This window comes from Amblyomma americanum, chromosome 2, assembly GCF_052857255.1.
Source record: "Amblyomma americanum isolate KBUSLIRL-KWMA chromosome 2, ASM5285725v1, whole genome shotgun sequence".
NCBI lineage: Eukaryota > Metazoa > Arthropoda > Arachnida > Ixodida > Ixodidae > Amblyomma > Amblyomma americanum.
The window spans coordinates 82175578-82247666 of record NC_135498.1 but is presented as its reverse complement, the minus strand read 5'-3'; the positions used below and the strand labels follow the sequence as shown (position 1 = coordinate 82247666).

The following is a 72089-nucleotide window of genomic DNA, read 5'->3' as shown; positions in this document are numbered from 1 at the left end:
TACTCTCGGATGCCATGGTTTATATCTCGCCGCTGTTATCTTCCGAGATGTGGCGCTTTAATTGATTGTCGTCATGAGTAGCTAAAACTAGCACATCACGAAATCGTCCGTGCTAGCGCTTTGCACTTTCGTACAATTAATTGCTTTGTACGAATAGTAGTAGTAGTAGTGGTTTATTCAATCGATGTGTTATCTCCGCTGTCAAAACGATTGGGTTAGCGGGCCAGTGAAGTTGCCTTTGGGCAGCTTTTTTCCGGAGCCCTTTCGTGTATTTATACATGAAATATATATTTGATTTGATTTGATGCAAAGAGAAAGGAAAAGATGTCGCCGGCCGCGGCGGCTGTTGTCTAGTATCTTAAGCACCCAAGCTGCGGCGGTTTGAAACGACTTGCACGGCGATCAGTCGGCGATTGGGGGAAGGGCAGGTCTCAGGGACAAATACTCTCAGCGCGATGAGGCACACGTGATGTCATGCAGACACGCTTCATTCCTTGATTCCGTCGCTTCATATGAAGTCTGGAGCTTCAGAGATTTACAAAGTCGTGCTCGCGAGCAAAGGCAACCTGACACGCCCTAACTCGCCGTGGGAAAAGGAAGTTTCGAACAGGGGGACCCTATCTGCTAAGGGGGGTTGGGGAATAGCTTGGAGCCAGTGCTCATGCGGAGGACAAGAACTCCAGGGGTGTTATTGTTCTGAGCATGCGCACTGTCGCTTCGCTATTCCCCTGTCCCCCTAATAAAAAGGGTCCCCCTATTCCAAAGCTCCCCAAAGACGCGCTGCGGAGAATTTGATTGGGCGCTGCGCCTGCTCCTGCGGTCAGGGCGTCATGGTCATCCAGGTCGCATACCCTTCCACTTAAATGTCTCTTCTGCCCCGCTCCCGCCAAGGAGGCAACGCTGAATCAGTTTTCGGGCACTTGCCCCGGACTTCGAGCTGCGAGCGTACATCTGTGTAGCCAATGCTACCATCCAAGACGCCCGCCAGCCAGACACACGCATGTGGACACGCTGGACTCAGCATCACGCACTGCTGACATTCATCAACGATTCCAGCCTTTTCCTTTTCCTTTACCTTTGTCAAAGAGCAAATTTGCACAATAAGAAGAAAAAAAATAGCGGCGAGCAATTGGAATGATGCAGTGGAAATGCGCTTCTCTTCCAGTTCTGATTCCTTTTCTTTCAATCACCAAACTATTCCAGTTCTAGTTCTATTCTATTTGTGATTCTATTCTGCTTCTGCTTCTATTCTTATTACATTTCTATTCCTAGTCACTCTTTTTCGTTTTTGCTTTGCACTCTTTGTCATTTTCATTCTTGGTGAGTCATTTTTAGTCCGGTTTCTGAAGTGGCGTGGAGGGGGACTCTCTTCTTTCCACCTGCCACTGTTTTCACGTGCAGGCTACACACAGACAGCGGTTCCGGGAAGATTTCGCCTTTATGGCTTTCCTTACGCTGTAGTATAAAAAACCGTACTCAGTGTTGCCACGCAGAGCCACTCCGAAAGTGGACTGAAATTTTTAGAGCGAAAGTTCTACTGGATGCAAAACTCGGATCTCCGATTCCGTGTCTCCAGATGACCTTGAAATAACTTTGCGATGCCTACTACAGCAGCAGCGTTGCTTTAAGCTACATAAGGTGTGCTATATCTGTAAAGTTCACCAAGACCAGCCTGGTCCACCATGGTGGCATGACCTTTGACCTCGCGCCCCACCCCTACCCCAAAAAAATGATCTTGTAAGATTTCGACCTACCAAGATGGGAGACTATTAGAACGCCATTTCCATTCCTAAAAAAAATTCGATGTGGCTTAGCTCGGCTATGCCAGGATATACGTAGCGAGAGGTACGTTTCCCTGGCTGAGCTTGTTTTTCGGAAATTCGAATGGTGTGATCAGTCAGACGACGGTCCATCACATCCTCTTCTGTTGGTTCCCGTCGACTGACGCCTTCTACAGGCTCCATCTCGGCAGCTATGCGGAGTCTATAACGCTCGGCAGTATGGCATCTCCGTTTGGCAAGGCGTTCCTCTCTCTGTTCGGGCCTCTCCGCTGCTGCTCTCATCGCCTTGTGACGCTCATTCTCTCTTTGCTGAGTAGCCAAGAGCCAGGCGACAACCTGAGGATTGGAAGAGTTTCCCTCTTGTCTATACCGCCGTTTAGCAGCGGCTGGACTCTCCTCTGCATGCATGTAAAACGTTGTGATACAGAAGCCCATTACATCTCTGCCTTTTATACGCAATGGTGCGCTTGCGTCGCGCGGTTCGGGTGATAGAGCGGCGTGCGGCAAGGCAGCGACTAAGAACGCGGCGCCGCTGTGCGGTTGCTCTAGTTGCCATGGTATTGGCGCATGCGCACAACTGCTCTTCCGCGTGAAGTCCGGATCGGCTCCGACGGTGGAGCGGGCGCTCGGCCGCGACGATGGCAAAGCGCTCGCCTCACCTTACTCCTCTCCGGTTGCCATGGTAACGGCGCATGCGCAAGACTGGCCTCTCCCATGTACCGCGAAATGCTCGACTGGTAGGCCAGTGTGGCTATCGCTACAAAAAACAATTTCTCATTTCGAAAAAAATTGATATCTAGCCATAATAGACCGCGCCCAACACGATGGTAATCTCAGCACCGTATTTCCCGCCGGACAACCCGCCCTCATATTTTGCTTGGACGCAGGGGCCACATCACCGCTTCCTCCTTGCCTTCATTATATCAGCCACATTTTCTCCTTCATTTAACTCCCACCCACTCTTTTCGTTCTCTTTCTGCCTTCCCAACTCCCCTTATGCCATGAGGAATAAACAACGTTATAAAAAAATCTCGACCTTTGGGCCAGGATAGCCCCAGAATATTACCTACCCACCTCTGCAAATTGAGCTAGGTAGATTTGTACCAAACCATATTTGAGCATGTCTGACACGATGGCGAACTCTAGCGGACAACGCGAATCATTTGCTGAGACGTAATGCAGCTCATCGGGTGACACTTGACCTGAGCACTGGAAGCGTTGTCAAGCGTCGGTTACACAATCGTGCTACAGAACAGTTCCGACCAAGGCGGCGCAGAAGTTGCCATCTCGACATCAAGATTTGGCGCCAAAAAATGGTTGGGAAGATTCGAGGGCAAATGTCGCAGCACTGCGGAGCGAAGGGAAGCTTAGCTGAAGCCTGGAGGGAGTTAAGTCAGATGACGAGAGGAACTCTGCTCGCATTGCGTAGGCACAGCTGACGCGGCTTAATTGCCGAGAATTTGAAGAGGAGGTCTTCGTTCTGTAATGCAGGAACGATGATGATTTTCATGAATACTGCTGTGACCTGCAACCATTGTTTCCTACGCGAACACGCAACACCTCGAAATTGGCATGCAAAAAGAGAGCTAATTCTGTTCTCGCCGAGCACTACCGTGACATTGGCTATAAAAAATGGCTGTAGTTTAGCTCTAGTTAACCCTAGTTGAATTGCGAAAGCTTCGTTTCCTCGGCACGCCGTCTACGCTGCGTCTCATTCTGGTGCTCTTGAGAACTCAAACCGGTCTCTTCCGCAGCTGAAGAGTCACTCCGAGACGTGCCACGACTTCTTCTAGCCGCATCTTCGTTACGACGCTTGTCGAGTCGTGCGGCGCGTTCTTCTGGCGTCTCTTGAGCGCGTTGTCTCTTCCTCGCTTCGTTCTGTCTTTGTTGCGTCTCTTTCGCGCTCTCCATAACTAGTACAATACACTGACTGACTGACGTTGCTGCGAGGAAGTAGGAAAAGTTATGAGCACGGGCCTGCCTACTGACTCAAGCCGAGCCACGCTCGCTGCCACGTGCTGAAAGTAGGAGGCTTAAAGAATAGGAGGGACAGATAGATAGAAAAAGCACCGCGCGCTAACAGGCGCACATGCCCCGGGCCGATCCCAGAGGCAGTGGAATACCGGGACGACCCGTGCCAGAGTGCATCTAACACTCCTCCATATTCCAAAAATAAGTTTAATATATTCGGTCCAAGGACCAACAGGAGATATTAAATCAGGGATCAGCTCAGGGATCACCTCTACAATACACTGAGGCGTAGGGCATATGCATATATATATATATATATATATATATATATATATATATATATATATATATATATATATATATTCACCGCAAGGCGACAACTCCTCTCCCTCTACCCCAGCGGAGCACATCTAGTGGAGCGAGCGGCGATGGCAACGGCGTCAACGGCGGCGCCATCTGTTAGAGCGTGGCTGCGGTGTTGCTGCTAGGGAACGGCGGCTCAAGGTCGTTCGTGGGCCCGCGCATACGGCTGAAGTGCGCGACGAGCCGAAATGGCTCGCTGGCTAGAGTAGTAAAGCTTTCGCTTTAAAATACGGCATGCGTCGAACCATCCACCACTCATTCGCGGCCAGGGTGTTCACACTCTCACCCCCGCAGTCCATCCGCGAGCAGCCGTCAAGTGACAGGTCATGCGCTGAGAATTATGAGAGCAGGCCACTCTTAGAGGAGAGCAGGGAGGACAACAGTAGTTCCCAATTACCTCCACAGAGTTGACAGCGCCGCTGCCTCCCAGCTACAAATGTCAGCGGTGGAGTGGTAGCCCCGGATCATCTGCCCATCCGCACAGGCAGCCCTGACGGAGAGGTGGTTGAAGGGCACTACTAGCACCTTCCCGATTGCACTATTTCGGCTGGTGGAGCACCACACACACCGCACGCGAACCGGATGCATTGTGCGCAATTGGTGGGCGGAACCCACTTATTTCCCCCTCACTCCTTTCTTCCGCGGTGCGAGGAAGGAGAGCCAGAACTCTCGCCACACAACGTCCGACCTGGGTCGCAATGACGCCATGAAAGAACATCACGCGATAAAACTGCACATTTTGTTTATTTGCAGCATCATTATAAGTGCTCTGCGCTCTTTTTTCTGAAAAAGCGGCGGAGGAGGGCACAATTGGAATAAAACAGTAACTAGTAACGTGACACAGTAATCCTTGCATCACATCTTTGGCCCCCTGTTGGCGGCTGTGGGACGAATGCTTGCCGGTAGTGAAATATTGTCCTCTGCGATGCTTCCTGCTGCGTACGAACTCGATGAAGTACCAGCCAGCCCCTCGGCCCGGTAGTGTTGTCGCGAAATGTTCCTGGCACGAAAGGTTTTGTACAATACAGGGTCTTTTTCATCAATCTCGGATGGTGTCGACTTGATGGACTCCGTTTCTTCGTCTCAATTTGAATATGGAGTGGAACACTGAACCCGACAGTTGTCAGCGTCCACAGAGACGAACGTGCTATCTTGTTCGGTGAGGTTATTTCATAGTTGGCTTTCTTCAGTGCACGTAGCAGAGTGGGCATATTTCACACGATCAGTGAACTTCGATTTCATATTACCCAGGGTTACTTGGTAACTTCGGCACGTGGCAGTAATGAGCATACGTTAATAGTTTCTTTCAACCAGTGTACTTGTCACGGATCTCCCCATAGAATACTCGTACCGAAAGAATGGACTAGGCGACAGGTGTACCCATACAAACGCACATTTAATACACCCTACGCGACACACACACACTAGAACACAAAACTAACAAAACTAACACAAAACACAAAGACTATAAATACACACGACCTGCGCACACTGCTACCTGCGTCTACTACTAGCGTTCTACTATTAGCGGTCGGCGTTCGTGCTCACGGTTGGTTCAGTTCGGCTGCGGCGTTGTATGGATCCAGTAGCCGGCGTCGACGCGGCGTTCGATGTACTTGGGCTGGCGTCGCTGGCGGCGTCGCCGGCTGCGTCGTATAAGCTCCCGGTCCAAGCGCCCGTGGAGGTGATGCCGGAGTTGTTGGCGTTAGGGGCACCAGCCCGATGGGTGGCAACAGCGCTGGAGACACCCCTGGCAGTAGCAGGTGGTAGCGTCCTCCGTCGACTCCCCGGAACGGGCTCAGGCACGGCAGGTAGTCCACGATGCGAAACCGTAGAACGCAATCTCACCGGAGCAGTAGCCGGCGTCGCTCTCTTCCAGCCGATGTGTCCGTGACCCGCCGGAGCCTCCACTTCTCTATTTTTCGCACCTGTGCCTCGATCTCCCTCGCCCTTTTATAGCCTTGGCGTTACTCCACGTAAGCATTGTCGTCGTCCTCTTCTCTTCTCCACCAATCTCCACCTCACCGAATGCTTCTCCAACAGTCATCTCATCCCTTTTCAGCTCATGAAAAATTCACCGGTGTTATGCTCCCACGTGCTTTTCCTTTTTGTTAACTGCGTTCAGGTGAATAGCCACCCGATTCTTGGCCGATCCCCCAGTGTGGGTATGTGCCATCTTTTGATAGGCTAACAACAACAACAACAACAGTCATCTCTCTACACCACACCGAATGCTTCTTCTTCATCTTCTTCATTCTTCGGTTAATCCACGTCTTCTTCACACCTCTTTCCTTTAAAATTTAATTTAAGCTCCTTTGTGACAGTACTTGCGTTCCTGACAGTCTCTCTGAGATGACTTCTCTCTAAATTTCTCCACATGTGACCTTCTCCATGCAAATAGCGGTGGATCTTCAGGGATTTCATTGTAAGGAAGAATTATTACGGTTTAATCTTGCGTGGAACACTGCTCCTCGTTTTAGTTTCAACGGACTTGGTGCTAGCTGTCCTATAGCTAGGAGTCTGCTTCTACCTAGGACAGCTCCTGATTTTCCTTCATTTCTAGCGCGACGCCTTGACCTGATGCGTGCTTCCCACTGGCCGTCTTGTTATGCTCTTGATCACTAAAGTTTTTACAAGATGCTTGTTTTCGCCAGAGGACCACGGCCTGTACAATGGCCACAGACCATGCATCGTCGTTCGTAATGGTCCTCTGAAGGCTTCTGTATCTTCCGCCTTCAGTCGAATCGCGACCTGCAGAGGTGCGCGCTCGCTTGCGTCCTAAATCATCGGCCTGCCCAACACTTTCCGCTGGCCTCGCTCCCCGAGTCTTTTGTGACGGCGAAGTAACGCGGTTGAGCTCTATTGACCTCCGGCAAAAAGCTCTCTGAGAAATCTTTAGCCCACTGCGATTTTCTTGTGGGCTTCCGCCTGTGTTACCTTGCGCACGATGAAACTCAAGCGGCCTGCCTCGGCGGCTCGAAAGCCGATGCCTGAGGTCCTCGCAGGAGGCTCGTTCAACCGGAAACCCTGGTGGCATAGGCGGCGTGAGCCAGCATCCACGAACACCCGGTGATGGCGTTGGCGAACTGCGTCCCGGCCGCGGAGACCGGCCAGATGCCGTCCGAGTGCGTCCGTCACGTACAGGCGGCTGGCCGCGTTCAGAGGTCATTCTTGGAGGTGATCCCCCGGATACCTCAAAGAGCGTCTGCGGCGGTCCCCAGCTGCAGGTTGCGGGAGTGCCGCGATTGAAGCTGAGGCCCGGGTTGCCGCGGCCTCTGTCGATGCAGGTGTGGGGGTGCAGCTCACCCTGCAGACAAAAGGTGTATGCTCCAGGAAGCTGGCGACCTTCGCAGACAGATTGAACCCATATTGTGGAGTTCACTCCAGTGTTCTCCATCTTCGGCATCGTAAAGCTCGCTTCTGAACGAACGCTTTCTTCTTCTTTGCCTCAGTAAATATGGCACGCGCCCACGCGAGGGGATTGGCCGAACGAACGCTTTCTCCTGTTCTACTCGCTTTCTTTCTCTTCACCTTACTTTGGTCTTCTTCGTCTTCTAGCACCCAATTGGAAGAAGTACACGGACACGATTGTTCTGTGCATTTTTTAATGATATACGCAAGACGTTTGTAAACATGGATCGTCACGAGCAATTAGCTCTCGTGCGGTAAATAATTTATAACTGAATATCTGCTCCCACGTTTCTGCCTCGGTTTAAGCCATTGAACGGCAGGTATGCCATCGTGAGCCAGGTTGAAATCAGGTGAGGCGCGGGCAAAATAAAATATGACCAATGATTGATTGTTTTAATTACAGAGAAACGCTCTTATTGTGTGAAGATCCTGGTGAGGGTTGCGCCACGCTTCCGAGGGCCTACTGAGCACCTAACAGTCTACTGGGCTGCTATTATCTAGCTGTCTCGGTAAGATAAGCCGCCTCATATACATCTCAGCCAGCCCCAAAACAGTAATGTTTTAAGATATCTTGACAAATTATCTTGCAGACTGCTTCAAGAACATTTCGAAACATCTTGACAGATCTTGTAGCTCAGCTCAGCTACTGCGCCAATTTTTTTAAAGCTACAAAACATCTTCCAAGACACATTGTAGAAATCTCAAAAACAGAATCCGTTCCTCTACAAAAAGCCTTTTATGAACGAACGCCAACCCGTCTACTCGACGGCTGGAAGGTGTCTCGGCAAGATTAACAAGCCGTCTTGTATTCGCTACAACTGGCCAAAATTTCTCGAGGATGTACTAAATGCACTGCGTAGCAGATACCACTCAACAGCTGACTCTCATGACCGTCTTCAGTGCACTGCAGGAAATGTGGATGCTCACCACACTTACCGAGCACCACTATTCTGTTCCGTCATAAGGACCAGGTCACTTGTGAGGTAATGGAAGTTTTTTTTAGCAGGAAAAACTAGGGCCTCAGTCAGCCTTCGGAGACCGTCAGATAATGAACTCCGTTACTTAGAAAACCAGCTACCATCTGCTACTAGCTAGTATGCTTTTTTATGCAACCTTGTATGCGTTTCAAGTGGTCTTCACGCGGTCGTGATGCGCGCAGTTCCCGGTGGTTTCTATGTATATATTCCTTCGCCTTTTCATACAACCTTAATCGCGTGTGGTGCCTTCCTTCTCTTGTGCGTCCGTCTAGTTCCGTTTTTGTTGCGGGACCTACACTAGGCTACCAGTCGAGCAATTCGTGGTACACGCGAGAGGCCAGTTGTGCGTATGCGCCGTTACCATGGCAACCGGGGTGGAGGAGTGGGTGCGCCCCGCACTTCGTCGCCGCTCTTTCTTCCGGAGTCCCTCCTTTATCCCTTACCTTATGGCGCGGTTCTGGTGTGTGCCGATATGTGAGACAGATACTGCGCCATTTCCTTTCCCCAAAATTCAATTTAACCTTACGGCCGCGGGTCCGCGGTGTCGGTCTCCACGGCAGGCGCCACATGGATCACACCTACCGTTCCAATGAACACATCAAAGTGCACCGGCGTTTATGAAAATTTGGTTTTGGGGGAAGGAAATGGCGCAGTATCTTTCTCACTGTATCGGCGGACACCTGAACCGCGCCGTAAGGGAAGGGATAAAGGAGGAACTGAGAGAAGAAAGGAAGAGGTGCCGTGGGGGAGGGCTTCGGAATAATAATTTCGACCACCTGGGGAACTTGCACTGACTTCGCACAGCGCACGGGCGCCTTCCGTTTCGCCTCCATCGAAACGCAGCCGCCGCGGTCGGGTTCGAACCTGGGTACTCCGGATCCTGGACCGGAAGGATTGACCTTGTGTATCTGAGAGAAACCAGTGTAAATACTGTGTAGGCAGCACTGAGACAACTGCGTGTTACTTTACCGATCAACGGGCAGTGTTTATCTCTGTCAGAACAATTGAATAAACCATGTGTCTCACCGTATACTTCTTCAATGGTTAACATTTTAGTCAAAACAACAAACTCAACAACATGCGTAATCAGCGGAGAACTGCAGCTCTCGCTACGTATATCCTGGCAAAGCTAAGCTAACCCACTGCCAATTTTTTTCGCCATCAACCTTCACCTTCATTCCTACATTGCGAACAAGGCCCTCGCAGCGGGGTGGAAACGTTTTTTCGTTTTAACCATTGGACAGCGCTCAAAGAAGACAAGGGGAGCCAGCCCAGAACATCGGTGACAGCGCCTCGGTTACTTTCTTATTGGCGCGAAAGCGCTTGCACACTCACCAACACCGAACAAGAGCCTTGTCCGTCCGACCTTTCTTGCGCTGACGCCTAGCAACAGTGACGTCATGTTAAGTTAATAAAAAGCATGAAACACAGATACCTCCAAATTTGTTCTGGCCGCCCCCGAATTTGACCGCGCCCAAGACAATGGTGACCTCCAAATTTGCTCTGGCCCACCACAAAATTTGGCCCACCCACCCCCGACTCGCCGCGGTGGCTCAGTGGTTAGAGCGCTCGGCTACTGAGCCGAATTACCGTTTTCGAATACGACCCCGGCGGCCGCATTTCGATTGAGGCGAAACGCAAAAGGCGCCCGAGTGCTGTGCGGTGTCAGTGCACGTTAAATAACCTCAGGAGGTCGGAATTATTCTTGAGCCCTCGACTACAGCACCTCTTCCTTCCTTTCTTCTTGCACTCCCTTGTTTATCCCTTCCTTTACGGCCTGGTTCGGGTGTCCACCGTGATCTGTGAGAATATTACTGCGTCATTTCCTTTCCTCAAAAATGAATTTTCAGTTTTTCCACCCCCGAAATTTGACCTTGGCCGATTAGCACAATATCGATGTCCGGCCATAATTAACCGCGCCCATGACAAAAGCAACCCTGACATTTGGCCGGGGCCACCCCCAAAATTTGGTCCACCCTCCCCCGAAGATTGACCTCGGCTGATTTCGACCAAAATCGATGTCCTGCAGCCATAATTAAGCACGCCCAACACTATGGTGACCTCTAAATTTGGCCCGGGCTACCTCGAAAATTTGGTCCACCCAACCACGAATTTTGACCTCGGCCGCTTTGGGCCCAAATCGATATCCAACCGTAACTGACCATGTCCAACACTATGGTGACCTCCAGACTTGGCCCGAGCCATTTCCAAAACTTTACCCGGCCACTGCAAAAAAAGCCAGTGCTTTCGCGCTATAGTTTAACCAAGTTAAAACCCAAACAATTTTCGGGACCGATTTGGCTCGACTCAGTAGCTGTTTTGAAAGGATATTGAAAATCTACGACCAGAGTCGCAGGGCAGGAATGCTGTTCGCAAGGCGTCGTTTAGTATGCCGCGAGCAGTGGCTTCACAACGCGACTGCAACGTTCCTTCATATTTGACTGATAGCTCGTGGTCTGCTGCCGTGCAACCGCGCTGCAGCACATGTATCACGTAAAGTTTTGGACTTGGTACTCTTCGCACAAGGCGTCGCTCGTCACCGCTCAGCAAAGACTGCATCCAGACCAATGCGACGTTCCGCATAGACAGAAATCAATACAGCTTAGCGCTCTATTTCTATAACCAGCCAACATATGCCTTACAGTCGACAGCAACTGTCGATCACCTAATCGACCGGCCCAACGCCAAACTGTCACTGAACGACAGGCTCACAAGACAAGTACGCCCCAGGAAATCGATTGGCTTGTTGATCTCTCGATGCGTGTGCTGCTCGTATTCTTTTCTAGCCGAGTCAAAATCGTGCAGGGACGCGAAAACGGGTGCCAGAACTTCGTCGGGTCGATGTGATGACTCGCGCTTATGATATGCAAAGAGTCCGCATTGCTGTGCTGCTTTTTTATGATTGGTTGAGCTACTGCAAACTTTGGGCCATAACAAACGAATGTGGCCTGACGGTCATGTTTGTAACTGAGTTAACGGGCCCGTCAACTTTGAAACGACGTACGAAGCCGTCCAATTCTAGAGCAATAAATTTGAAGCAGTTCGGCGCAGTATTTATGATTTCCTATCAGGATGACGCAGCTAGTCTGGTTTGGCGCAGTTTTGGGGGAGGGTGAAATCCCTGTGCGTGTTTCAAGCTAAAGCCTGTATTATATAGAAAAACAAAAGCGAAGATACAGGTTAACAGGTGTGATTTCAAAGGCTTTTGCCAGTGTGAAGGAAGGCCGCACGGTGTCATCTCTGCTTCGGTGGCCTCGCCTAGTGCTTAACGTCAAGGGGGTCTGCCACCCGCGCCCTTATTGGCAACGGATCTGAGACCCCGGGCTCGTGCTAGAATGTAGGGACTGATTTCGAAGCAAGCAATAATTTTTTATCCTTGTCAGTTAAAGTGTAAGAGTCAGTTTTAAGTAAGTAAGAGGTATTAACGTGTTTTCTAAAACCCGACACGTAGAAAAATACAAAGCTGGCAGCACTACTCAATGGGTAGAATAAATGTGGAAACCCGTGCCCTCTCACCACGCTCGAGTCAGTCCCGACCTGGCCGCTCCACTCCGAGGATAGAACAACGAACACACTGGCAGAGCGTGCGGATCGTTTGTTTCAGGACCTGGGCTCAAATCACTTGAGACACCCCGTCGATGCAGCAAGACTTTAAAGGGGACCCTGAAATGAATCAGATGGCCACATTCTAGTGCAATAGATCTGTAGAGATGGGCTTTGTGGGTATTCGAGTCAAATTTGAAAGTGCGTGGAACCCATAATTTATAAATTATTTTTAAAAATCGCTGCTCGCAATAGCTCGCAACTGATTAGGGTGACACACCTCATCGCGTCCCATTCCCCGATGACGTCAGTGCGCAGACGGAGCGAGCTGGAAGGCTGGCCCTTCTGCCCACTGACGTCAACGGGGTAGGGGACACGCGCAGTTAGATGTGTAGCCCTAATAGGTTACGAGCTAGTCGGAGTTCCAGTGACTTTATTGCGAGCTGCTGCGTGCAGCGATTTTTCAAAATTATTTCTAAATTTTACGGTTCGCGCAGTGCTTTCAAATTTGACTCCAATACCCACAAAGACCACTTATATACAACTGTTGCACTAAAATATGCCCATCAAAATGATTTGAGAGTCTCTTTAAGGAGTGGCCTTGACGAATAAAGAGAATTGACACCTTTCTGGCATGTGCATTTTCTTTAGGACATCAGCCGTATTGTACGGATTATAAGCCCATGTCGTAGTCACTTCGAGTGTATTTTTTTTACGGCAATCAGCTGTAGCGAGTCGTTCGGCTAAATCTTGGAGTCGTCCTCGTCGGCGTCGCACACTGCACACCCTCCCCACCTTCACGACCTCTAACACCAAATCCCGTGGGCTCCGGGGCAGTCGGGGCTCGAGGGAAACGAGGTCGCGGACCTGTAAACTCGAGGGCACACCAACCGAGCGACAGACACCCCCGACATGGACACCGCCCCCGAAATCCCCACTGCCTACAGTGCACATCTCTAATAGCATAGACTCTTATGTTAGCGAAAAATGTTAACGTAAGCATGTCACCCGGTAAAGTTCCGAAATGGTAACGAGTACGTTACTAAGTTACCAAAAAAAACAGTGGCTTAGCTCGGCTATGCCAGGATATACTTAGCGAAAGCTTAGCCATTGTTTGGTTAGCCTTGGTTAATACTGATTTCAAGTACAGGTTAGTCTGGTTGGCTGGCTGGTTGTCACGTGGTTCTTCACGTAGTTCGTCGCGTGGCCAGTCACGTGGTCGTTCAGGTGGTGCGATGCTACCACGGTGGGAATGCAAGCACGGCGAAACTGCGAGTTCGTGGCCAATGTAGCTTTCGGTACAAAAGTAACGCCGTTACATGTCGCGCGTTACTTCCAGCACTGGCTGGTGGTAGCAGTACTCTGGTATCAGCAAGGTTTACTGCCTGCTGGACATGCCACCCGTTCTCGCCCGCTTCTCTTCTTCGAACCTGCGCAGGGACTTTCTGGCTGCTCTTACGGTTTGAGGAGCCTTTGCCATCATCCGCCTGTCTTAGTTGCCTTCTTCTGCCACTTTAAGCACCTGACGTGCCAGCGCGTTCACCCCTTCTCTTTTTCGCTTTGGGCAGGGCGCTCTGCGCCTATCTCTCATTTCGCTGTTTGATCTGCCACAGTGTTTCCCCACCATACTTCAGCCTTAGCAACGCGTTTGGCCGCCTTATCTCCTGCTTTTCCTGCCCGCAGCGGTGGCTCAATGGTTAAGGCGCTCGGCTACTCATACGGAGTTCCCGGGTGCGAACCCGACCGCGGCGGCTGCATATTTATGGAGGCAAAACGCTAAGGCGCCCATGCGCTGTGCGATGTCAGTGCACGTTAAAAAATCCCCTGGTGGTCGAAATTATTCCGGAGCCCTCCACAACGGCAAGTCTTTCTTCCTTTCTTCTTTCTCTCTTTCCTTTATCCCTCCCCTTACGGTGCTCTTTTGGTGTCCGCCGATATGTGTAACAGATAGTGCGCTATTTCCTTTCCCCAAAACCCAATTTACCAATTTACTACCTCCGGTCGCTGGACTACGTTTTATTGCGCTGAGGTCTAATTTGGGACTTTTTGCAGAGAGTCCTACGAGATAGCTCTGATCCGATATGTGGGCCGTTGTGGAGAAGTTCGCTGGTGGCTGAAAAATCACATAACAGGCTTGCGATGTGCGTGGCTCGTGGCGCGTGATCAGCGTGCTGTTACTTACTTCGTCGCCGTCATCATGGGAAAGAAGGTGACTCGTTCGACAGAAGCAGTGTTCAGAAGAACTTTGGAAACGTCGATAGCCGCGAAGGCGAGCGCTGGCGAATACTGCGCTGAATTCCGGAAGTGTTTCCCCGTGAGGCGAAGTGCTCAAATCACCCTACTTGTGTTATTCTCGCGCTCCCTTCCTGCTGTTGAATTCGGCGAATTTGGACATGGGGAGGATTCGCTGAAAACCACCGCGAAGGTGAATGAGCCCTCTGGAAGAAACATGGCTGCAGGAATGTCGGAAGCAGCGACGACAATGGCGTCCCCACGTGCTCTAACATGCCATCGGGTCTACGAACGAGGTGTTGGCCTCTTCAGTCACGCTGGGGTTGAACAATTGCCCGAGAGCTGCGCCTTCAACAGAGGTTCCGCCTTCCGGTCATCGGAGGACGAAGTACAAGATCTTTCAACCCCTGCTGGGAGACAGCTCGCATTCCTGTCACGCAGGCGCCTTCCTGTTCCACATGGGCGCAGTCCGGACCCACGTCCGCGCCCACCTGGAGGCCGTGTGAACGACAACGTGATCGGGTCCTGTTCCCTTTCTCTCGACCGAGCTGCGAGAGAACATCAGGACCGCCCTGCCGTGGGTGGTACCATCAGTGCCATCGTTTGAGTGGACATCATTCTTCGAACTGTATTCCCCAGCTAGGGATCTGGGGAATCTGGGGAATACGACGAGCATTTAACGAGCTGCTGGTTTGCTAATAGAAGAGAGCCCCCTGTTGAGAGATATCCTTTGCTGGGAGAGACTCCCGACCGCTAAGAAGCTCCCTTTACAGAGAGGCACCCTCAGTTGCCCTTACTTGTACATTATGTAAATAGTCTTTGTATAAAGTTTTCCAAGTTTTCTTCCTCCGATCGTCCTCGTCTCTTCTCCGGCCCAGTCACGCTACCCGAATCCCAACAACTGGTGGCAGCAGTGGGATGCTGCTACCTGAATGCCAACAACTGGATGGCAGCTGTGGGACGTCCACGTGAAGTTACCGGCTCCAACGGACCTCGGCAGCTACGGGACTGACGGGCGCCAGCTATAGCTTGGCAGAGTGAGTGCCCAATGTTTTCCGTTCATTTCGCCAGACCGTACTAGCACAGGCAGATGCTAGATGCGGATTCCAGTTGCCTGGGAAATTGATTTAGGGATACTGTTTTGTCCACTTCAAGCTAGGGATTTTGTTTTAGTGGGCTTGCTAACGCATGGTTGAACTCACTATGGAGAAGTTAAAAGTGCAGGAGCTGCTCGAAATTTGCCAGGAGCTGGGGATTTCACAACGTTCTGCGAAAAGAAAAAAAGAAATTCTCGAGGTTATGCGGCAGGAGGAGGTGACTACTGAGGAGGTCGACAAGGCATGGGAAACGATTGATGAACGCAAAGAAGAGCACAAAAGACGGGAGTTGTGCGAGCAGGAAGAAAAAGAAGAGCTTCGGTTGGCTCAAGAAAGACTAGAGTTGTGCGACCAGAAAGAAAAAGAAGAGCTTCGGTTGGCTCAAGAGAGACGGGAGGTCCGTGAGGCAGGGGAAAAAAGCGAGAGAACATGCTCGAAAAATGAAGGAGCTCGAAATCGTGTCGAACGGAGAGAATATGGCGCGTCTCTGCCCAGTAGCTTCGGTAGAGGAGCAAGGGAGGCAGAGATTGCAGGATATCGTCTCACCATACCGCGTGGCAGGCGATATTGCACCCTTTTTGGTAAATTTCGAACGCGCATGCGGGAAGGTGCACATCGACAAGAGCGCTTGGTCGGAGATGTTACTTCGTCTCCTTAAGTGCGAGGCGGCCGAAGTGGTGGCTCGCCTCTCACGGGAAGAGTGTGATGACTACGAGAAGGTAAAGGGCGCACTGCTTAGAAAGTACCGGCTTTCTGCTGAAGCCTTTAGGTAGCGATTCAGGCAGGCAAAGAAAGGCGGAGAGTCGCATACTGACTTCGCGTACCGGCTTAAAGTCAACTTAAACGAGTGGCTTAAGACCACTGAGGCGCACGGAAGTCATGACAAGGTACTGGAGTGCATCGCACTAGAGCAGTACTGTAGCGCGATTCCAGACGACCTGAGGATATGGCTGCAAGATAGGCTAACAGATATAGGCATAGACAAAGCGGCACAGTTCGCAGACGAGTATTACGTTCGCCGAAACCTCCAAAGCAAGGCAGGGTACGATAAAAGGTTAGGGGTTAGGAAAGAGAGAAACCTATTTAAAGAGAATCCCCGACCGAAGGGTGCCACCAGCACGCCGGGATCACCGAGCAGAGGATGCGGAATCAAAAGGAGGAGGTAGCGAAAAAAAGATTGAGTCACCCAAATCTGCCGATTCGCCGAAACAGCAGGCGCCTGGAGCTCGCGCGTTTGAAGCGCGAAAGCCCATTGTCTGCTATAATTGCAACAAGGAGGGTCACATCTCACTGAACTGCAAACAGCAAAAGATGGCGTTCGCGTGCATGCGACAGTCGGAGGAAAACCTTAAATTGCTGGCGCCATGCTTGCGGGACATGGTGATAAATGGCAAGAAATTAAGAGCACTGCGGGATTCAGCGGCTACCATGGATGTTGCTCACCCGTAATGTGTTTCCTCCACGGACTACACCGGCTAATGCGCCTGGATTAAGTAGGTCGCCGAATAGCAAGAGTGCATGCTTGCCTATAGCGAAGGTGACTCTAGAGGGGACTTTTGGCAGGCTAGAAACAGAAGCAGCAGTTACCGCAAACTTGCCGACACACTTGCCCACCTGTTTTCGAAGAAATCCGAGCAGCTGCTGAAAAAGAAAGGTCTCTCTTTCACCTCGGGCTTGGCTTGCATGGCGCTAACACGTTCTCGAGCGCGAAAGCTCGCAAAGAAATTTGACTGCGCTCCGATAAATGAGCAGGCACCGAACCACTCTCCCGACCAGCCGGGGGATCCTTGCAGGAAAACTGATCCGTTTAAACTGCATGAGCATGACCATGAAGGTGTTTCCGAACCAGCGGTAGCTCATGAAATCCAAGGAACTGCCGATTCCGTAGAAAATGGGGCAACAGGAACTAGCGCGAAAGGTTCGACATTAACACCTGCTTCGACATGTTGGGAGGAGTTGACTAAGGTTGATAGGAAAGCACTCATTGCAGAGCAGAAAAGCGACCCTTCGTTAAGAGCTCTAAGCAATAATGTGAGAGAGGGAGTCGCCAGAAAGAACATCAGCTTTCATGAAAAATCAGGCCTTAAGTACAGGAAATATTGCGACTCAAAGGGACGCGCATATGAGCAACTCCTGGTGCCTGAGAAGTACCGGCGGCAGCTTCTAGAGCTCGCACACAGAAATGCATGGGTGGGTCACCTGGGCATAAAGAAAACAAAAGCTAGATTAGACTTCGAATATTACTGGCCTCGCTGCTGGAAAGATTTGGAACAGCTTCTTAGATCTTGCGACACCTGCCAGCAGGTCGGCAAGTCGACGGATAAATGGAAAGCGCCCATGACACTAGTTCCCATCATTACAGAGCCCTTTCGGCGTCTTGTAATAGATACGGTCGGCCCGCTGCCAGCGTCCAACTCTGGTTGTCGCTGCATTCTGACCGCACTGTGCGTGGCAACCAAATATTTCCCGAGGCCATTTCCTTGAAGAAGCTAAGTTCCGCATGTGTTGTAGACGCCCTTTTGTCAATTTTCTCTCGCGTGAGGTTCCCTGCAGAGATACAAAGCGATAACGGGAGCGTGTTCACAAGCTGCTTGACAACAACGTTCTTTGAACGGTGTGGGATTAAAATAATCCGCAGTTCCATTCACCACCCTCCGTCAAATCCAGACGAGCGCATGCACTCAGTGCTGAAGTGAATACTTAGGTCTCTGTGTTTTGAGCATAAGCGTGATTGGGAAGGCTGCATTCTAGAACCACTCTTTGCAATGAGATCCGTTCCGCACGAAAGCACAGGATTTAGCCCCGCTGAGCTAGTCTACGGGAGTTACTTGAGGACCCCGTTGCGCATGCTGAGGCAGTCATGGGAGGGTTACGGAGAGGATCCCTGTGTAGTGGAATACGTTCTAAAGCTACTGGAAATACTTGCGAAAACCAGAGACCTCGTGGAAGCAAATGTCCGAGCAGCGCAGGCGCTGTCTAAAGTGTACTACGACATATCTGCACGCAAGCGCACCTTTCAACCTGGCGTCCAGGTGATGTTGCTGCGTCCGTCAAAAAGGAACAAGGTTGAGGTGCAATGGAAAGGGCCAGCTAAGGTGGTGTCCAAGCTTTCGGACACTAACTATGAGGTAAAATTTTAAGAACAAACCCAATCGGATAACACACAATAATTTGATGAAGCCTTATATACAGCGTCATGCCATGGTTAACATGGCGCTGAACATGCCAGTTGAAGAGATCTGAGACATACCTTATGTCCCACGTGAGGACGAGCAAGCAGCGAATGAGCTGCTATATTCGATCGACAGAGAGCCACGTTTGACGGAAGGTCAACGAGGAGATATTAAAAACGTCGTCCGTGACTTTGAAGCGGTGTTTTCAAACATGCCAGGAAAAACAGCCCTTATCGAACACGACATTCATCTGTCTAGCGAATGGCCGATCAGGAGCAAACTGTACCGTGTCTCTCCAAAACAAAAGGAAATCATTGAGACGGAGATCCACCGTATGTGCGAACTTGGCGTCATAGTGCCCTGCGAAAGTGACTATACGTCACTAATCATTATTGTAGAGGTTCCAGGCAAGGATCCGAGACCTTGCGTGGACTACCTGAGACTGAATTCAATCACAGTGGACCAGACCTACCCCATTCCGAACATGGAGGAGATGGTTTAAACAGTCGCTAAATCAGAATATATATCCAAACTGGATTTAGTTCTTGGTTACTGGTAGGTGCCACTCACTGAGCGCGCCAGCAGGTACGCAGCATTCGTGTCCTCCGCGGGCACGTTTCGCCCTGTAATGTTGAGCTTCAGCTTGAAAAATGCTCCGTACTGTTTTTCAAAGTTAATGGTCCAATTGCTTTGGGGACTTGAAGATTTCGCTCTCCCCTACCAGGACTTCGTGGCCGTTTTCTCACAAAACTGAGAGGAGCACATTAAACACCTGCGTTTTGTGTTGAGCCGAATGCTTGAAGCTGGTTTAACGATAAGGGCGGGAAAATGCCACCTGGGGTGTGCCGAAGTGAGCTATCTTGAGCATGTGGTTGGACGAGGCCAACGCAGACCTGCAGAACTTAAAGTGGTCCGTGGTGGAGTACTGTCGCCCAACCACAAAATCGGAACTCAGGGCTTTCGTCGGCCTAGCAGGCTATTATCAACATTATGTAAGGGACTACTCTGATTTAGCCAGCCCCTGACCGACGCGCTGAGAAAAAGTGAGCCTACCAATCTTTCTCGGTACCAAAAGAAAGAGAAGGCATTTCAGAGTCTGAATACGGCCCTAAGCGAGCGCCCAATACTGGCAGCGCCAGATTTCTCGAAACCCTTTATCATACAATGTGATGCCAGCGACCACGGGTTAGGCGCTATTCTTTGTCAGGAAAGCGATGGCAGGCACACACGGCCTGTCCTTTACTTGAGCCGCAAGCTCAGCACGCGGGAAGAGGCGTATAGCACGTCTGAAAAAGAATGCGCATGCCTCGTTTGGGCTATAGACAAACTGGCATGCTACGTCTCCGGGTCCCGTTTCACAGCAGAAACGGACCATTGCCGTTTGACTTGGCTGCACAATATGTCGCCCAAAAATGCTCGTCTACTGAGGTGGAGCCTGGAACTCCAGCCCCACAGCTTCGAGGTTCGCTACAAGAAAGGCAAGCTCCACAGAAATGCCGACGGGTTAAGCCGAGCCTTTTAGCTAGTAAATATTTTACCAAAGGGGCATGTCCCCCAAAATTTTATTTTTGGAGATTTATTTCATATTCTAGTCCTAATGAAGAGCGCATATCTCCAACTTTGTTTGCAGTAATGTTGTTCATAATCAGGTAACATACCTAGGAGTACGTTTTTCTTATTTCGGCCAAGGATAAGTAAGAGCGAGTGGTGTAACGTACCTCGACTCTGAGGTACTGGGGCGGGAAAAATTGAACGCCGCGTCGGCCAAAACCAGTCTCCTATACCCGTACCGGGTGCCCTCTAAGCACCAACTTGATTTCATTTAGCGATTTTTTTTCCCTTCCAAGTGCACCTCGAGCGGGAGCACACGCCTTTTATAGGTGCCATGTCTAAACTGCTCGTCGGGAGTCTCCATGTGGTCATTCAGGCAAAACATTTGATCTCTTCATGTTGTTAGTTGAAGGTTTTATCTAAGTGCAGTTCTGGCCCTGCGTTTTGGAACAAGTGGTCCGCGATTCAGATCTGCCGTGGCAAATGACTTGTTTCAAAAAGCGCATAAAAAAGTCATCCAGATGTGCTCCAAATATGCGATTAAAATTAACTACTTGTTCGCTATGCAGGTCCAACCTCACAGGAATAACAACAAAGTCCACACATTGCTACTTAGGGAGAAAGATTGGTTACCTGTGTTATCTAGGCCTGCTCCGATGGATTGGAATATGAATAATAGGAAAAAATTGGTTGGTTTGGTTTGGTTTGGTTTATGGGGGTCTAACGTCGTAAAGTAATCTGGCTATGAGGGCCATAACCACTGAGCCACCGCGGAGAAGACAGAAGGAGACAGCCTAGATAGAAGACATAGGGTCGTTCGGGAGCGTCTTGAAAAAGGAGAGTAAGTCAAAGGCGTGGTAATAAATCCCAAGTCGGAAGCCCAACCAATGGGAATGCATTTATGCCGCAGAACGCTCCAGCGCTAGGCGGATATATTTCGGCGATTAACTTTCAGTTTATTTCGAGCATTTATTTTTTTTGTAGCTTGTCCAGTGCAGTTTAGCAATAACGCAAACGCTGCTCATACTTTAACTGTCAGAAACTGATAACCCTGCCATTATAGGACGATCAGAAAACAAAAGGCTGTGTACTAAGGCATCAATTGAAAGGATTTCTTTTTTCAATTTTTAGTATGCTCAGGGAGCCAGCAGGCTTCTGCTTTTTTGAGCTGATAAAGTTCAGCTCGTTCATAGTATGGTTACACGTTCGCTGTTTCCCATGCACAGCAGTGCACTAAGAATTCAAATAGGTAGAAAAAACGGCCAGATCTAGATTAGCTGGCAGTCGCAACATTTGGGTTCAGTAAAACTAATCAGCGAAGGTGCTAGTCACTGCACAACAGAAATTTATTATAAGAGAAGAGCACAGGAGCGGCGGGACATAGAAAGGACACGCACTATTCCACTACAATGAATGCATAGCAACTCGTCCAAATTTCAGCTTTAAATATAGAAGTTAACCCTGTGTACGAATCTTTCCAGGCAATTGAATTTTATGGTACTATGAAATTAATTTAATGCAGTTGGGCGCTACAAATGACTGCTGCGATGTTGAATATTTTCGCAGTGTATAAATTCAGGCAGAAAAGTCTAGATGAGACGAGGCAGTGCTACTCAGAGCAATGACAATTACGGCGGAAATTTTTTTTTGTTTATTTCTCCTTTGGGCAACATACAGGTATTGCCCACGAGGCAAGACAAAAGGAGGTGCTAAACCTCCTGACTGGGTCTTGTCCTCGCTTGGGTACAGCAGCAGGAGCGGTATTGCATTACACAACAAAAAAAGGCTGTCCTTGCCATCACTTACACAACAGACGCATCATAAACAGTTCTTGTAAATATATACAGATAAAAAAATAATAATACACACTAAATCATATACAAAAATGGTACAAAAATGCAATACATTAGGTTTGTTCGAACAGACATAATATTACATCAAACAGAACCAGAAGTAAGCATTTGGTCGTCTAGGACACAACGTTAAACAAAAAGAAAGACGAACAGATGCGTTTAAAACCCCTGGGCGTGGAACTATTTTTAGCCGCATCTATTACAAACGGATGAGAATTACACAAGATCGCAAGAAATAAAAATGAATAAATAATTAATAAGTTTCTTTCTGCAACCTGCTATCTTTACATGTTTTTGAAAATCATCAGCAAGAAATAGATAGTTGTACGTACGTCTTCACAAAAATATAAACGCTAATAATAATTTATTTTCACACCAAAACCAAACATAAATATTTTGAATCAACAAATTGTTCGGAATAGCACGATTTGTTCCAGAATCAGTAGTATAAAGATAACGGCCAATTTCTAAACTCGAATTTCACTAAAAATCAAACATAGGGCGAAGAACGTTAAAACCGGTTAAGTGGCATAAATGGTAGAGCCCACGAAAAATTCAGTTTATTGCCAACATTTCAGTTTTGGAGCCCGGATTGTTTTGGAATGAACATGCCATCAAATCCAGCAGGCTTTTATGGAAGCAGTTACCAACATAAAATTGAAATCAATACATGAAGCAGCAGTATCGGCTTTGCAGATAGTGTAAATTTTCAAATTTAAATGCATAATGAACACGCGAATTTTGAAAACAGAGAGCACGAAGTACAACTGTTACCCGCACGAGTAGCAACAGTTCGCTTGCTCTTTCGTTCAGGTCAGTAGAAATAATAGACAACTTTAGCATACCATGTACTAAGTTACCGTTACCGGAGTACCACGAGCCCGCCCACCACCGGTGAACACGCGCTCGTTGGTCCCGACGCTGCAGGCGCGCGCGCAGCTGCCGGGTACCTGGCGCCATCTGGTGCCGTCAAGGCGATTCGCCCATGCGCATTGGCTACTCACAGGTTCCCGGTACTCCGTACCGGTAACACGGAACACGGTGCGCTAAAGTTGTCTAATATCAGATTTCTACACGTAAGTCGCATTCCATTTCGTGATGAGCCCGAAAACGTGATTCCAAAATAGTGGCCGTTTTTAATCGCATTCATGCCTGGAATCCCGACGTGCTGAGAATAACGAAAGGTTGAGGAGGGAAGCGTAATTAATATTTTGGAGATAAAGGTAAGACTTATGATTGTTGTTATACGCAATGTGTATTGCAGATTAGAGCAGTCAATGCAGTTGACACAGCAAAACTCTGCTTTATTTTATTTGGCAGATAGAAGCAGTGGTTTGGCAGTTATAGATGCATCATGGTGGGCACTTTTGTATATCGGCTCAATGCAAGGGCGAAAGCCTTCTAACCGATGATTCAAAATTCTTGAAGAGGGAGAAAGTCGGGTGAATTTTTTGGCTGTTTATAACCACCCTCGGCGCATCTGGCAATGCACATTTCAAAACACTCACTTTGTCTGATGACGTTATGGTGCCTACGCAGAAGGCTGGTGACGACTGGAAATGAAGTCGAATATATACGAACTGCTTCAAACTATCAAATCAAACTTAAGCGAAGTGGTGCTTAGAATTTGTTGGTAGTGTATTTGAAAGAGAGGCTTAGGGCGGAAACGCAGGACGAGTGGAGAAGGACGGCATGAGGGCTAGCTGACAGCTGAAGATTTTATTCCGGAAGCATACCTTGGAAACCAACGCGCAAGACCAGCCATACACTTAACATATACGAGGAAATTTTCGTGATTAGGATATCGGTAAAGAACAAATAACAGAAAAAAAATCAGAAAAACAAAGAACGTTGAAAAACAGCTGCTGCCGTAATGGTAAAAAATTCAGAGGGCACTTTGGGGAGCGAAAGTGCGCGAGGCGAAAGCCTTTCTGCGCCCACTTTGGCTGCGTCTTTTGATTAGCGTTTATTTATTTTTGTTTTCATTTTTTCACTTTTCATGTTTTAATTTCCGTTTGGTATTTTTACTTATTTATTTTAAAAAAAATATGTGCAGGTAATTATTTTTATAAGTTGCTGTTTTTTCAATTCTTTACATTTTTCTGAAATAACTTTTTAGTTCCTTATCTTTTAAATTTCCTAGTTATTTTTTGTTTTGTTATTTTTATTTATTTAATTAATAATTAAGGCATAACTACAAACTAATGAGAACTTACAATTACTCCTTATTAGTAATTGCTAAGAGCGTTTGGGATGTAGCAATTATGCTATTGGTGACGTCGTAGCGTGGCCGATTTCGCGGATGGAGGGACGGATGCACGGACAATGATAAGCCATTAAGGGGGATGCGAAACACCGCTTGAACGGGTGCTGGCTATACTTCAGATGGATTCTTCATGTGACACAGATGCTGACTCAAAGAATTATAGGAATAGATGAATAGGAACGGGATTATTCAATGAAAAATTTTCAGAATACAAGCGAACAAAATGCTGCCCTCAACTCGATTCTCGCCGTGCTTCTCATTCCCATTTCACTCACCCAATGACGACACCAGGACGGACCAATCAAAACAGCCTATCTGAGCACGTCTTGGAAGTTTGCACACCATGGTTGCCTAATCGCTTTAACTCTTTCTTACTAAGGCTGGTAGCGTCGTTTTCATGGTTACAACAACCACTTCAACGCCTAGTTGACCCAGCAATGCTTCATTGTCATGTCAACGGCGCAGAAGGGAGCACTGATCAGTGACGTTCCCTGACATGGATCCGAACTCGAGCGCGAGATGCTGCGATGGGGTGACGCCCTGCTCAATATATTAGATACCTTTAGGATAGCGCGTACCACTACTGCTTACCGCGTACTATGGCCGCTACTAGAAGCGCGCTCATAGGTCACGGCGAGCAAGGCACGGTAACGTGGCGCCATCTGGCGCCGCCACCCGGTAATCCTCCACAAGCCGACATTGTGCACTGCTAAATGTGAAACAAATGGCTTTTTTCTGTACATCCTTCCTTGGGACCGAAACGAACGCTTGTAGAGTGCAATGGCTCGATCGGATCGATTACGCAAAGCCGTTCTCAGATACATAGAAAGTAACCATAAGTAGCCATAGCCATAAACTGGAGTACACGCGGTTCGACTGATGCTAATAGCATTGCTATAACTCATTATGTGCAACCAACAATGTGTTTCGGTGCCCCTTTAAAGGCTTTCGCCTTCAAACCTTGAAAGCTACCCGCTTTCAAAATGAAAGAAGGCAGCCGATTTTGCCTAGAGGGAAAGCAACCGGCGTGTCGCTGACACAGGTGTCCGTTTCCAATTCTTAGACCAGTGTGGCTCAAGGATACCCCTAGCCAACTTATCCTCCCAGCTTCGTTTCTGTTCTTGTACAGCGGAAGACATTTACTGTATTTACCTCACAAAGGCAGGTACATACCATCATTAGCATTAAGAAAGGCCCAGTGTTTTCTGGGCTGACCTTTAAAGGAGTTCAACACTATTCAGAAAGTACGGTACGCCTTGGATCCTGAGGCGGCCGCTTCACGAATATCCGCTTGTAAGAATTTTGTTAATTCTTTCAGTAGCAGCCCAGCAATCTGCGGTAAAAATAGAAATTTTAGGGTCCTCCAGCTTTTTTTTTATTCTGGTCCCTTTTTGTACGCACAAACGTAGGCGCTGCTCCGCTAGCCCCACCCAACCCGCTCCACTCAACCCGCTCCACCACTGAGCTGCTGACGCGCGCGAGAATTCCCCGTGAGGCGGAGCTTCATGGCGCGCAGGCGTGACAGAACTGGCTGGCCGCGGTCACGGAATCGGCGTGACCGTCAAAGAATGTCACCAACTGTCATTCCTAAACATAGATACGCACACGCGTAAGAGAGAAGAGGGCGGCAGTTTGAAAAGTCGCCGGAAAAGGCTCGCCAATTTTCGAATATCATTTTAGGTTTGCTGGTTATTGTAGAAGCGTAATATTTGGCGAAGCTGTTCATGAAAGCACAGTCTAGGGATTGAACGAGTTTATATACTATGCTAAAAAGGTGTTGCAGTGCCCCTATTACTAAGGCCCAGAGTGTGCCCTGTATAAACACACCCACAGCTTAGAGGAATCTCGTACACCATGTCTACTACGATCTTATCTTACTTGGTGGCATGCTTCATATTACAAACCGGCTTTTTATCCATTCTTTGGCTTGAAAGTGAACAAAGACTGAACTGTTTGGAGGATGCCGTGAAGACTACATCCACGTGTAAATTTCTTTGAGCCCTATTGAAAGATTCGGAGATACCGTGGACGCAGGGGAACACATGATGTATATTTTTCTTCTTCTCTTCCTTTACATGCATGAAATTGGGGGCGATGGGCCATCTCTGCGGTGGAATTTCATAAGGAAGTGTTTCGCTACGGCAATCATCGCCGACTCGGGGAATCAATATTCTTGACTTGTTCAACTTGGACGCCAAAACTGAATTCTAACCTGTGGCTACAAGACATCCGAAGCACGTACAGCTCTAAAAAAAGGAAGGAATTCCTGATTTGATGAGTTTAGAATCCAAAGTGTTAAATTTCAAAAGTGCCTTAGTCAAGCGTAGCATATATGCTCAAAAGGTGTAAGTAGTCAGGTTGAAAAACAATCCTCAATTTTAATAACTACAATTAGTGATGTTTACGAAATTTCATCGGCAAATTATAAGCACTTAGGCATGCAAGAAAGCGCTTCGAAGACGGCGTAAGCCACGAAAACTATATTGCCTTCTGTTAGTAGTGTGATGACCCCCATAATGCGCAGGTCCACACGGGACGGAGAGGCAAAGAGACACCGTATGGCTCAGTTTAAACAAACAGGTATATTCAATAATTACACATGAATAAGGTTATACATCAGAGGCTGGGGCGTCCGAGCTTACGTGCCGACGACTTCATGGAGGCGATGGAGTGGCTCCGGAGTTGGGCTCGAGCGGTTGCTGGCAGAAGCTGCACGCCGTCGGGCTTCGGCGCTGAAGGCCCTCTTGGCGAACGATGTCGTCCTGAGCGTGCTTGCAGTAGAATTTCAATAGTCGTCCGTTTCTTCGAGGATGGTTCACAAACCCTTCCTCTAGTGTCGTTCGGCTTGGAAGATGAACAGGAGGCGAGCTTGTAGATGATGACAGCAGAGCATAATTTTACAACAGAACAAACTTTGCACTACTTTACTCATCGACCGGGCAGGTTAGTGCCTAAGTAGCATCCCATTACATGCTAAGCATGGAGCCCCAGCTCAGACTGGACTGCATCCGTTTACATGTGCTTTTAAGCACTTGATTAACAAAGGACTAAGGGCGGTCATTTCCAGTGGCCCGCCCAAAGCATCAATTCTCCAATCCAAAATAACATGCGAGATGGGGACCACCCCTTTGGGTTGGGCTTAGCCTCGAACCCAGAGTCTGTTAACAATACAAACTAAATAAACAACAAAAACGCCACCACTCTCTCTCAAGTGAGAGTATACACAGGCTCTCTCTTCGGAGCTAATTCACTAGCGCCTGTCTTTCCACATTCTTGGAGAGTACTGCCTGTCCGCCATGACAGGTGTCCGTCGCGGCCCTTCTGGGAAGCTGTGGGTGCCTTCCCGGCGATAGCCCACGACAAAGGGGGGGGGGAGGGAAAGAATGTCGACTTCGCGGTATCGCATAGCGTCGGCTGTGGTACGGCGCGCTCTGGCCCGCTGACAGCTCCCTTGTCCTGGAATGTAACCGGAAATTGGGGAGGATAAAGCCTGTTTCCCCGGGGCGGCGGCGGGTCCGGTTTTTCTGGTCGTCACTCAAAGAGCATGGCTGGGTAATTGATGATGCCGCTGTCACGGGTCTCCGTCTACGCCGCGCCGTCGAACGTGGATCCTCGTAGCACACACGGAATGTCACACTCGCTCACCCTCCAGAAGAATGTTCTCCGAACATTTGAGTCCACGCAGCTCCCCTTGTCTTTCTGAATCGCCTCGCACAGTGCGTCCGACAAAACACTTTTCGCTGCACTCAACACCACTGCACAACACCATATGCCTCCGCTGTCAATACTGGCGTCTCCAGGGGCAGCACTGATCTTCTTTTACAGATAAACATGAAACTCAGCACCCAAGCCTCTCCTTTCTAGTCCAAACTGGACGAAATAAATTTACCACAGTTACAAAGGAGCTCCCACTTCTAGCACGATCACGGCACAGACAAAAATATAGATAACGAAAGGAAGTAGGGCAGGTTCTGCATGCGCTCCGCATGCTCTCCTGTGCAGGTGTTACTTAATGACAGAAAGGTTTAACTACCAACTCCGATAACTTAACACATAAGCACATAGCAATGTTATGAGCTGCAGCATTACACAATTCTAACCAGTTCACAACTCCGCTCTGTTTACGCCATTAGTCCGACTTAGGTTTCCGATTTCGCAGCGGATATCGGCCTTCATGAGTCATACTAAGTAAGTCTGTGCCCCTTTGTCTGCTTTGGGACTCGCGAGGGCTCGTGGCAGGAGCCTCTCCTGGCGTTATCTGCGCGGCAACCTCGCGCGCTTCTTCTTCTAGCAATGCATGAAGTAAATCCGGTGGCATTCCGGCCGTCACCTCGGGCGCCTGCCGAACAAATGCAGGAGAGGCCGTTTCTTGCGAACTATCTGCGCGCTCCGCTTCACTTCTGTCCCCATCAAAATCCGCGCTTTCCCTTTCCTCATTTCGTGAATACTGAACCGGTGCCGACTTGAGGCGATTTGCGTGTATCCTTATCAAACGCCGGTTCACGTCTCGGACTCTGAAGTTTACCGGAGAAAGCTTCTCGACAACCTCGCACGGTCCTCTCCACTTCGTCTGGAACTTACGAGCTAGCCCAATCTGCCTTTGGCAGTTTTCAATGTACACGCTGTCCCCCACATTAAACGGCGCGTCTCTAGCACTGCGATCGTGCACCTCCTTCCTGCGCTTCGCCGCTTTCTTTAAGGACTCCTTTGCGATGTCCCTCGCCACTTGCAAGCGCGATTCTAGCTCAACCTTATAGTCGTCCAGTGAAGCGTATGGGACACGACGGGGGCCCTCTGGCACTTCACTAGGCTGGTCCGGGTCTCGGCCGTAGAGAAGAAAGAATGGCGATTCGCCCGTGCTCTCGTGTGCTGCGGAATTGTAGGCAAACATTGCATACGGGAGCCACAAATCCCAGTCCCGCTGGTCGCGCGAAACAAAATGCGACAGGAACCCGGCCACGGTTTGGTTCAGTCGCTCCACCGCGCCGTTGCAAGCCGGATGGTACGGTGTTGTCTGCTTCTTAGCGATCTTAAGCAGCTCGCAAACTCTCCTCATTAGCTGCGACACGAAGTTCGTTCCCCGATCTGTCAAGAGTTGCCTCGGGGGTCCATGTCGGAGCACGATCTGTTCGACAAATGCTCTTGCAACCGTGTCTGCCTTCTGATCTGGGAGTGCTACCGCTTCCGCGTATTTTGAAAGGTGATCGACAAATACTAAAATGTACTTGTTTCCGGAAGTGGTCGTGGGCAATGGGCCCATTATGTCCATACCTGTCCGCTCGAAGGGAGCCGAAACCTCAGGGAACGGCTGAATTGGAGCTGGTCTTCGTCCCTTGGGTGTTTTTCTTTCGAGACAGGAATGACACTTCGCACAGTAGTCTCTAACATCCCGTCGCATGCCACTCCAAAAGTACAAACGCTCGACACGCCTGCGTGTCTTCGCTACGCCAAAATGACCGGCGCATGGCGCATCGTGAAACGCGCGAAGAACCCTTTCTGTCCACGACCGAGGTATGACGACTCTCTCCCAAGCGGTTTTCTCTGGTCTCCCTTTCCTGGTTGGCCTCGTGCGCCGACACAGGGTGCCGTCTTTGCCAATGAAATAACCTAGCTGTTCGGGGTGAGACGGTGCGTCCTCTAAGCTTTCGATTATTCGCTTCAGGTCCGGATCTTTGCACTGCTCTGTGCGTAATTCGGCGGGGTCGACTACGGGGACAAACTCATCTATAGCTGCCACGGCAGCTGTGCGGCTGAGTGCATCAGCATTCAGATGCGTCTTTCCTGACTTGTGCTCAACTTCAAAGCAGTATTCCTGCAGGTGTAGATTCCATCTAGCGAGTCGCGAGCTAGGGTCCCTGACACTCATCACCCATTTCAGAGGATGGCAGTCTGTGACTAGCTTGAATTTGCGGCCGTAAAGGTAGCATCTGAAGTGCTTTACTGCCCAGACAACGGCGAGGCACTCCCTTTCCGTAGCTCCGTACTTTTGCTCTGTGGGGCTCAGCTGTCGGCTAGCAAAAGCAACGGGATGTTCTTTGCCCTCGATAACCTGAGAGAGCACGGCACCAACTGCGAACTTTGACGCATCTGTGGCCATAACAAAGGGCAAATTAAAATCCGGGTGGCGCAACAGCGGTGCACTCATTAGCTTCCTTTTCAGGGCCCCAAAGGCATTCTCCGCGTTTTCGTCCCAGCGAAAGGCGACATTTTTGGCTGTTAAGGCGGTGAGCGGCTTAGCGAGCTTGGCGAACTCCTCTATGTGCCTTCGGTAGTAACCGATCAGGCCGAGAAACTGCCGGACCTGGCGGACGCTAGTCGGGGATGGAAAATCCGAGACACACCTTAGTTTCTCAGGGTCCGGTCGCACACCGTCAGCTGAAACAACGTGCCCGAGGTATTTCACCTCGTTTTTGAGGAATTGGCACTTAGGGGGCTTCAGCTTGAGACCCGCTCCTCTTAGTCGCACCAAAACCTGCTCAATATCGCGCAAATGGTTCTCAAAACTGTCACTGTATATGATAATGTCATCCATATACACGAAGCACAGCCTCCCCAGAAGACCTGCCAGGATAACATCAGCGGTTCTCTGCCAGACAGCAGGGCTGTTGGCCAGACCCATCGGCATTCTTTTCCATTCAGAGTGCCCTGAGGGCGTGTTGAATGCCGTTTTCTCGGCATCTGCCGGATCCATTGCTATCTGCCAGAATCCTGCCGCCATGTCCACTACCGTGAAGTACCTGGCAGAGCCCAGCTGAGAAAGCGTCTCCTGTATATTGGGGATGGGGTATGGATCGATGCGAGTTACGGCATTTAGTTTGCGGTAGTCCACTACCAATCGATACGAGCCATCTGGCTTTTCCACCAATAGTGCTGGTGCTCCCCAGGGTGATTTTGAGTGTTCGACAATGCCGCGATCAATCAGGTCCTGCACCTGCCGCTCCATCTCCTCACGTTGGGAGTAAGGAATCCTGTACGCACGCTGGTAAACGGGCGATGAAGTGCCGGTTTCTATCCTGTGCTTTATAACGCCACAGCAGCCCAAATCCAGGTTGGACGCGGCGAATACCTCCGAGTAGTCGTTCAGAAAACCAGCCAGAGCCTCCCTCTCCCTGGATTTTACGTGAGAAAGATCGAACGACACCTTTGGAGCAGCCGAAGGACTAGCATGCTCTACAGTTGCGAGTACCGTATCGGTGGGCTCACGTTGCTCTATCGCAGAGGTGAAGAAAGCCAATGTTTTGTTCTTGGGAAGGCTCAGTGGCTGCTGGCTACAGTTAGCCACCCGTAGGGGCACTCTGTGGGCGTCATTAACTGTCACGAGGCACGCGGCTGCCTTCAGGCCATTGCTGAGAGAGTCGACCGGCTCAAGCACTCCCACGGCGCCGCTCTCTACATCTGAAGGCACAAACGCGTACAAAATGTGCTCCGACCAAGGAAGGACGACCGCCTCCTCGACCAGCCGGACGGCAACCCGCGAATATACCTTCTCCAATGATCCCACTGTTTGACGGGTGTCAATATCGGTAATGCGAATCTCAGCCCCTCTCCTGTTCAAAAACGGAACTTTTGAGCCGCCCGCATTAACCTCTTCCTCAGAGAATGAGACTACTACCTTCCCTTTTCTCAAAAAATCCTGCCCTAATATACCTGACACTCCGTTTGGCAGAGACACCGTGTCCGGGCATACGTAGCAGGGGTGCTCCAATGCAATTCCGCCGAGAGAGAAGTGTAACCGGTAGAGTCCACTTATGCCAAGAGGATCCCCCGTTATGCCTACAAATTTGGTTGCCATACCACCCGACGCTTCCAACACCTCGCGGTCCCCCTTCCTTCGAAGCGTGTTAAAACTGCTCTCCTTAAGCAATGTCACCTTTGACCCCGTATCTATCAACAATTCCATGCAGCAACCATTTAACTTGCAACGCACAACAGGGCATGCCTCGTCGGCCACACAAACTACCACCACCTCATCATCCACTGCTCCCTCCCCACGCTCCTCAGGCTGGGGAGGACTAACTAGTTTTTTGTCTCGGTATCTGGAGTCCCGCTGTCGGCTTGCTTAGGGCGTGTCTCGCCTGCTTCTCTTTGTGGCTCCCCACGGCGCACGTTTTGGCAGAACCTGGCGATGTGTCCGCGACCCTGGCAAGCGAAGCATACGATTTCTTCAAAATCTCGCATACCGCGCCTGTAGCTTTGTGGCGGTCTCCGGTTTCCAGCGAATGGGCGCTGTTGAGCGCGCGCTTCAACCTGGCGTTCTACCTGCTGAGTTAGCAGCTGTTCCAAGCGATCTAACCGCTCTGTCAAGAGAGCAACCTCAGGGTTGAGCACCGCTCTCTCTATGACGCGTACTCTCGCTGCGGCTGTCGTTAACGCCTCATTTTGTTCCTCATCCAATGCGGCCTCCACGGCTTGGTCGAAATTGCTCGGCTTGCGCGAGAGCACGAACCGGCGCACGGGGTCTTGCAGACCAGCCACGAACAAAGCGGTCATTTCCTCTTTAAGTATATCCTCCGCGTATTTCTTCCTTAGCTGGTCTCCTTCCTCCTCCCTGCTTAACGTATCGCGTGCTAGGCGCTGAAGCCGCGACGCAAATGTTCGCACGTCCTCCCCTACCATCTGTCCGGCGTCACGGAACCTCTGTACCCGCACGTGACGTGGTTCAGTGTCGAAATGCTCAAACGCGAGCTTCTTAAATTCCGCAAATGATTTTGTGGATTTTACTTTTTCGTCTCGCCAGGCAAAATCATGAGCAGCTCCTGCCATCTTACACCTCGCCATTCCCAGCATTTGAGCATCGGACCATCCCCCCATTTTCCCAATCTCTTCTAGCATGGAAAAGAAATCGCAGATTGGAACCCCTGTCTTATATCCCGTAAACGTCGGAATGACGCTTCCTAATGCCAGCATGCTTGCTCCGAGCGACGGCTGTGGAGTGGGAGCTCCCTCAGATACAGTCATTTTTTTTTTCAAGCCCTCCAGTGCCTCAAGCCTCTCAAATGGGGGTAAAAGTCCCACAATCTGTCCCGTGATTCCCTTTTGATTACAATTTTGAAGTCATGAATGTCACAGCATTCAGAGGACATTTGCTTTTGAGACCCCACTTCTGGCACCAGTGTGATGACCCCCATAATGCGCAGGTCCACACGGGACGGAGAGGCAAAGAGACACCGTATGGCTCAGTTTAAACAAACAGGTATATTCAATAATTACACATGAATAAGGTTATACATCAGAGGCTGGGGCGTCCGAGCTTACGTGCCGACGACTTCATGGAGGCGATGGAGTGGCTCCGGAGTTGGGCTCGAGCGGTTGCTGGCAGAAGCTGCACGCCGTCGGGCTTCGGCGCTGAAGGCCCTCTTGGCGAACGATGTCGTCCTGAGCGTGCTTGCAGTAGAATTTCAATAGTCGTCCGTTTCTTCGAGGATGGTTCACAAACCCTTCCTCTAGTGTCGTTCGGCTTGGAAGATGAACAGGAGGCGAGCTTGTAGATGATGACAGCAGAGCATAATTTTACAACAGAACAAACTTTGCACTACTTTACTCATCGACCGGGCAGGTTAGTGCCTAAGTAGCATCCCATTACATGCTAAGCATGGAGCCCCAGCTCAGACTGGACTGCATCCGTTTACATGTGCTTTTAAGCACTTGATTAACAAAGGACTAAGGGCGGTCATTTCCAGTGGCCCGCCCAAAGCATCAATTCTCCAATCCAAAATAACATGCGAGATGGGGACCACCCCTTTGGGTTGGGCTTAGCCTCGAACCCAGAGTCTGTTAACAATACAAACTAAATAAACAACAAAAACGCCACCACTCTCTCTCAAGTGAGAGTATACACAGGCTCTCTCTTCGGAGCTAATTCACTAGCGCCTGTCTTTCCACATTCTTGGCGAGTACTGCCTGTCCGCCATGACAGGTGTCCGTCGCGGCCCTTCTGGGAAGCTGTGGGTGCCTTCCCGGCGATAGCCCACGACAAAGGGGGGGGGGGAGGGAAAGAATGTCGTCTTCGCGGTATCGCATAGCGTCGGCTGTGGTACGGCGCGCTCTGGCCCGCTGACAGCTCCCTTGTCCTGGAATGTAACCGGAAATTGGGGAGGATAAAGCCTGTTTCCCCGGGGCGGCGGCGGGTCCGGTTTTTCTGGTCGTCACTCAAAGAGCATGGCTGGGTAATTGATGATGCCGCTGTCACGGGTCTCCGTCTACGCCGCGCCGTCGAACGTGGATCCTCGTAGCACACACGGAATGTCACAGTAGTGAAATGGCCAGGAAAACGCCAGCGCACCTAAAACTTCACGCGTTCACTCCTCATAGACGGATTCAGCGCGTGGTCAACTAAAGAGGTTTCGTACAAAACTGGCGGAGCACAAGAATGTTGGAAATGCTCAATTTGTGCACGTAAAAGATTTCATTAAAAGAAATCAGTTAAAGTAAAACGCTAATAGCTCTTGGAAAGCTTCAACAGAAAGCTCATGCTTCAAGAGATGTCAATGCCTTCAAGAACAGCAAATAAATAGTTCATTAATTATGCGGCACCAAACGAAACAGCCTTTCAATGTCCACCGAGATACCACTATTCGCACACTGCAAGACTTGCTAGTAGTAGTAGTAAGTGGTTGAAAGGGGCAGAGGAAAGGAAAGTGCACGGGCCTATGACTGTTGTTAACACAACACCACCACTGCCGGCGTGCAGATAGAGAGGAGAAGGATAGGTAGAGTTTCAGAGGAAAGAGGGAAAGGGGGAGTATAAAGATGCGGGAGACGCAGTCGTATCAGTCAGTCAGCTGCCATGGACTAGCAATAGCCGTCCAGGCCCGTCTCCTCCAGGAAGGCGAGGAGAGACCGGAGCGCCTTGGAAGCGTTGGGACCGGTGGGGAAGAGGAGGGCACTGGCCGAGTCAGATGGAAGGCTCAGGCCCCTGTAGCGTGCAGCCAGCTTTACCTGGTGGATAGCCAAGGCAGGGCAATCGAGGAGGAGGTGACCGGTGGTCTCTTCCGTATGGCCGCATCGGGAGCAGTCCGCCGTGAGGGCCAAACCCTTGCGATGGAGCCTAGACATGGTCCAAGAGCATCCGATGCGGAGCCGGAGGAGGAGGGACCTCTGCCGTCTGGTGAGCCCTTTATCTGGCAGGCGTTGAGGGGGCGTCCCTTGGGCAACCCTGGGGTCGGGGTGCTCCATTAGTAGCTGCCGCTTCGTGACGGTTCTGGCAACATCCAGGGGCACCACAGCAGTAGGGCACGGGGTACGGCTTCCTTGGGCAGCCTTGGCCAGGGCATCTGCTTCCTCATTGCCTGGGACTCCGACGTGGCTGGGGATCCAGGCCAGGGAGAGTGAGCAGCCACGGGAACAGATGCTTACCAGTCTGGCGGCCAGCTTGCGCACCACGGGCAACCGGATCCGTGGCTCTTGCAGAAACTGGAGGGCCACCCTGGAGTCGCTCAGAATGGCCGCAGCCTGCAGTGCGGGGTGAGACTCCGGGATGTCGGCAGCCAGGTGGAAGGCCGCCAGCTCTGTTGTGGTCGAGCTGGCCACGAACGGAAGTCTGGCCTGCCGGCTTTCTCACAACAAAGGTGCGGTGCTGGCAGCCGCAGCAGACGGGCAGGGGCCCATGAGGACCGACCCGTCCGTGTATAGCTGCGTGCAGCCGGCCAGGTCCTCCTCCAGGGTCGCTGCTGCTTCCTGTCGGAGGCCAGCTGCAGGGGTGAGGCGGTTCGGCTTGGCGCAGCTCTCCTTGGAATGTTCTTCGATTCGTAGCTTGCATAGATGAGGGCGCAAAAACTTCCAGATATAAAGCTGCAAAATCCTGCCACATTCGTTGGGCATATATACCTTGTTCTGTCAAGGCCATTTGCCATTTCACTGTTCACATGCTAAGCTTGTAAAAGGTGGAATTGCTTCATTGCCTTAGAGCACTGCGCAAGAAAGGAACTTTGACTTGTTCACTTACGTGCACGCTCAAAAGCTTGATTTGGGCCGCAGGAAAGTTTGGCTTGAAAGTTGTCTTCACGGTCCCCCGCAAGGCGTGAAGTTTGTTCACTTTTCAGCCAAAGGTTGAAAAAAATTTGGTTTGTAATATCAAGCATGCCAACAAATTCGTTGACATCGGAGTGGACGTGGTGTGCGAGAGTTTTCTTAGCTGTGGGTGTCTTTGTATATGAACGACACGCTCTTGGCTTTAAAGGCAACTGCACCACTTTTTGAGAATTCCGCGCTATTCGAGGATGCAAATCTATGCAGACTGTAGGCAAACCATGCCAATTCTTTTTCGCTAGCATTTAAAACAGTGACGTAATTCACGATTGAATTTTGCGCTCCCCCTCAAAGCAACAGAGCAGCGCGGGAAGGCACAGTGTGACGTCATGGAAGGTATGATTTTAAATTACCGCTGCTGTCAGCCACACCCTGCCGTGCCTCGTTGGATTCTGCCGAACAACGCTCGGCGAGGTTTGGCTTTGGTGGCATTGTTTTTCCTTGAAAGCAAGCGTTTATGGGTTGGAAATGTACCAGTGCCTTCCATGACGTCGTCATGCGTCCCCCAAATTCGCGCAGTTCGCTGGGGAAAAGCTTCAAGGCCGTCGCGCTTTTAATCGGCGATTACGTCACCATTCCCAACGCTAGCCCAAAAAGACTTCGCTGTTTTACCTGCAAGTTTTAAACATTCGACAGTTTAAGCCAGTCGATTTCTAAAACCTATGCAGTTGCCCTTTAACGATCGGCTAAGAGAATATGCTGCTTCACTTTATACTATTAATGGTAGGTACCTTTCTTTGCATTTTAAACTCTAAATATTATCCACTTAAGAGGAACACAGTAGTCGCTCAAAAGATAAGTTGCAAGAGAGTTTCTTAAGGAGCCACTGGTTTAAAAACCGGTGACTCCTGCGTCGCGAAATGGCGATTGCTCTCTTTCAAAAGCAACTTATGTTGCTTAGTTATAGGCGAAATGATCTGTCTTCTTTCATGTTGGAAGATGAGGTTTTTCAGTGTTTTTACCGTTATGGCAGCAACAATGCTTCCTATCATTTCTCCCTGTCGCTTCACTCTTTCTTTCCCCCATCAATGCTCTCTCCCTCTCCTTTTACTTATGCTAGTGCCAGCTCAGGTGCTTTAGGTTTCAATGTGGATTTTCTTTCATTCTTATTTTTATTAATAAAGAGTAGCTAATAACCATAACATTCTTCAACGTTCACTTTATGTCGTGTTTTTTTTTCTAATGTGCTTTATTTATTTTGCAATAGGAAAGCTTCCCGTGCACAGACAAAATACACAAATATACATACATATGCATGCACATACGCGCACATATTTTTTTCGTTTTGAGTTTTGCAAGCATGATGGCACTTTTATTACTGCCTTGGGAAGAAAAAGAGTCTAGGGTAAAAAAACAAACAAAACTTGTTCCTATGGTGAGTACTAAGAACCTTTCGCGGTTTGTTTTTATACAGGATCAGCTGAATATACTGAAACGGAAGAAGGTGAGTGCACTCTCAGTGCCGAGTATATTTTTCTCCTAGCCTGTCTTGCAGCTGTGCCGTTGAATCGTCAACAATCCCCTAAAAGAATACGTCGGCAGTAGTAGTGGAGTAGTAGTGGAATTGGGCTTTCAGAAGCAACTGAATGGCTTAACATTGAAGAGGATATAGAGGCACTTTGCATCTGAAAAATGCTGAACAAAATAGCTTTAAAATAACCCGCCGACCTTCCAATACGTCTGTAGAGACGGCGTAATTCAAGGTACTTCGTCGTACTAATTGACCTTTTTTCTGTTTCAGAATACGGCTATAGAGATGCAGGATGCCTTTTCCCAGTCCTTGGAAAGTACAAAAGCAGAACGCTGGTTAGTACATCATTTTATAAAAAAAAATTCAAGTACCTGGGAATGCACTCAAGATTATTACTGAGAATGATTTGTATCTACGAGCCCTTTTCCTGTGCTACTGTGTCCGTGTCCTTGTCTCATTGCGTTGGATTGGTAGCCAGGAATCTGCACACACTCGTCATTATTCCTACACTGTCGTGCTCTCATTCGGGGTCAATTAACTGCGTTTATTTGATAGACGGGATCTTCTTCTTAGGATACAACTTCTTACACTCTATAAATCTGCGTCAAATTGCTTCTTATCTAGTTCTTTTTGTCCTGATACCCGGGGACAATTGGCAAATCAAACGTATTTGCCCTATATATGTGTATCTACAACCTTTGTTCGTAATGTTCCGAGACTGAGTTCAATAAAAATGAGTTTAAAATTGAAATAATGTGTGCAGCACCCCTTCGAAACAGTCTCCCTTGCAGTCTTTACAGAGCTTCCAACGTTTCTTGACTTCTTGGAAACAGTTGGAAAACGCTTCTTTTGGCAGGGCTGTAAGCTCCTTTGTCGCAACGTCTTGAATGGCCTCCACGGTCGCCATCCAGCTCCCTTTTAAGGCTCTCTTCACACGAGGAAGCAGGAAAAAATCGCATGAGGAGAGGTTAGGCGAGTATAGCGGATGGAGAAGTACACTATTGGTGTGCTTGGCGAGAAATTTTGTCACGCCGAGAGCAGTGTGCGGCCTTGCGTTATCGTGGAGAAGGCTCCATTGTCCAGGTGCCCATAAGTAAGGGCGACGGTGTCGCAGTGCATAACGCATGTGTTTGAGCACGCGGATATAAAACTCTTGATTCACCGTGTGCCCTTGTTAGACGAACTCGTTGTGTATGACACCCCTGGAATCGAAAAAAAACTATCAGCATCGTCTTAGTTTTGGTCTTCTGTTCGCCGCACCTTTCTCGACGCCAGAGAGCTTGTGGACCACCGTTCGGTGCTCTGCCCCTTTGTTGGAGGATCGTATTGAAAACTCCAGGTTTCGTCTTCAGCAATGATGCTTTTGACGAATGCAGCATTCTTCTCTGCCTAGGAGAGCAAATCAGCGCGCACCGATGACCGCGTGTCCTTCTGGTCCTGTGTAAGAGAGTGCTGCACAAGTCTGGCATTCAGCTTTCGTTTCCCCAAGTTCTCACGCAAAATTTGGTGGCATGTTGTCTTACTAAGGTCGATGGCATCTGATAGCATGCGGAATGTAATAGCGTATACTTGCTGTATGATTTTCCTGATCCGAGCCACGTTGTTTTCATTCCGTGAGGTTGAATGGCGCCCCTGCCTTGTGTCGTCTTCCACCGACTCTCTCCCCGAAACGAACCTCTTGTACCACTCGAAAACTCACGCCTGCGATAATGTCTAGTTGCCATAAGCGTCACGAAGTAGCACATACATCTTTGTGGCTGTCTTGCCAAGCTTCACACCGAATTTGATGTTTACACGCTGTTCGAGGTGGACGTCCATCTCTCCACATTCACTCTCAGTAGAATGCGCCAACGACTAGTGACACGTAATTTTCTACATGTACTGCCATCTAGCAGCAGCCACAGCAAATAACATAAATACCGCAGGTTAGCCCGAAGAGATGGCGCTACACATACGCACAAACTTTTGTTTTATGGAATCATTTCTAGAAAAAAAAATAAATCAGTGTTGAAAATTTACGGACAAAGGTTGCTTATGTATCAGCAGCGGGAACACAAGCAGGAAAAAGATGCAGATAGGACAGAGCACTGAACTTCCAAATTTATTTGAATAAACTGAAACCCGCACTTATATACACAATAAGTGAACGCCCGCCAGGGGGGAATAATAATATTTGCCTTGCGCATCTCTCTGGGATGCATTGTTTTTTGTCGAATACGTCATGGCGAAGTAAACAGAACTTGAAAATGAATTCTACCAAATGACTTTTAAGCTTGAATTTCTGCAGAAAAAACAGACTTTTATCAGACAATACCGGTGGCTTTTTCAATTATTTGATCAAAAGTGTGCCTTATTTTGAAACTATCAAGCTTAAGGATGAACTGAAGGTACAGTGTCTATTACTGTAAAGAAAACTGAGAAGTCAGTAATGATGTTTCTTTTTTTTTTGTGCTCACCAGTGTCGATTGAACGCAGGATATTGACATTAGCGCCGTTCCATTTTGACTTCTCCTATTTTAAGATTTCATCGTCTGCGTGAATAAGAACGCACACACCGTTATGGTGGGAAAATTCAGGGGGCACCGCAAAGCTGGACAGCTGGGGGCAATATTCAACGTTTACTTGAAGCAAGGGAAGCGGCTCTGAGCTTCAGAAGCTGCAAGCTAAATTAGCTTATGCTTGGTTTGGGTTATAGTTGATGGGGGTTTAACGTCCCAAAGCGACTCAGGCTATGAGAGACGCCGTAGAGAAGGGCTCCGGAATTTCGACCACCTGGGGTTCTTTAACGTGCACTGACATCGCGCAGTACACGGGCCTCTAGAATTTCGCCTCCATCGAAATTCGACCGCCGCGGCCGTGATCGAACCCGCGTCTTTTGGGCCGGCAGACGAGCACCGTAACCACTCTGCCACCGCGGCAGCCCTAGCTTATGCCAAATCACTACCAGGGGAAGGGAATAGCATTTCATAGCATGGTATGCGCAAGCAGCGGCGAAACATGTGACAAGATTATGAGAGCAACGAAGGAAAGTGATTCCGCAGTGGCAGTAATTAGAGATTAAACTCGTGACCTTAATATTCCCGATATTTCTGCTGCTCCGTGGTAGAGAAGTTACTGATTCTAAGTTTGAATGAAGAACGGGCCTCTTGAACGGCGGTGGAGGTCCATCTGAAGACGTCCTGCGTACAGGTTTTTCGAGAGATGTGCTCTGAAAAACCAAAGATTTAAAGTCACGACGGATTGAAAGCAGCTGTCGGAAAATTGCGCCCTATGGTTGACAATATAATGGCGTCAGCAAAGATAAAAGTCACTGCCACTTGCATAGATTGTCAACGGGATCCTCGAACATATTCGTGCAGCCGGAACCTGTCGTGCCCGCACTTTCTGCAGGCAATAATTTTTAGCGGAGAATAATAATTTGGCGACCTTTTTGTGCCAACGCTTCTTAAAACGCCATAGTCGGCTATTATCATGATTTAAAGAACATTGTCTATCAAAATATTTGAATGGCACTTTACAAACAGCGTTTTATTTTTATTGTTGGCATTCGTCGCCGCATAAGTGAAGTGTTTCTTTTGTCGGCAACCATAACTGGCAGCTTTGTTGTAGGTCTTTCCCGGAAGTGTTGCTCGAAGCAAAACACCGTGCTTGCGGGCGACCACGCTCGGAACAGAAACTATCCCTCACGGTAGAACAAAAGAAGGGGATGCCAAGACAGTGTTTATGTATTCAGCGAAGGGGGATTTATATTTCAGCCTAATACTTGTCAAGCATTGAAAGCGCTAAACCGAAAACTGTGTTATTGATCAAGTATAATGTAGCACCCTTCCTTTTAGAGTAAATTAAAATTCTGCTTCTTCCTTTTAGAGTAAATAAAAATTCGGCTTTACCGGACGTTTGTACCCCGAGCAGATTCCTTGTAAATCAGGATAAACGCGATTTCTCAATGCAAATGCGCCTTCTGTACCCTATGTTCCAGTGCAGAATGCGAAAGACATCACCAGAAAATTAGCAGATGTCTTGTACCTATCCAATGGGGTGTTTCTAGATAACTGATAATTTTAAAACTCTCTTAAAGCTTCGGCTTGATGAAGCGAATTAATTTGAAGATAAATCCCAACAATGCGTTTTAGAAGTGAGCAGCCAAAACAGGAACACCTATCAGACGTTTTGCTGGCATGATTATATCAATCACTACAACGCTAACATCGCAGCCCCACAAGGCACATTCTTGTGTGTTTAAAATTATGGCTGTGATGTCTATTTAATAATTTCTCCACGTACACAGGTAGGCTGGCCTTCCATGTACATAGAACTTCTGCGCACGAGATGGCAATGCAAGCGACAGAATAATTAGAATAAATAAGAAAAATAATACCTAATTTGGCAAACAGCTTTTTTAAATCACTAATTATTTTGATAGTCTCTATGAAAATAATTAGCAAATATTTTATGTACAGCAAGAAGACGAGCACTGACAGTAAAGCGCCTTTTGATGCAAGACATGATAAAAAAATCCAAATTATAGAACTTTTTGCTGAATAACTCAATTTTTACACGAATTTGAGCTCAAAGCTTATCTACAGGTCTATTATGCTCTGCATTCCGAATAAAACATATCCCTTAAACGTATGGCCCTTTTTCCAGTGAGTTAGAGGTATCTGAGTCTAAACAAGCTTAGAGAAGCCTATGTAGCACCAGATACTCTTCACAGCACTTTTAGGCAAGTTAATTTCACTTGCAGAGGATTATCCATTAAATGCCCATAATGACGCGGAAGGAAGATGGATCGGTTTGGTTTAGTGTGGTTAATGTCTCGAAAGTTACTCAGGCTGTGAGGGACGTCGCAGTGAGGAGTTGCGCATAATTTCCACCACCTGTGGTTATTTAAGCTGCACTGACATCGCACAGCACACGGGCCTCTAGCGTTTCACCTCCATTGAAATGAGGCCGCAGAGGCCGGGTTCGAGCCTGAGTCTTTCGGGTCTGCAGTCGAGCACCGTAACCTCTAAGCCACGGCAGTGGCTGGAAGAGGTTGAGCTAAGATGGGACAAATTAAAGGAATAAAATACAAACCGTCGCTTACCCCCAAAGGCCCTGCCAGTGATCTGCGTTAACTGCTTCGTGAAATGGTTGACGCACTGATCACGTAATGCGTAACGAGTTTGATGACGAATATTGTTTTTTATGCACTTGTCAAGTGTGCGGAAATGTTCATAACGGTGCACCACAGAGTGCAAACGAGGTCCGTGAACGTGTTACAGGATGCGCTGCTTTGTGGCCAGTTTGTTTCTAACGTTAAGTTCAAGGACGCGATGTCGTCGATGGAGCAGTGATGCGCCGTGGCATCCGCATCTAAATCGTCAATTGAAACGACTGCCGCGCATTAGCTATATCTGTGTCCCACTGGGAACGCAACTGATGTCCATGTCGACTGTCACCCTTTTGCATCACTTATTCATCGAGCGGCACCGAATTACAACCACTACGGGCAGGAGCGCGCGCAGCGACGGTCCACGTGTGGCGCCACCTGATGTCAGCCACCTCCACCTTGAAGACGACGATAGCACGAGGCGGAACACGCTGTCTCGCTGCGCGGTGTGGTCACGAGATGGAGAGCGAGCGTGCACTCCGCGGGACTACGAATAGGGTAGAGCGAGGCATGTTGGACCTCTCGGCGGACGGGACGATGACTAAGCAAAAATGAGGGAATTGAGTGAAGACATGGAGAAATGCAATATATATTTTTAATCGTCATTACACAAAACATGAAATGTTTCATAAGCTCTTATAATGAAGAACTTCCACAACTAAAGCAAAAAAAGTTTTCGTATTACCGGGCAGTTGTGCTCCGGATCTGGGCAAAAGCTCGTGGATGAAAAAAAACTATGCATAGTGGCCCACATTCAAAAATACGCTAGAATCTATATTTTTTCAAAGAATGTGCTTGCTGAAGTCCTACCGACTCACCTTGGTCGAATGTGCAGATTGTGAAATAGTCTGCATTTGTTATCTACCGGCACCCTGCAACATTTTAAGCAATAAGTTTCAATGGCAAATTGCTTGAAACGTTTTCTACACTTCGCACAACTTAGTGCGCAAAGTGACAAAAATGAAATGTGGGGATTTAAGATAGCTAACGAGGCGTACGGATAGGAAGCAAATTAAGGCATTTGTGTGATACAATTCTATCCGAAGTCTATCTTTTTTTTTTCGACAGAAATATGTTGGATGCAGTATGCCATGTGGTAAAGGCCGCCAGGAATTAGACGACGCCACACCTTGCTACGTAGGTATCTTTTATTATTTGTTATTCACACGATGATTCCCATCCCATAAGCGTAAAGATAGAGACAAAAATTTTGAATAAGCCGAAAGTCTAGTTATTGTTGTGCGAACGGAGGGATATCAAAATCGACAAAAATATTGAGCGCCGACTCATTAAAAAAATAAACAACCACCATATAAGCCTAAATAGTCCATCTTATATATTGCTTTTTACATAGATGGTAGCCAACCAATTAATGTCTCCTTGCCTTCCTCCTCCAATGAGAACCTTCTCAGTGGCTGTGTCCCTTTAGACCTCCAGACCAACGCATTAGAAAATATCTGTTCAATTTCACCAGCAGACCAATAAAACATGGATATGCAACAGCCACCAAAGTCTAGGCGAAGTGCCCGCAAGAAAGCACGTTAGTACGCTTTCATCCAGTTTCATCACGAGCCCCTAAAAGCAGAACTACGTACAGCAGTCGTCGCAACCTAATAAAGCAATACACTGAATTTTCGTGTTATAAATGCACGGTTTTCTATTCCCCGCGAAAACACACTAAACGATTCTATCGTTTATTTACAAAGCGTTACGTGTACTGCTGGTGGCGTCATGAAGGGATTTTTAGCATTTTCGACAATTCAGGCGTCTTTGACATGTACCAAAATGTGAAAAGACGAGCAATTTTGCATTTCGCCAGCAAAGCACTGTAATCGCCGCCTCGCCGCTAAGTATAATAAACCTGACAGTCTATGGTCAACCACGAAAATTTAGGATATTTCAACGTGCTTAACAAATTGTCATCTAGGGTTTCGAGACTGATTTTTCTTCTAAATTACAATAGGCAATAGGTGCCAGTCTTATCTTCACCTTCATGCACCTTTTTTCACCAGCAGCCCATCGGTTGCGCAACAAAGCGGAACAAAGCGGGAACGGTGCGTTCGATCTACCAAGTATACAGCAAGTTGGATCCTACTTATTTTGCTCAGTAGTTCGTGTTTCACAGCCGCTTCGTGAACATTCTTAACTCTTACACCTTAGCAGCACTGATACCTCGTTCACGGGGTGCCGTATGACGAAATGAAAACCCGCTGACACGTCGTGCACTTTCACTCACCCCTGTGGTCCATAAACATATGTGCTAAAAATAGAAACGACAGCGTTCAAAACCGTTCTTTTCATTTAAAGCAATTTTTATTGTCCCGGTGCATAAAGGAGGTATCTGCGCCTTGTGTTTGGCGCTCTATGACCATAGATACGCTTGCGCCATAGGAATGCTTTACAGTCATCAAAGGAGGTACCTAATGACGGACGAATTAAAAGGTAGTTTAAATAAATGAAAACATTGGCCGCTCTAATCGGGCGTCTGTCGTACTTTTTCATCGTTCTTCAGTCTTAAAAACAAAAGTACTGTAAAAGCTGTAGGTAGAAAAGCAAGCGTCTTTTTAGACAGCAGCAACACTAGCGGGACGAACGCACATCCAAAATTTATTATACCTTGGATTAATAATGACTCTACAACGAGCCACGCCGGCTTTAGCGGGAGAAAAAATGCACCAATTTCACTATTTAAACATCACACTATTTCCTGGTATAAATTGCAGAATACGAAAATTGATCAATTTGAGCTAGTATTCGCGCGAGTGTTTTTGTGCATCAATTTTACCCTTTAGTTTTTCAGAAAATCACGGCGCCATCTGTCATTGTATGCGTGTTGTTTCACCGAAGCTTAGCGACACCATTCATGATGAGTGTATATGCTCTAGGTCTGCTGTGCAAGATGCAAACTGTGGAAGTTTCTCTCTAAGGTACTCGCTTACTTGCGATTTATCTGGATGTGAAGTATGTAGCGTTCCCAGCACCAATGTTAGGATGTTTTAGCTTTAAATAACACGAAAGTATTTATTGCTACGAAGAGAGAATGCTATTTTTAGTTAATGATGCAGTATACTTTAGCGCCGTGTGGTGTGGATTAGCATTTGTTTTCTAGAATTGCCTATAATATTTAACACTCAATATTTTGATCTATTTCTTATTACTGCGGAACTTTCGCTTTTTAACGTATCCTTCCGGGGACTTGAAACTAAGGCGTATTGTTGCTTTTAAGTTTTTCTGGACGAATATAAGCACTGCATTTTACGTAAGACTTTGATAAGCATTACTGAAAAGGTTAAAGCTTCTTACTATTCCGTGACGTATTTGACTCTTGAAAATCATATTATATTACTCTCATACCGTTTTGGCTGCCCAATAAACGATTTTACAAGTGAACTAACGTTTTCTTATGATTTTTTTTGTTAGGACATTACTAATGAGGTTTTCGAGAAGATGCAACCCCTGCTAAGGTACGGCAACTGTCCGTTAGGAGTTTGCGAAAGTAGCATTTGCAAGCGCAACAACCAAAAAGAAGACTGTTACAAGGGTAATGGCAAGCGGGAATAAAGCTATTCTCATGCTGACGTCGTTCTGTTTCTAAACTTGGTTCCAGGTTAAGGTTGCTCTACTCATTCTTAGCGACATGTGTGGGCCTTCACAAAGCATAAGCCAGGTTTTACGGCGGCATTAATTCAGCATAGAGAAGAACGGGGTCGACTAGCGTATTTTAGGGGACCAATTTTGAGGCAGTTCACCTAAAAATATTTCTGTTCTTTCGGCGCGAATTTTCAAACAGGAGCCTGAAGTAATGAGGTGTTTCCCCACGATCTGTCCCCACATACGCAACTCAGTTCTAAAGATATTGAATTAGAAGTCGAGTTCCTTGATGTGATGAAGCCAGGAGATATTGCTGTCGATCTCCGGCTCAACGGTGGCTTAATACCGCAACCCTAGAAATGGCGATCAAATCACGGCGCAGAAAAAAAAAACAGCAGTGAATATTATCTTCACAGAGAGCTCCACAAAGAAAGGTGGCCGAGGACACAGGATAATTGAGCACCCAGGATCGCTTTCGAAAGAGCACTAGTGCCCGCGCTGAAAATCAAACAGCACTCTCGTCGGTTTGGAGCCGCGCTAACAATTGGATAGTCTACACCTACAACCGGTTCCGCCTTCCCAATACACAATCAGGAATACTTTGCATTGGGAACGCGGAATCGGTTGTAGGGTAGACTGGCATTTTGCGAGCGTTAACACTAACGCCACAACACTAGACATCTTCTAGCCTAATGTGAGCAAGTCTCTAGAATGCTACGCAGGGCAATCAAGAAAATAGATGGGCTAAGGGAGAAGGAGGCCCTAGGATTCGTTCAGGCTTTTACTGTCTCTACGATAACGTATTCCAACCAGTAATTGCGGCTTCGCAAAAAGAAGAAAGACCAACCGGATGTGACGATACGAAAGGCAGTTAAGACGGTGCTGGAACTCTCCTTATGCACATCCACGGCGCGCCAACTACCGCTGGGAATCCACGACACCATCGACAAAACTACTAAAGGGCCACCGTGCCAACCGAACTGTCAGGATGTCAACATCTAAGCCTGGCAGGAAAATATTACAGAAGCTAAGAATCAGTTCACCCCGGGAAGTCGTCGACGAGATCGACATGTCCATGCAGATGAGATCACATATAACGACTCACCCCTTACCAAAGCGCGCAGATGAAGAACGCAACAGAGGGCGCAGTCTAGCCAGAGCTAGACACCTCTCTAAGCGTTGGTCAAATGTTTAGGGGAATCCCCCAAGTGGAGTAGCTTTGTAATAAAGCAGTAAAATTACAGCAAGGACACGGTCTACGTTGATGCGGCTGAACCCGTTAACGGGGCGTTGGCAATTTCAGCTGTTTCATCTCGGGGGGATATAATCGCAAGCAGTCTTATCCAAGCGGTGGATACCACATCGACTGAAGAAGCAGCCACCGCACTAGCGATATCCAAGAGTATCGAGGCAACTATTATGACCGATCGACTCCCAAGCAGCGGTGTGCCATTACATCAGAGGTGCCGTGGGAGATCCGTTTTGAAAAATTTTGGAAACGTTGAATCCCTCTAATGTCCAGAGCTTGTGGACGAAAGGGCACCTATCAAAGACGGGCAATGAGCCAGCCAGCACAGCTGCTCGGGCACTCCTCCTCGGAGCATCTGGCACGCAACTTCTCTGTGACACCACTAAAAACCCATCATCCATACTAAGCTACGCAGAAATTACGGAGTACTATAAGATTATAAGAACAAAATATCCTCCTCCTCTCATTACCCTTGGCAAATTTTAAGAGAAGGAAATATCCTCTTCCTCACAAAACTCTTAGCAAATTTGAAGAGCACATAATAAGGCGACTACAAACTAATCCTCTGCCCAATCCCTACTTGAAGTGTAAATAGTACCCAGACACCTACGATTCATCCTGCCCCTTCTGTGGAGCAGTTGGCACACTCTTTCACTCAGTTTGGGAATGTCAAGAAAACCCATATTTGGACAGGAATCACGGCCGGACATATGAGCGCTGGAAGGCAACACTTCATATCCACAGTTCTCTCGACCAGAAATAATTGGTTGAGAGTGGCCGTATTAGGATGGCGACCAATGGGTTCTTCCAGTACTTATGCTCTTAATAAGTGTTCTTCCTCCTCCTCATGTTAATACACAGATTATATGTGAAGCATGGGAGTGACAACTGTAATCTAGTCGCGATTTTTAAAACGCGTTTTTTTTTATTCATGCAAAGCGTGACTTTTCTCGACTGCTTCCGCAGGAGGCTTTGATGAGGGTTAAAGGGACACAAAAGAGAAATACTACTCTAGGCTAGACTGACAAGTCAGCCGTCATGTAGTAGCAAATATAATATTTCTATCGGAAAGAAACTTTTAAAAAGCAGCGTAAAATCGATGTACACATGGCATTGCTCCGCGCAAATTCGTACATCTACGGTAGCTATTTCGCCGTGTATGGACAAGTACTGTCTAAATGTGTGGAAAGAAGCTCAGCGAATATATTCTGGATTTGTAAGAGTTTCATAATTAAAGCTGCCAAGAACAGACGACGGAGGGAAAGGCTGGACGCAAAAACGAGTGCTGAATGTTTCGCCATTCAGCGCACTCGGGCAGCATGCGGCCCCCGTGTGGCCAGCAAGGTCAGAACCACAAAGAGTCAACGGTATGCACGCTCTACTGTGCTTACTAGGCGACGGGTGAAGCTGCTTTGATGCCACTTCAGCTACCAAATCGGCTACTTTGCGAAGGCCGCAACCGTTGTGAAAAAAAAAAAAACAAAGTGTTATTTTTTCTAGTACCCGCTCATGAAGACAAGCGCGTCCATGGACGTCGTCTACTTGTGAAGAGCGGTGTGAGCGTGTGGTCTGCCACGTTTGCTGCGTAGTGGAAAGGCCTATATGCTTTGAGATGTGCTGAAATATGTCTGAGAAATACTACTGTACGAACCATCATATCTAATTTGGCTCATTTAAAAAGAAAGTTTTCAAGGGAGGGTCATGATGCATGCAGTACGTAATGATGGGATATGCAGCTGAACTGATATTGGCAGTACAAGAACTTCCGCGAAAAAAAAAGAAACATTCAACCAGCTGACGTGTGTTCGTCACGACTGTACGTGCATTCCATGCTGACATCAATATAGCCTGTAGGCGGCAGACGGCAATTGAAAGAAGCGCATCCCGAATCTATTCCGCTACAACCCCCAAGATGCAATTCACGAACGTAGAAATCGCAACTACGGCAGCAGAAGCAGTCACAAGGGTCATCTGCGACCATACTTCCTAGTTAGTCATCTTCCACTTGTGCAACAACAAATCGCCTAGACGCCCGTGCGACTGCATCGTAGCTGGATCGCTTCCTTTAATCAATCCAAATCGAATGCCTCTAGAGAAGTGATTTTTAGGCCCTAAGGTCAATGCGGCCACTTTAAAAAAAATTTATTATGAAACACAAAGAGGAAATTAGTGATCTCTATTAAAGATTGTCTTAATGTATTCTAACCAGAGTGTTCAAATACACAAAAACTTCTTTTTTCATTTTTATTGTAAAAATGTGGTAATTATGCATCCCACATCAGCAGTCAACTTATAAATACTTCGCCACAAGAAAAAATGCTTTTGCAGTTACATACATTAAGCCATCAGCTATGCAATGAAATAAAACAATTACGAAATTATCAAATATCTTTTTTTAATTAAATAATTAAATCATTACTAAAACCAAACGTTTTCAATGAGGAATGTTTTTAAAACAAATACTACAATAACAAAACTTATCGTACGATTTTTTCCCGTAGTTCAATGCACAGACTGATATACGAAAAATGTGTTTACCGTTTCGTTAAAAAATCTACTCGGGGCAAAATGCTGCGTATGCTTGCGCAAAACGAAACGGCAGAAAAGTGAGTTTCGAGAAACACAACAAAAACGATTTAACATAGCTACGAATGTAATGTAGCAATATCCAGGAGGGTTGAAACTTCCCCACATATGTAGCTCAGGTCCTCCTTGCTCTTGTCTTTACTTGTTATCGCTCGTGCTTCTGCTCGACTTTTTTTCTTTGCGTTTCTTGCGGCGTCGGTAGACTGACAGGAGGATTTCCTGATGCGCTGTTGGTCACCTGTCAAGCAAGCTCTCATTGTGCAGCCAAGCCACCAGACTCGATCACAGTGTGTTTCAAGACGTCCAGCGTCCCTCTGTTGCCGTTGCTCAAATGACACACGGAATCATACAAGCCAAACTTCAGTGTTGGCAGGCTGACATAGACTTTTTTAGGTGCCCTTTGCCAGAGCATACCGCTGAAACATTCATTGGCATTCTGTGTCTTGCCATGAAAGCATTTCTTGAGGAGCTCGTCTGAACAAAGGTCTTTGTACTCAACTTTTACCCTGTTCCGAACGTCGTTTGAAAGTCCCTCCTTGTGTTCGTAATTACCTTGACCAGCCGCTTGAGCTAGGCTGAAAGTACACCAACTGCTTGTTCCTCCAGGGCACAGCCCATGCCTCGGATTGTCATTCGTGGAATTCGAGTGGAACAAACTAGCTAGTGTTGCCAGTTTCATTCCTGGAAGATTTCCGACGTTGGCTCTGATGGCGATGCTATAGCAATTTTGAAGGCGATCGATGAGCACATCAGTCAATTTTCCTTTGCCACCCATTCCACGCACTGTCTTCTTCAGCTTTCTTTGCCGGCAATTGACCCGTTTTTAGACTTGAGCAATGCATTCAAAACGAATGCATTCAAATGAATATCCTTAACGGTCGAGTAGCTCTTCGAGTCTCTATGTCCGTAGTAGTGCACGTATTTCAAACCGCGCGTCGTTTCGAGCCTCTCAAACATGCGGTAAATTCGAACTGGCTCGATGCCACCGGCACTGTTTATGTGGTTGGCATGGCAAGTTGTGTGGTTCGACTTCCATTCCAAGAATTCGATACTTGTCAGAATCAGTTTGCTCTTGATTTTGCATGACTTTCATGTGCTGGACAAAGCTTCGACAGCAATTATTTTTCCTGTACCCACAGATATCAAACAAGCAGAGCCATTCAATGAAGTGTGGCCACGTTTTAGCCATGTATCATCCCCTGAATTATTACTGTTGAGAGCCTGCTGCACTTCAGCTGCTGCATCAATCATTGACTTCAATGCAACTTCCTTTGCAGCGTCAGGAACCTTCAAATATATTCGGTCGTAAGCGGAATGACAGGAGGGTGCAGGCATATTCATAACGTTGCAAAATGGTTTCGCACCCGCATGCTGACTTCTTAGCGGGCGCACTACATATGCAAGTTGAACATTGTTCTTCACTAAGTGCCCTGAGTCTTCGAAGAGCAGAAGTGATTCTCACTGCCACATGCGACGCACAGAGTAGAAAGCACACAACACACTTGCGTAGGAGCGCTTCTTAAGTTTATAAGATGTTCTCAAGCACCCATGACACGCCCGCGATGAAAAAACTTTTGACAGAATGTCAAGGACAGAATGTATATCGCGCAAACAACGAAGAGAAATCTTCGAAGACACGAGGAACCGAACCGGCAGTCCGCAGGTTATGGCGCTAGACTGCTGATCCGAAAGACGGGGGTTCGCTCTCGGCCGCGGCGGCCAAATTTTGATGGAGGCGAAATTCTAGAGACCCGTGTACTCTGCGATGTCAGTGCACGTTAGAAAACCCCAGGTGGTCGAAATTTCCGGAAACCTTCACTACGGCGTCCCCCATAGCCTGAGGCGCTTTGGGACGTTAAACCCCCATAAACCATATATCTTAGAAGTGTTACGTCTCGCCTACGACGCGCGTTATAGCCGGCGCGGATGCAACGGACGCCGCGGCTTCGTTCAAAGTGGCGGTCATTTTGGGCCCGTTCATCGCTGCCGCAACGCCTCCCGCCAAGCGCGTCCAGGCAGGTTTCAGTGCCACGTGTCGTCGTGCGTGCGTGTGTGTGTGTGTGCATGTTGGTGCCCACGCTTGTCAAAGCGCGGCAGCCGGGGAGAGGAGCTCCCCAACTGGGAGGCGAGGAGGTCTGACCGGCGCCGGCCCGGCGGGCGCGCCCGTCACGTCTGGACATGTTCAAGCGTCGCCGTATCGGACGCCTCTTCCCAAGCCCTTTCTTGCCCTCGACTCCGTGGGTATAAAGGGAGCTGCCCCGGACGCCAACGAGAGACTTCGATTTCGTCCTTCGAGTAACGTGGTCGCCCTGACCGGCTGCTCTTTTGCGATGCCAGAATAAACAAGTTGTTCTGTTGCCAGTCGACTCATCCTTTGCCGGGACCTTCGGATGTTTCCAGCTGTGCCCCAGGCCGCCAGGCCAACGCTACCCTTGGGGCTTGCAACCCTTTTGCAACAGAAGTGATAAAGTTTTTGTTTTCAACATTGCCCCCGGACGGAGAGATACAATTGCAAAGAAATCTGCACGGCCTCCTCAAAATCTTCGCATTTGGCGGAAAGTTAATTATTGTTCAGTATTCATACCAGAAACCACCGCGTGTACCCGCTAATCGGTCTATCAAGTATTCAGGCAGGATGGCTGCCAGATGGCAGAATGACGCCGAATGATTGAAGTTCTTTTAATGGGAATAGAACATATGGTCAGGAAAGCTGCTGGTTTGGTATCTGGCCCTTAAGCAGAAATAACATTTTTAGCTCCATGAATTTCAAGCAAGCTGCATATGTCGAATTTTTGAGCTCCACGTTGGCAATGGTGGACGCTAATAAATATATATCGTCTTGTTGAAAGCCTACTTTCCCCTGAGGAATACGTCGCAATTCACTGGAGTAGCATTGGTCGCAGTTAATGTCTGTGACCAATTCAGCATTTCGCTGCATTTTGCTAGCCTTACTGATGTGTTAATCGATTGGGAAATCAACACAGGCAGTCAATGGTTCCGTGTTTGAGCCCGAGGCCTGGACAGATCTAATTTGAACTCCAAACATTTTGAGAAGCCTGTGTCGCTTACTTCGTGGTTGTATCGTTATTCACATTTATTAAATAAATCTGAAGAGCAGATTTTCTAACGAACAATAGGTCATGGTGAACTTTGAAGCGTAGGTGCTAAAAGAGAGTGTAATATTTCAGTATTTAAGCGGCTAATAACTAACAAACTCTGATGTTGACAGCATAAACATCATACAAGCGGTCTAGCTCACCTCACAGACGAAGAATGACCTTCTATTCAGATGTTTCAGTAATGAAAGAGCAAAAGCGCAAGTGGTTCTTGTTTATACTCTGAAGTTCATCGACAGCAGGCGACAGCTGTCCCCACTCCTCTGCGGCAAGCCCCGATCATAGTGTAAGCCTTTGAATATAACGATATAGAAGGATGCCATTTAAGGACACATTTCTGACGAACTAGCTGAAAGGTCGTTAGACCATCGTTCTCAAAAAGTATAAATTCAAGCTAAAATATTTGATACGAAGCATTAGGTCTTCTTCAGATTCATTCCAGAGCCTTTGCAAGGCATTTTTCTTTTTTTTTAATACTAAACAATTGGCAATTTGAATGTTATGGAGAAAGGTCAGGTACGGAAAGCCTTAAAAGCTATTGTTTTCGTCGTCAGTGCTCGAACATGAGCCTTTTACACTGAATTTTACCGCATTAAATCGCATTCGCACAAATACTTTACTTTGCTTGAGATTTTCTCTTGAATTTGAAATGTTTGACCCTTCTCTCTGGTTGGTGGCGATTCGAAGCCAAGCCCTTCAACGGAAAGATACGCAAAGAAGAAATGTGTGTCTCTTTATTTGCCATCAACTATGAATCGTCTTAAGACCTTTGGTAATGTACATCCAGTAAGTACTTTAGAACAAAAAGCACGCCATGAAGACAATTGATTGTATGAAAATTGGCTCTATAGCATCAACAAGGCAAATTTCATATAGCTTTCATCCAACACGAAGGCAAATTTCACTCAACGCTTTATATTTTACACCAAGCACTATAAAGCATTCAGTCTTTTTCGAAGTCCGATTTCAGAACCGTTGTTTATAAGCGTGAGCAACAGAGAACACATGTGGCAGGTCAAATGGAGAGCCCCGTAAACTAATGCAATGCATTTTATCTCGCTCACTCCAGCCTAACACCTTTCATATTTATATTGCTTTAAACCGCTATAGTAAACGAATGTCTCGAGCATCTCCGCTGTAAAAGTTTGCTTATTGAAACCTGAGCCGCATCCTTTTTTCTCGCGAGCATAGTCGCACCTGGTTTTCTCGATCGGGCGAATTTTTGCCCGCCCTTTCAGATGACGCGCTTGATTGCGTAACAAATATAGTACTTAAAAGTGTAGCAGGCTGACAAAACTCTACCGGAAATAGTGAAAGGGGCAGAAGTCTGGTTAGTTATTTTAAAAGGTCCCTTAAAATACCTTTGATACACGCTGTGGATATTCAAAATAATCTTCCAAATACGTCAGGGGTCGATGTTCTCTCTATTCTAATAGTTTCACTGCTCACTATCGGCCCAGGAAATAATACTGTCGGAGCTCAGCGCACAGATGGGCTTTTCTTTCGCCAAACACATCTCATACTGCTGACTACAAGAAGAAAATTTAAAATCGACTTTAGACGTCCTTTTCCTTCCTATAAAAATATTTGTCATATATTAGATTTGAGTACATTACTTGTAGTGCATATTGCTGTAGCAACTGCGACAATGAAATTTTCCTGCATTATATAACAAAAAAAGCAGCTTCACTTTTCTACCTGCTTAACCCCTTTTAGAGAAATGACGAGAAAATCATGTGTGACAGTATTTTACAATAATGCCATAAAATAAAATCTTTCATGCCATTTATTTTGGCAGTTTTAAAGACACGCCAATAACAGCAAGCAAGTACCGTTTAGTCGACCATTACACAGCATAGTGAATAGAATTAAAGTTAAGTGCAGTTTGGGTATTATTTACAAGCAACTACGGAACATTATTAGGTTTTTGGTATTCTAAGTTCAAATTTTGATAGCATTATTATGAACACTTCATAACACATTCTGTTTAAGATTGTGAACTCTAAAAATAATTTTGACAACTGGCAATGGTCCTTATTTATTGTTCACTTTACATATCTTGAATGCAAAAAAAATGCTTTGTCATCATGCACAAGCGGTAATTTTCTCCTGATATTTAAGGCGCAGAAAGATCTATCCTATATGCGTGTTGCACTGCTGTTCCATAAGATCAACAATCAATCTTCTGCATTCACCTTTACAAGATGGAGGTTCGCAAACAACGAATTTTGTTCACATTCTTCAATCCTACGGATCATGGTACCGGCGCACACTCACTTTCCAGAAGATGTCACAGGTCGAAAGCAAAGATTTTAGCTGAACAAAAACAAAAAACGTTTTGTTTTGTTATCAACGTACAAGAATCAGGCTTTATAAGACCTCAGGTGGAACGCTTTAGCATGCTTCAGAATTTTCTTAAGCAACTGTAAGTACAGCTCATTTTCCTCTCACTTTGCGCTCACTCAAAGGAAGCATTGGAGCCAAAGTTTTTTTAAAGTACTTGAAGAAAGAGTGCGTAATAGGCTCGAACGGTTTCGTGCAGACCCATTCGAGCAATAGTGCTACGATTGAAAAGTATATATCAGATTGTCCTCATTATTCAAGCTAACAGATAGAAACGAATAATTTTCTTCTGAACCAGCATGCACAAGAGTTCAGTTTAGGTCTCAATCTACGACTACTCCTTCTAATAAACGGCAAGATTCACTGAGTCCTTATGCGACAAGTTTCGTCATTCATAAGGCCAATTTAGTCTAACAGGACTTCAGGTCAGCTTTGAGGTCAGTTGTAGGAACTTTTTATTCTAATCGACCCAGCTCAATCGTTGATAATGGGTTCGGCAATTTTACCTCTTTAAACCTATTGCCGCGCATTAACGGCCTACCGCTGGCAGGCCGCTTGCAGATTTCTGCGTGGTGCTTGAATACTTGTTTTAATGTCGATATGTTCTCAATACCCAGCGTTTTTTGACTGAAGTGTTTGCCGCTGCTGCATTAAGAGCATTTATTGCACTAAAATAGGCAAGTAAAAACAGTGAGAAATCATTCAAGTGGTATTGAACGAGCAGCTGAAAAAGTATAAGAAAAGGAAACTGAAGAAATAATGAATAAACTGTATCACGTTGGCAAAGGCACAAACGTTGTTAAGGGTGAGCATATTCATTTATTGATTTATTCATATACCCTAAAGGCCCTTTCGGGCATTACTTGTGGGGGTGTTGTGCAATCACAAATAAGCAATAATATTACACACAAACATAAAACAAATCCAAACGCACAGACAGAATGGCTGGAGGAGAAAATTCAAAGTTGAGCGTACGCAGGAATGGAGCTTTCCTACTCATACTTTATTTGTTACAATACTTCAGTTCGTGCACAAAGGCGTCATGGTCTAATGTGAAATCAATATCAGCTGGTATCTTGTTTTAATGATGTTCCAATCATGCTAAGAGGATGAAACCACATCAAAATAACCATGGAGTCCATCAAACTTTCGGGGTGCAGGCGTGGCTTATAAACTACATTGCGTGTTCAGCGCGAAATCAGGTCATCATATGATAACTAGGTTGATCGCGACAGATAACTATGTTTCAGGCTTGTTGTTCTGTTTTTCATACGCAGCCCGCCCCATCTGTATCCACACAACATTTCTTAACAGCTCTAGTTCTTTTAGGAAGACCTCACGAGATCTGTTAAATCGTCGTTCGGAAGAAATGGCGTATTTACACAGCAAGGTGACGCGAATCGCTTAACTGATATTACACACTTACAGAAACATAAAAGAAATCCAAACGCACACAGAATGGCTGTCGACCTCGCTCGCAACCTGCGAGTACATTCACTTGTCCCATTCTTTCTTGCACCTCCTCTTCACTCATGCAGCTTACGCTGAATGTCGTGTCAATTATGTGAACACTCCTTCCACATTTTGCTTTGGAATTGCTAAGCTAACTTGTGACAAATCTCTTTCACCCTTGTTTTTCGTGCAGTGCTTTTGAAAAGAAGCAAAAATGTATTCGTTTGTTTTAGCAAAGATTGCTCTGGTGCAGTGCACGTAGAGGCGAGATGTTTGAATGTTGAGTTTCTGCTGTGGAACAGACTCTCAATAAAGTTAGATTGTGAACACTTCGCTTGCAAACAAAAAAAAAACACATAAGGTTTCAACAATAGTGCACCGTCGTTTTAAATTCATAAAATTGAAACCTCACTCCAGGACATCATTTTGCTTGTGTGGTACTCCCCGTGTTTGAAATGTGAACAAGATCCCGCTGTTGACGGCCACCATAAGCATTCTCTTCAACACTTGGCGATTCGCGGTCCTTTACGCCACGATTTGGCGATCGATCAAAACTGATCAATAGACCCAAGAGAAAGACCGCAGGGTTAGTGCAAAGCGTCGTGAAAGGAACACCATGTGCCATATTGGAGATACTAGAAAAAAAGGCACATAGCGATAGAAGAGTCTGAATAAAGACCTCTTAATAATCGAAGTTCTGTGATTTGACCATCTGATTCCGTATAGTACTTTTCCTTGCAGACATCCACAACATTATGAAAGCACTGCTCTACATTGGTGCCAGTTGCTTCCTGCTTCTTGCATTAAATGGTGAGTCGTAAATGCCATAAGATGAATATTTTAGAGTAATCTTCAGGCCGCCATTGTCTTCCGCGTAATAAGTCAGTAGTATTTTGTGAAAGGTGACTGGGGAGATTCAGAAATTCCGATTTACCTATAATAATAAAAATACTACAAACTATCCAGCATACGAGCAACAAAAACCAGTCTGTCGTAGCGTGTATTGAAAATATTTGTGCTAAATAGTAAATTTACTTAGGCGGGGCTTAATTTGTCTTTCGGTTTTAATATTATAAAATTGAGCCCTCTCATAATCTGACGAAAGCGGTTCACTTTAGCATGAAAACGTTGAAACCTAAATTATCTTAGCAGAAAATAAATTCCCAGCGCTGAAACAGATGGCTTGACCTGGCAATGCGTTTAGCAAAAACAGCCTATCAAAACTTGGCATCAGTGTGGAGGGAAATTTTGCTGAGAATATATGTAAATTTTTCTACGAGGTTTCTAATCACAATGAGGCATCGTAGGAAATTAATTCCGTGTGTATACCAGATCAACACAAGAGTACATTTCTAGCGTCCACACGTGGTTGTTTCTATCGTGAGAAGGGGAGAGAAAACGTATATGGTTGTGATGCTCGGTGCCTGCATAATTGTTGCCTCTGTATTTTATGCAGGATCAGCCGAAAATACACGAACGGAAGAAGGTGAGTGCAGTGCTCATAGTGCAAAGTATGCGTTTTTTTAGAGTGTGTTCAGGCAGCTGGGCCTCTCCATCTTCTACGTTTTCCACCAAAGATATTTCGCTGTAGTACTGCAGGCCTGAAATATTAAGTACCTGTGAATGACATATAATAAGAGGCAGTGCAAGAAAACTCGAGTTATGTACACTAACAAGCAATTTTAGAGGAAACACTTTTTATGCATTTAGAACTGAATTTATTTTGTTATTTTACGAACCTCGGACCACAGACGATCATTCGTCTTTAAGAAACAACAGAGAAAATAAGCCTCCCAGATGTCCTGCCGTCTTCTAGACCCAAACACTAGCGACGACGCCTATGCCATGCCTGCATGTATATTATGTAATACGATAGTTGAAAATAATCACACAGTGTTGAAGGATTTGGCTCAAAGCCGATTTTTGGAGCCATTTTTTAAAGAAAGTTTGTCCTGCAACGTCACTTTTTTCTGCTTTCAGAATACGATAACTATGGTACTGACACATGCCCCTTCCCAGTACTTGGGAACAAAAGCCTCAAGACGGTTAGTACTCATTGCTGAGAAGAAGAAATGTATAAATAATAGCATTTATTGACCATTGTTACTAGAAACGATTGACACATGCCAGCTCAAGTCCTGTGTCATTTTTGTGTATTGTCTACGATTTGAGCGGCGTGTTGGCAGCAAAGCACATACACCAGATTGCCGGTATTTCTGTACCCCTGTGCCATTATTAATCTCGCAAGTTAAAATCCAACACTGAGATGATAAGGAATCCTAAAATTTTCTAAAGCAACTTCCCGTGCTCTTTGTACCATCCTCAAGCAGCTTCTTCTTTCTTTATATCTTTGTGACAGTGAGAAACCGGCCCTATACGCCGGACGCATATTCTCTTAAGCAACGACGTCTTTCCTTTGATAAATGCGCCCACGGCATTGAAAAAAAGAACCCAATTACATCTTCGCAGTGTGCTGACTGCACTAAAAATAAAAACTTGTATACATGCCGCGAAAGTGTGGTCTGCAAAGAAATCTTCGGAAAGAGAATCATTACCTTCCTTTCATGAAAATTATAGTATACCCTATAACACTTTTCACGAAGGTTGGGTGGAGGCCTGAATAAGATAATGATTGTAGCGTTTTAGTTCACTAAAGCATTTATTCGGAAGATAAAAGCAAAATTTCAATGCCAATCATATATTTTTTGCATGCAGAAATCAGTTGGCTGCCGTCAGGAATGCAACGGTGGCATCCAGACCATAGACGATGGCTCACCTTGCTATGTAAGTGTTTGCTGCTTCTACATTCATCTATTTTATAGCAGAGCGGCAGCACCGAAACTAAAACTAAAATAGGCATCATTTCATAATTTGTTAGCTTGCTCCATGAGCACCCGTTAATGAATGTAATATTATAAAAGTTTGGTTTAGACATGATTTTTATAGCCAGGAAACCTCTCAAATATGCTATTTAATTCAAGCCCGGGAAGACGGAAGTGTGGTGAGCGGCTTTACGGTATTTTTCCCCCGTCCAAGAACAGCAGTTCCTCAGAAATCCTTTTTTTTTTTTCTGTCGCACTAGTCACTGCAGAGTCCAAACGGTCCTTCCATCTCAAGCGGGAGAGTAGGCTAGGCAACCGGCCCGTGTTTGCAAAGAGCTTGTGTATCACGTGTGAACCGGCTTTTCGAGACCACGTGCCGGGATAGTGTCAAGGAAAGCGCACAAGAGGTGAGGATTCACCATGGAACGGGGCCGTGAAGCTATGGATGAAATAGGCAGTGAAAAAAAACGAGGGCGCTAGGATTGGCCCAAGCATAACAGAGACATTTAGCGTAGCTCGTACGCTACCGTGGCAGGGATGCGCCCAGCTCGCCGGCACGTGGCGCCATCTGGTGCCCTCAGGGCAGTTCTTGTGGTATGAATGGTTGGATGGACCAAAATTTGCGGGTAAGAAGGCTTGAAAATGCAGCCGTTAAAGACACTGCTAAACTAACCCGCGCAACTTTTTTTCGGAGGAGTACGACTGCATGCTATCATTATCAACAGCAGTTACTTACTTTGAAAACGGTAATTGAGGCGAAAACGCCAGCTAGTAAAGAAATTAAGAATGTTTGCGGTGATTGGCATATCCGCTGAAGGAGGAAACACTGAACCAAGGAAGTTTTAAATCCACAATAAGCGTATCAGGAAATGCATACCATTGTGGACTATTTGCCATGGTTTACTTTCGTTAATAAGCTGCCTATAAATTAATAACTAATTGAGCACGAATGCATTTTTACTGCGGTCTACATGAATTGATTGTGGAGTTGCAACATATTAACGTCATGATTTCAACATCCTGCTAGCCTATTCTCCTGCCAGCTGTCTTCTTTTTACGGCCACAACTAACTACAATGCTTCATGTTTGCTTCGGTTATTGCTTAGTTTATTATTATTATAAATAATTTTAATAAAACTGATACTACTACTGCTACCTGAGGTACATATTTTATCATCATTCACATGGACACTAGACGCGTCTAATGATATCATTTAGGTCCTCTTTATCTTCCTACGTAGCCAAAGAGATATGTGCAATATGTAACTTATATCAATTGCCCTCTACACATTTTATTCCCAGGCATCTATACTGTGGAAGGATTTTTTTATTGTTGCAGAACTTAGGGTTTTCATACACGCTTATCTTGTTTTTTCAAGGTGATTGACAGAGACGTCTGGGAGAGGATGGTGCCACTGTTGTGGCACAACTGCCCCCTTGGAGAGTGCGAAAAAGGCGTCTGTGTAGACCAGCACAAAAAGGAAACTTGCATGAAGGGCAAAGGGGAGAAGAAATAAATTCATTCTGTGAATATGTGTTTCTGTGTATATACTGGGAAGTGGACACAACTAGTGCATTGAACGGTATATGGGCTTTAACGTCGTAAACATATCTGTTCTATGGGGACACCGCAGTGGAGGGCTCCGGAATAATTTCAACACCTCGAGTTCTTTAACGCGCACTGACATTGCACAGTAAACGGACGGCTTGCGTTTCGCCTCCATAGAAACGTGGCCGCCGCGGCCTGGGTAGAACCCGCGTCTTAGAGCTCTGTAGTCGAGCGCGCTGACCACTGAACAACTGCGGCGGAGCCTACGGCTAGTGCCCTGTGTTTTGGGTGATAAAGCATAAACTATATCAACTGATGGTCGTGATACGGCAATGTGCCTTCACATAAGCTGTGTCTCAAGCAAGACCGAATCACGTGGTTCGTCACGTGATATAACTGACGAGAGCGAGCGGTCGGAGCGGCAGCGGAGCGAGCGGTAACAGCTGCGACAAGTGACGTGGTATGACGTCACAGCCACAACTGCGCCGAGCCTCCAGTTAGAGGTAAGATTCAAGCGTCATTTGACCTTCAGCTTTGCAAGCGAGAAGTGGAGCTTTTCGCTCCAAAACGAGGCGTTGTTATCAATTAAGAGGTGGATGATGTGGCAAGGTCACGTGGCGCCACTTAAACGGGAAAGATGACACCACAGCGCATACGCTGACAGAAAGTGACGTCAGCAAGCTGGAAGTGCTCCGACAAATAATACACTTGGCTTGCCCTGTATATACCCCCTAGAGACGACATATCTCGCCCGGCTAGGTATTTCTGCCATTAAACCTGTGAGCCCCCAAATTGTCGCAAGACTGCGGGACTGGTCGAGTCCGAATATGGGGTGATCTAAAACGGAATAGGTTGTCGTAACTAGCGACAGGCATCTTTCAGGAGTCAAACTGTCAACCAACAAACACATGGCCGCCAATGGGAGCCATTCGGCATTGCGTGTCGGGGTCCTTTTCGCTGGCACAGAGGTGCATGGGCATCCTCACGAGGCGAGCCCTAAAGAGGGCGTCCTCACCCTCACCTCGTTAGGATTTCACTAGGTGTGGTGAGGGTGATGGAGGATAGGCGCATTAAAATTCGTGTGGACGAGGGCGAGTGAGGGAAGACTTGATGAGGTGAGGGTGAGGGAGGGAAGATATGATGAGGTGAGGGTGAGAAAGGGCAAAATGCACTGCTGAGGGTGAGGGTGGTGGTTCAAGCCGTTCTCCGAGCTAACGTTTTTTGCCTGTGCACCTCACTGTGAATTCCCGTTTCAAAGCGCTAGTTCCTAGAGCGAAGGTTCCCGGGGAAGACGTGGTTTCTGCAGTCTGGAGGTACAAGAGGCGAAGACGAAAGGCGGGCAGCCGCAAGCCTTCTCCGTCGCCGCGATGTACTACACCGCTGACAATGCTATGCCGAAAAAAGCGATCTTGTAATTAAAAAAGCTATTTTAAAAAATCGTGAAAAGTCTTAGGTGAAACACCCTGTATAGTGCGCTAATAAGATGGCAATGACGGGGCCGTGCGGGTGGCCCTCTGGTCCAACGGTAACCGCGGTACTGCAGTCAACAATTTCATTATCAGCCCCGAGTTTCAGATTAATAGAGTGCAGAGTAAAATATGTAGAAATTATACCTAGTAAGGCTGTTGAATTCCCAAGTTCAAAGCCTTGTTTTCCGGAATGAAGTCTGGTTTCAGCTCAGTGAGGTTTCAAAGAACGGGCTGAAGCGCAGAAAAATGCTTCTACGAAATTCCACTGTTAGATCAAAGCCTGTTGGCGGCGTTGGTGTGGAACTTTGTCATTCGCATTGTGAGTAGTTCAGTACAGTTGTATCTTCTATTTTCGCTTGAATTGCGATAAAGGAAAGCGCTGCCGCAAGGTCGTGCGCAAAGCCAACCAATGTAGTCTGTCAAAAAAGCTCACGAAAATGACAGTGATCACTGATACCTACGCCAAAGGTTTCTTCCAGCGGAAGGCCAAATAAGGAGCCAGATGTACAGAATGTTCCTGGGATAAATTTCGTCAAATATATGCCTGCCGTTCCTGTGAACGCATTAGCTGCCGTGTCCTTGGAGAAGGGCTCTCTCAGGGCTCAGCTGAATAAAATTTTACCAGTGGCTGTTTTTTGTGGAACGGACTATCCGGGCAGTGACGGAGGCTACTTCACATCCTCTCCAGACAAACCAGTTACCAGTTAGAAGGAGGAGCGGAGGGAAATGCACCTAGCACAGTTCAATTCATTCCACGCTGCAACAATTTCTCTGAGTCATCTAACGTCGCTCTGATTGCTTGTTATATCGCAGCTCAAAAAGCAGTAGACGCCGCAGGAACTGTACAGTGCAGCGTTCTCTGTCTGCCTTTGTTTCACAGAGTCAGCAATAAAAAGTGTATCCAAGGCTATATTGTATGCTGTCGATTGTTAGATCCGCCAAGGGTGCTTACGTCACATGCAGGGATACACATAACCCATGCCATGACTAATATCCTGTGTATTTAAAATCACAGGAATGTCTCCAGCTATATAGCAGGCGAATTTACTTTGGAATCAGGGAAGGATGGCGTGCCTGTTCTTTGACATTAGATTGACGCGAACAGGTATTGATAAACAGGGACCAATTTTGTCAAAAACTACTCGGAAACGTCGCGAGCTATTGATCAGAAGAAAAATCTGCTTTCAAAGAAATTTACCTGGACGGCACTTCTTTTCTTTCATATGAAGGGCTGGAGTCACACAAGAACAGTTCCTTGAAGGGTTCTTTCACGAAACGCAGGATAAAATTTCACCGCCCACTCACATAAATATTCTCGCCATCAGTACTTCAATCCCTGTCTGTTAGTGAACAATGAGTGGGACAAAAGGATAAGAAACATTGAAAACGTCCCCAGAAATCACCCTTCCCACCTTTTGTTCTCGAAATATTGCATAATGAAAATAGACAGCCTATACTCGCACGGCTTGTGTTCGCGTTATAGGATTGAAATAAAAAACAACACTCATTGTCTATTACGGTTGGCATCTCTTTGTAAAAGGACACTAGCTTATGAATATAGAAGCACACAGCCTTGGTTAGTAAAAACGTCCAGGACACATTGTGGACGACAAATGATAAACAGATTGCTACCACACTTGTTAAATATCTGTTACAGAAACGGTATCACTCCCGAGTTAACTTCAAAAAGAGAACTGAAATTACTGTTCATAGAAAACAATTTCTTCATATTATGGGGTATTTCTAGCATTTTGCATATGTACGCTGTACTTTTCCTTGAGGAACGCTTTTTCTGTTCATGCGCATTGTTTTCTCCGTCCCTTTCCTTTACTTATGTAACGTTCTTGTTTTTTCGGGCTTTTTCCGGCATGTACTTTCGCTTATCACCGGTGTATCATACAGTTTAATTAGAATTGTTTTGTTTATTTTCCTTGTACAAGCCGATCTGATTTTGTAAACAAAGTATTTCTGTATTTTGATTTGTGTTGTTAATATGCCGCTCTGCCATTATTTTATTTTATTTTATTTTATTTTATTTTTATTTTTTTTCCTTGTCCTCTCTTTTGTTTCTTGAATTTTTTGTAATCTGGGGAGCTGGGAACTAGTCAAGCTGAATTTTCAGCTTTTTTTCCCGCACTCCCTCACTTCATGAGTGAAATAAAGAATTTATTTGTTTATTTAACTGTAGAGTCTGAACTCAATAAAAGTGCTCTGATGAGGCTGGACTCGGCTTCTAGAGATGGTCTATATACCACACATGAAAAAAAAATGTGAAAAGGGCTCCAAACGGAAGCAAGCATTATTAAACAGGCCAAATGTGTTTTCAATCTTCAAGCCCACGAATTGTCTTAATACAAAACATCGACCAGCTGCGCAGAGCTCAACCGGATGTGAAAAAAAAAATACGCAATGAGGGCGCTTAATGTAAAAGTTTATATCTAAATGGGGCACTCGTAGCTTCCTATCGATCCACGAACGAATTCTGTGCAGAAAATATGACAAAAGAAAAATAACAGAGCGCAGAGCAATTATTCAAAAGAGTGCAAGTGATTCCTCTTGAAGAAGAAAGACGGGACTGCTACTGCGCGGAGTGCGCAAGCCACCTGCCCGAAGGTAACCTTCAGCGTTTTTGCGGTTGAAAGAAGAGTGAATTCGATTACTTAAGGTACTTGCACCAGCCTTGCGGATTCCGATCTGCACTCAGGCGCGTCCTCTGGTGTGGCTTCCGTACGTATGCTGACTGTGCTCCTCCTAATATGTATTTTGGTATTCCGGAAGCATTGATGACGATCATTTTCCATTGCAGTTCTCTTCTTTACGTAGCATCCGACACCAGTTGCAGCTGTTTACACCATGATGTCCGCATTTCTATCGCCTATTGGAACTCCTCCGCCGAGGAAATCCGAGATGGTGTCCGCAGCGGATCTTGATCTTCCCGGGTCGCCTTTAGGGGACGATTCGGGCTCTACACAGAGCTACGCCTGGGTGCTGTCCCTGTTCAGAGAACCACTTTTTATTCTGAGGTTCTATGGCCTCCCGTTCTCGGGCCTGTCCTTGAATCAACATGTAAGTAGATTTACTTATATTCTGGCTACCGAAGGAAGTTGCCCGCGTGAGTTCACAGTGTATGTCTGAAAGTTGCCCTCAAGTTGGTGCTTTTATTTCTGCGCTGGTTCTGAAACAGTAAATATTTTCTTTGTTCCGCGATCTTTACAACTGTTCATAGGCGACAGTATATATGGGGAGTATCTTCCATTCGTTAAGCTGCGTAAGTGGTACGGTGCGGCAGCCACGGTGCTGAAGCCGTCTGCGGTGGTGTGGAGGTAATTCTCAGTAACTGATGACCTGCGAATCTCAAGAACCAAGTACGCATTTATCGAATATTTGTGCTTCGCAAAGTTAAATTTATGCCATAGAAATCAATGGTATGAGTTTATTGTACTTAAAAACCTGAGAATATTCTAGAACATAAGGAATGTCTTCGTGGTTTTGTTTTTTTTTGCCTTTTTTTTAGGGGAGGGGGATGAAATCGCGCAGTATCTTTCTCACAGATATGTCTTCGTGAAATCCATATTTCAGATAGATTATTTAAGCCCTCGTGAATATTTGAATCTTTTTTTCTTCTAGTGCGTTGTGCTACATGTGTAGGGTAAATTCAGCGAACCCATAACTAGCCTACGGCTACGGGTCCAACAGTGCTGGACACACTTTTATTGCGGTTTCATAGATAAATAAAGAATTTGAATTTGAAAAAAAAACAAAGTTTGAGGTAGTGATGTACAAGAGAATTCAAACACACTTTTGTTTCTTGTGCATTCCTGGTATCTTGATTAGGTTGCTTAAATTCGGCATTCTTCTACTTTGTCCGCAGTGATGGCCAAGTGGTTGAGCATCCGCCTCGCATGCGGGAGGTGCGCGGTTCAATTCCCAGTGCGGCCGGGTACCCACCGGTGGCACAATGGGTACAAGATTTCCCCTGGTGTGGTGCTCGGCTTATTTTGGGGTGAAATGCTTCGGAAATGGGTCTTTGACCCCACCTCGAGATGTCGAAAATACCTTGCGCCATGGCGTTCTTTGGCCATAGATTCTCTTGCACCATAAAAATCTATAATAGTCACCATCATCCTTATTCTATTTAGGTACAATAGCATGAAATGAAAATTGCCGGGAAAAAATATACTCATAACCAGAGCCGAACCCTAAAACCAAACAAGGACGCGAAAAAAAACAACGAAACTTGATTAGTAATCGCATACGTGGCAATGCGGATGATCAGCGCTACCTTTAGTGTTTTATGCCGTTTCATTTGATTTTACTATGAACTGTCGCTTGCTTTGGGAATGCGCAACGTTCCAACCTCCACCTTCTCCTTGTGGATTTCCCTCTCCCCCAATTCTCGCTTACAAATGGTGATACGAGGCAGCTCTGAGGAGGTTTGAAGAAATCGATATCTATCCTTCGGTAGCATAGAGACGTGCGTAGTGATAAACTACACCATTTTAGACCCTGTTCTTCGGTTGCTCCTGGCTCTCTAGCCCTCCTTCGGTGTGGATCACCAACTTTGGTGTTTTGTTTGCTGTTTACAAAATTAATGTCGTCAGTGAGCGCAGCCCGCGAGAACATGCAGCAAGAGAAAAATTGGAGGCGGCACTTTAGCTCCACCTAAAGGTTATGACGCGATAGAGTTATTGGGCTAATGCACATATGCGCGGAATTGGTCATTCTCCACTTTGCATTCATAGATCCCTGGGAGTCCTCATACCACTCCTGGCGCAGTGGTGCGCCTGCTCCCTCTTTCGCTTTTATCTCCTGCGAGTTTGCTTAGTTTCATGATATGGTACCCGCTGACATGAGCAAGAATAATAGCCTGCTGCGTGCGAAATTAACCCATGAAAGTATCGCGGTTTTAAACAATTTCTGATGCAAGAGTATTATTGTTAAAAGGTGCTTTCCCAAAGTCTCACCCCAAAACTTCTGCGGTCATAAGGAAGTAGCAAAGACCGCGCATCACCGTGCTAAGCCCCCTCCCCTGCACCCTTTGCCCAAAGAAAAAGAAAGAAGAAAAACCTTACACCTATTCAGTTAATTCATGTGCTCAATTCATGTAGTATAATCCCGCTGATGTCTGCACATCACCAGAGGTACCAAGAATTCTGACATAGTGCACGGGCACATATGGTATTAAGAACGACATAAAAAGCCAGAAATTTGCAGTCGTAAACATGGCGCAATGATGGCGAGCAAGCAAAGAACACTGGCAATTGTTGACGATATTCGAGCCACTTCGGTCTTTCTTGTAATCCTGCCCTAAAAAAGTGTAAGCTTTTTTTTTACTAATAAACCCCACGTGCTTTCGGATTTCTGCCAGATGCACACCAGCAGCCGCAAAAACAGGCGATGTGCGCTGTTGAGGCGCACTGTAGCCATCGTGTTCCCCGCTCTGTGCGCCGCCTACACCGTGCACTGTGCCGCCTCGCTGCTGTTGGTCTCCAAACGCGGACCGGACGCCATGACGGCTGTGCTACCGGACGCGTCCGACCTCTGCCGGGCAGTGGTGTCCTTCCTGACGGCCGCCCATGCAGCCCGAAACGGCGCCGAGGTACTGGCACTTGTGCGCCAGTCGGCGGCAGCCATGCTCGGGAAGCGATTCACCTCGGTAGCCCAGAGCGTGAAGCCGACAGAGTGGTCAGCGCTGCGACGCACCGTGCTGGCGTCCAGCTCATTCGCCCTCGTGAGCTGGGCTGTATTCATTGGACTTCGCGTCTCTACGCTCCGCAGCAGAGGCCTCCGCGAATACTGCGACACCTACTTGTACGGATTTGCACCACCCAGCGATAACCGGTGAGCCGCACGTCCAGCTTTCGTAGCCGGCACCAAGCACTCCCTTATTAAAAATTGGGATAACGTAGAATCTGCCATCAGCATGAAAGCCGACAGTGTCCGAAGAAAATGTGCGATAGTGCGCTTTCTTCCATTCACAGCATCACTGCGCTTTGCAGACTATATATACCAAGTGAAATGATGGCTACCCGGCCGTTTCTTCTTTCAATTCGCACGTTATTCCGGTACACACGCTACGCACAATTTCGTGGAAATCAGCAGTGCAAGACAGAGCCGCCACTTACGTGCACGGTTTGCCCTGTTTCACCAACCCTTGCTTCATGTATTGCGCAGAATATGAAATGAAGCTGAAATCAAACCCATAACTGAGCTTTCCAAAAAAATTCTTGTACAAACGGGTGAGCTGTGCAACGCGTTGTCGATTATAGGTGTTGAGGCACTATAAGGCGCATCTGACCCTTTTGTCTTTGGCAGCGGACCAGGGTCGTACGTGCTACCAGTGCTAGACGCCCTACTCTACGGTGTCGTGCTGTCGCTTCCTCGTTGGAGCATCGCTTTGCACGTCTCGCTCTGCCACTTCTTGGGCACTCTGGGAAATCAGCTCGCTGCCAGCATGCGGCAGTCCTCGCAGAAACGTGACCGACAGCTCGACGTCGCCGAGGTAATATGTCGAACCCGAAAGGAAACAGTTAGTGTGCTAAAAACATCGCCGGAAGCAGCATCTTTTTATTAGCCACAGCAAAGGACAACTCTGACATTAATACTGCGGGAAGGATAGGCAAAACGAAAGTGGGAAAGTAGGAAGCGATTCGCTGTTTCATAAAACCTTTGAAGACACTTGATGCTGTCATCTACATGCGTTCTGAAATAAATTATTACGTTCAAGGGCTCTAAGACAATTAGCGCTCGTTCGGGTCGTGTACAAAGTCACAAAATACAGCCCTTTGGACAAACGTTTAAGGAGAAAGCATTTGGCTCAGATCTTTCTTAATTCCGCGCCGGTAGTCACTAAGAATCGCTTTCGCTGAAAGCCTGTAATTTTAATCGGGATGCGTTAGTCAATTGCCTGACTTTTTCTGGAAGATGTATCGACACCAGCGAAGGAGTTTCTGACTGTAACCGTAAAACAGAGACAGTGGCCAAAGCGCCTATATTGAAGAAAATGATTCGCCGAATATTTATGTTGTCCCCTTACCACAATTAAAATTTAGCGAGAATTAATGTAGCTCCACAAACAGCCCATAAATTAATGACGGTATTTCCCTACGTGTGCAGGTGCGGGAGCTGCGGCTGCGTCACGCTGCGCTGTGCCGCGCCATTGGCCGCTGCGATGACCTCTACGGATGGCTGCTCTTCTTCTGGTACATCAATCACGTTTCTCTGCCTTAGTTGTGAACACGGCTATGCAATGCTTTGCGTCATAAACCGGTTTCCTCAGTTTAACGCACTGGGAAGATAGCGGCATATATCCTATCTCACCATAGGGAAAAGCTCATGCAGCTCAGTGCAGTGCCTTTTTCTCTTCCGTGCTTTCTGTGACGTCGATTGCTGCGTTTGTTGCCACGCTCTCGAAAGGTAAGGATTTTATGCCACAAAAGAGCGAGAAGAAATTATTTAATGCGTTTTTACAGTAAGTAATCTAGGAAAGCAGTAAAACATTATTTAGGATAGATTCGATGCAACTGGTACGACTATATCACTTAACTGCGTTCTATTCAAAGAGCACTGCTTGGTAATATACTTCAACGCAGTCCGCTTTGCGTTTAATAACTTCACTGCTGGCCCATTGCTACGAAATAAGGACACAGAACGGCGACCGCACGGCGGTGAAGAATATACGGAATGAAAAATAGCAGCAGTGGGTCATATTTGGCTGCATCCTTAGCATTGAAATGCATAAAGTACATAAACAGAGGGGAGATGTGGGACAAATGCACGTCTGCGGCTTGAAGCACTCGCTTCCTCTGGTATCGCGAGCTCTCTCGACAAATTCAGGCTTGAAACTGGCAGTACTTTATTGGCTCAAAGATGTCACGAGGAAGACATTAAGCGACTTATTTCTTCATTCTGTGGTCATGTCTGCTCTTCAGTCAAACGGGCCGAATGAACGAAAATTGTAGCTTACTTCATCGTCGAAGGTAGACTACGAAATACATCAGACGTATTGCGGGAAATGCGAAGCACATTCTAGGACACCTCCCTTCCGAAGATGTTTCTCTCCAGATTGGCGCATGTTCTTCCTCTAGTGCGCCGCTTGGCTGGCAGTGGTGCTGGCAACGAAGACGCGCTATAGCTTGTGTTCGAATACACACAATCCTGAATCTGCTGCATTGACTGTTTAGCGACTTTAAGGACGCTTCTTTTATAAATGCGGCTCGTCTGCTCGCTGTTCAGCCCCGAGCAACGCCCATCACAAGCGCAGCCTTAAAGCACCCCGTCACCCTCCCGTCTGCACGCGCGTCATAACCGGCGCCCCAGCTTCCGAGTGATGTGGTAAAGAAATCGGAGTAATACAGGCAATGCAACGCACTGCTGCTGGTAACCCAGTGTTCGGCACCATTCGAGAATCGTTGAGGACCCTCACGGCTCGCTTCTGTTGGTGATGCGCCAGTTCCTTCAGTACGCCCCGCTGGATACTATTAGCACGAAATTTTTCTGAATTTTGTGCTTCAGACTGAGCGTCATAATACGCGTCTTAATTAGCCTCAGGATTGCCGAGGTTCCCGGACGATATTCTCAGAATTCTGGCTATAATAAGAGCTATAATCTTTTCGTGCTTAAAAGGACCGAAATCGTTCAAGGCACCAGTCACTGTCAGCAGCCCCAGCTCCTCCTCACCTCTCCTGTCATGCTTGCTGCTCCCCAAGACGGTTGAAAAGAAATGAAACCTCCTGTGCAGTGGGCCCATCGGCCCGATATTGTTGTCCAACAGCAATGGTTGGAAAACCCTAATGGCGCCAAGATGGTCTCGTATGACTTCTAAAGTAGACCGTAAGTCACGACATTAGTCAAGATAGTAGTATTTCGTAACAGTGAAAGTTAATGACAGTGGTAGTTTTGAAATGATAAAGGTCGTCACTAAATAAAGATGATGATGGTTTTAATGTCATTGGTAATAACAAAGGTTTTTATTTTAGGCTTAATGACTTTTGATTAAAGGCCTTTACGACGAAGGCCTCTAGGGCAAATGATAATTTCACACT

General features: G+C 47.0%; 1 protein-coding gene, 1 long non-coding RNA gene and 1 pseudogene across 2 annotated transcripts; 2 read left to right on the top strand and 1 right to left on the bottom strand.

Annotated features, from left to right (window-relative positions):
* Positions 1-50547: 50547 nt before the first annotated feature.
* LOC144119835 (uncharacterized) lies at positions 50548-53232 on the bottom strand (annotated as a pseudogene).
* A 2534-nt stretch (positions 53233-55766) lies between these two features.
* On the top strand, positions 55767-58691 carry LOC144118734 (uncharacterized). The gene is made up of 3 exons (XR_013312117.1): positions 55767-55835; positions 57947-58015; positions 58662-58691. It is a non-coding gene; the product is annotated as an uncharacterized LOC144118734 (long non-coding RNA).
* Positions 58692-59002: 311 nt separating this feature from the next.
* Positions 59003-61552, top strand: LOC144119832 (evasin P546-like). The gene is made up of 4 exons (XM_077652362.1): positions 59003-59012; positions 59186-59250; positions 59921-59989; positions 61407-61552. The coding sequence occupies exons 1-4, from the start codon at positions 59003-59005 to the stop codon at positions 61542-61544; spliced, it is 282 nt and encodes a 93-aa protein (XP_077508488.1). The 3' UTR covers positions 61545-61552.
* Positions 61553-72089: the final 10537 nt, after the last annotated feature.

What these genes read in the sequence shown, in the direction of transcription:
- LOC144119832 (XM_077652362.1), top strand. An exon ending in GGAACAAAAGCCTCAAGACG is followed by an intron (nt 59,251 to 59,920) that starts GTTAGTACTCAT and finishes TTTTGCATGCAG; the next exon opens with AAATCAGTTGGCTGCCGTCA. An exon ending in ACGATGGCTCACCTTGCTAT is followed by an intron (nt 59,990 to 61,406) that starts GTAAGTGTTTGC and finishes TGTTTTTTCAAG; the next exon opens with GTGATTGACAGAGACGTCTG.